Source organism: Gouania willdenowi, chromosome 15 (genome assembly GCF_900634775.1).
Source record: "Gouania willdenowi chromosome 15, fGouWil2.1, whole genome shotgun sequence".
NCBI lineage: Eukaryota > Metazoa > Chordata > Actinopteri > Blenniiformes > Gobiesocidae > Gouania > Gouania willdenowi.
Window position 1 is genome coordinate 1,053,956 of NC_041058.1, and position 72,089 is coordinate 1,126,044.

A 72,089-nucleotide genomic window follows, 5' to 3' on the forward strand; every position below is an offset into this window, starting at 1 on the left:
CAGAATGGGAGATGATGAAGGAGACTCTGACCACGTACCATGAGAGCACGCTGAGCCAGGTCTGCTCACAGTTACAGGTTCTACACAAAGATGTGGAGCTCCATGAGAACAACGCTGCTGAGGCTACCAAACAGCTCCAGGAAAAGGATGCTACCATCCACGCCATGGAGACAATGCTTGGAGATCTGCAGAAGCAACATCTCACTCTGACCAAGGACCAGGAGAACCAGCAACGGCAAATTGATCTTCTGGTGAAGGAGAACGCTGAATTGAAGGAGCTCATCCTCATGACAGACAAACAGAAGGTCAAGAAACAGAAGGAGCAGGACAAAGCAGAGAAGAAGAACAAGAAGAAGGATGGAAAACTAGGTTTCCTGAGAAAGTTCTTCAGCTGTTTTGCTTGTTGCAAAGTGTGAGAAAGAATGGATCCTTCAAAGTGTGGAAGGTTCCATCTCACTTAGTTTTATTTCATTCTCCTGTATTTTGTGTTTAAGTAGAAAAACAAGAATTATAAATAGTTTTCTTAGGTTTTCTCTGGATTCTCCAAAATAAAAAAAATCATTGTCCTTAAAGCAAAACAATGCAGATGTGTTTGTGTCGAGAATTCAATGTGATTGACATGATTTAAAAAGAATAAAAATGATTATAATAATAATAATGCATTGGATTTTATGTATTGCTTTTTTCATAGACACTCAAAGCGCTTTACATTGATGTGCATTATTCTTTCACTCCACACACAGTGGTGGTAAGCTACTAATGTAGCCACAGCTGCCCTGGGGCAGAGTGACAGAAGTGAGGCTGTCATAGTGAACCATCAGTCCCTCTGACCACCACCAACACTCACTCACACACTACATTTATACTAGACAATGTGGGTACAGTGCCTTGCCCAAGGACACAATGACAATGACTTGGCTAGAGCAGGATTCAAACCCCCAACCCTTCAGTTATTGGATGATTTTAATAATATATATGCATATATATACTTTTTAATTGTAGCTTACACATTATTTTAAATTACATTTTTGGCGGGTAACATAGTAGCGTTACCAGCCATTTTGGCTCGTGACGAACGGAACAAAAACTAATTTCTATGTTTGAATCGGCAGCTGAAGAAACAATGTTGCCAAATTGGGATGTTTTCCGCCAAGAAATTTGAGTGTTTTTGTGTGTGTTTAGACTTTAAAATGTAATGTGTATCTGGCAACACTGCTGGTTGTATTAATCCTACAAGTCCCATGAACACTATGTCGTGACGTGTCACACAACAATTGGCTACGTGCTTACGTTAGCGTGACTGTTTTGATTCGTTATCGGAGTCAGACAGAATGATGATGTAAAATTAGTTAGGAAAAAAAGGAAGTTTGTTTATTAAGTTATGATAATATACTTTATGAAAGGTTTAGTTCTCTGACACGCCCAAAGTGCCATATTGCACCTTTTAGGCATTGTTACAACATTGTTATTAAACGAAATGTTTATATTTTTAGTAAAAATATAAACATTTAATTTAAAAACAATGTTGTAATTTTTTTTAACCATTTTAATGTGTTTCTGCAATCAACTAAATTACAAACTATTAAAAATTGGCTGGTAGAAAATCTGGTTGTCTGGTAACTTTAAGAATCTACTTGCCATGCTGGCTGGTGATCTAAAAAGTACATTTAAAGCAGAAAGGTCTGGTCCTCCCTGGTTTTTGTGTAGAGTCCAAATTGCGTCCACTAGAGCCGAAACGTACAATTTCATTGCCGAAAAAATAGCGTTTATTTTTCCTAAAATGTGGTATCAGCAGACTGGTTTTATTCTCCTGAGTCTGAATATGTTCTGTTTTTGTATAGAGTCTGAAATGAGCCTGTTGGAGGTTCTGGAAGGTCGATGTTTTCCCCCTTGAACACATAGTATTTTATTTTGAAAATTATCCAGATGTTTTATTCTGTGTCTATGTACTACTTCCTGTCCCACACGGGCTTATTTTTGTTAACTTGCTGCAGCACAGCTCCAGCGTCCAGCAAAAATAGAAGTGCTGCGTATTTGCTGCAGAGGGCAGCTGCATGACTCAGCAGTGACGTGCTGCATGACTCAGCAAAAAAAAAAAAAACAACCTACAAATACATGATGGCTGATTAAAGTTTCTGTCAATCCATTCCTTGTATTTTTTCAGCTTAACAGGCACAATAAATTCACCAAAAGGATCAAATGATACGTCCAGTTTAATATGATAGTTACAGAGAGTATTTTGAGTTCATTATTTTTGAATGTTGGACAAAAACATTTAACGTAATTCAATTAAAGTGACGAAGCGACCAAAAAGTGTGACTAATCATTTGTGATTTAAGCCACTATAGTCACTGAAGGTGACTTCAGTGTGAACGCACCTTTAGAACAGGCTCATATAAATCACTCCCTTTCGTGTGGTTACCATGGTAGTTTGTGTAACCGTGATGATGGCTTTTAATCGTGCGTGTGCGTGTCAGTAACCCAAGGTTTACATACTCAGGGTTGATTGATCCACTTCTTACCAGCTGTAATGAATCAGATCACGGGTTATGTTGACTCAGAGTTTGTTAACCCTCCTTTATGGAACACTCCTCTGATGCTAGCGTTGCTTTGTGTGTGTGTACAAGTGTTTGTGTTTGTGAGTGTGAGCTACTTTAATAAAAAAATCAGTTTAATCAGCATAAGTAGGTTTTAAATGTGCTTTATAGATAAATTTAACTTGCTAACAATGGTGGTAATAATTTAAAGTAGTAAATGTCCTATTAACGTACTATCCACGACAAACTCAATGAGTATATACTGTCTACTATATACTATAAGGCCCTGTTTACACAACATTTTGCTTCCGTTAATGTTTCCAAAAAGTTCCACATTGACACGGCAACGTACTCAAAATGATCTCTGTTTACATGAGACCATGATCTTTTCAACATTGTTATACAAAATAATGGTTGCCCAGCAACACTACTTGAGTACTTTCCATTACGGAGTGTTCCTGTTGGATGTTGGAGTCATCTTAACGTGATTGGTCTTCAGCTTAACATACATAGAAATGGTCAAACATGCTTTGACAACGGAAAAGTCAGCAGGAGGAAGTGGGATCCAAATAATGTTTTTAATTAGTTTTAAAGGTACAAACTAAACTTCTGGAACACAAGAACATGATCATTCATCACCACAGGAAGGACAATAACACACCAACACACACAACAACCAAATACAAAGGACAACATCTCCACGTTTCTTTCTCTGTCTCGTGAAACAACGACTAAAAGGTTGTGTTCATCTCCTGCTTTGAGGCTTCCACCACTGAGGAGTTCCTACTCTGTTTTTCAGTGTCCTCAGGCTGCGTGGCGTCATCTACTGCGGTCAGATGGTATGTACTTTGCTTGGCTTTCACCTTGAAGATGTCCAATTTCTCCGGCAGCAGGTTCTTGTTGAAGAGGACGGACGTCACGTAGGAAACCAACAAGATAACAGTAAAGGAGCACAGCATGGAGATGGTCCTCACCGGTGCATACTGCACGTAAACTCCGTCCTCCAAGGTGCATCCTGGGAAGTGCAGGACAACAGGGAGTCCGAGTAAGGCGTCCCCACTGAGCAGCCTCAAAGGCACGCCGAGCAGGAAGCCGCTGATGGAGCCGTAGGCGTTGGAGACGCTGAAGAAGAGGCTGCAGAGGAGCTGAGGGAAGATGATGATGTAGGCCACCTCTGCACCAATGAACCAGAACACCAGGATGCTGTTCTTCAGGGTGGTTAACGCCGTTCCCACCACGCCCACTGTGACCACCACGGCTCGGATCACCCACATCACCTCATTGTCCGACGCCTGAAGGAGCGATTAGAGGAAAATACGACAAAGCAAACAAACAGTAAGACTTCTTGTTAAAGACACTTCTATCAGGGTTATGATGACCAATCACAGATCAGAAAGGAGTTACCTACTTAATTACTGAAACATTGACCTAATAGTTATTTAGTTACTAGTTTACCTAAAAAGTTAGCAGGATAGCATTTTACTTACCTTCCTAGTTACTTGTGATGTTAAATTTAAACTTGCAATAAGCAGACAAGACATTAAAACTAGTCTTTCATATTTATTTAAAGTGAAACCGCATAAAACAGTCACTGTGCTGACATGATTAACATTCCCCCTGCTTCTCTCGGGGGTACATACATCTTCCCAACCCACTGGGCAGGCCAGGAAATGGAGTTCTTGTGTTACTATGCTTGTAGCATCATATATTTTTTTTAGTTATTAGCTACACAGATATATAATTACAAACACATCTTCTTTCTTACATGCTAAGAGTGCGTTCACACTGTCAGATCCTACAGTGGGTAAAATGGTCCAGGATTCCTTTGCTTGGATAGTCCGCCTTGTTTGGTCGCTGTGAGCACGCAAACAAAGTCTAGAGTGAATCAAACAAGTGAATTTTAGAGCGAAAAAGGAAGTATGTTGGAGAAGACGTAAAGTGCGCAGCATTGTGGGTGGTCGAGAACCGGCAACGTATAAAAACGGCTTTAAAACCACTGAAAGTACGGCAACTTATTACTGCTTCAATGTTGAATGTTGTGAAAGAACAAACAGAGAAGGAAGAAGTTTGTGAGCACGCTACACTGTAACTGGTTAGCTCATGGAACTGGTTACAGTAACTATTTACAGTAACTGGTTAGCTCATGGAACTGGTTACAGTAACTATTTACAGTAACTGGTTAGCTCATGGAACTGGTTACAGTAACTATTTACAGTAACTGGTTAGCTCATGGAACTGGTTACAGTAACTATTTACAGTAACTGGTTAGCTCATGGAACTGCACCAGAGGCAATTTTAAAAGACGCAACATTTTTTATTTTTTTTTAAATAACATTAAATCATAACAACAGGTTACATTTATTCTGTTTTTTTATTTTACAGAAATGCTGTACATGAATGAAGTTAACAGTAACATAACCAACTTATCATCTGCATTGTTTCACCCCATGAATTAAATTCAGAGGGTCCAGCTCTGATAGTGGGGTCTCCTAACCCTCTTCCCCTGGTCAGGGGTCTGTAACCTTTACTCTACAAGGAACCATTGAACCTCATCTCACCTGGATTAAAGTCCTCCTGGAGCCAAAAATACCTTCTCTATGAAGACAATACAGTGGATTACATTATATACAGTTATAATTAAATAGAATAATGTTTGATTTCATTTGATTTATATTGATCATGTAAATGGAAACTTAAAAATAGTTTAAAATAAAATGAAATAAATTGACATCAATAAATAAAATAGTATCTTTATCTTCAAATTCTTACACATCTCAGTTTACATGAACACAATGTTTATAAAGTAGATTTTTATAGTTAATGTATATGAGTCTACAAAAAGTAACATGAATATGATAACACATGATCATGTGATCAACACATGCTAATTACTCATTTCTTGCCACACATCAAACATACATATTTAACCTGTACATTGGTGGTTAAATGAATCTGTTCCCACACAATTAAAATCTGTATTTTCTTCCAGAAATAGTGTTTTTGTTGGTTTAGTTTCTTACCAGGGATTTAAAACTTAAGGTTCGTCACAGGTGGAGGAAAGTTGATGATCTGTAGATGTTGTAGGAGGTGAAGTAGGAATGTGCTGAGTCATTGTACAATGTGATTTATTTTAGGTTAACATATTGTTATATCTTTATTTTATTTGTCATTAATCATTAATAGCCTCTGTAAAAAATAACTATTTATTTAAATAGTTTTTTTTTAAAGCTAGAGTCAAAGGGCCACATTAGGCCCCAGAGCCACAGGTTGCAGACCACTGCTCTGAGAGAACCACAGCTGAACATCTGTCCTGGTATCATAGTCCATCAGTTCTGGTCCCTCATGATGATTCTGATTAGTGTGTACGCTCTATTGCTGAGCTCAGCACTTTCTTCCTTTTTACTGCTGCTCTCAATGTGAGCGTGCACTCAGTGAACGACTCGTTATGTCTGGCTCCATTCATAACGGACCATGCGCACTCCAAAGGAGCACATTGGTGTTTATACTCGGTGCATTCACAGTTGCATTACCCGCAGCCAAGATGCGTGAGCGCAAACCGTCTCCTCATGGGGCGAGAGAGAGAGAAAAGTGCACTCTGTGGGACGTGACGAGGTGCTCAGCCGCTCCGTCCAAAATAAGGTCATCCATACACACTCGCACAGATGCAACCAGATAAATTTGCCTGGAATTTGCCTACCAACAAATTCAGGACTTACAAAAAGACAATCAAGATATCCATTTGGCTTTATCTGCGGTGACCTTGGAGGTCCAATCTTGCAGTATGCGACATAACGTGATATTCTCAGGTGTTCCAGAAACCCCCAACAATGACCCAGAGGCTGTGCTGAAAAACGTCGTCCGCTCTTAAAATCCTGGGAGAAATCGTGAAAAACGTCACCTTCCACGCCGTCCATTGTATTGAACCACGTAGAGGTAATCATCCACGCCCCATCATTGCCAAATTTTAACACTTTCAGCAGAAAATCCATGTTTAAAGTAAAGGGTGGGAACTTAAAGGTACGCAATTCGACAGGAACTGCTCCCCAGGCGCTGCAAAATGGCTGCCGACTGCCCCTCAGGGATGGGTAAAATTGCAGAGGACAAATTTATATGTGTAACAACTTATACCAAAAAAGGCTTAAAGCCCAATTAAATTTTTTAATTAATTAATTCCCTCGGGAAATAAATGAACGTCAAAAAACCCTGTATCCTATTTTTAAGGAAAACCGACAGAGAGGCAAAAATTCAAAATTGGTCGTAGACCAGCACTACATAGATGGTCAACTGTTTAGGGATTCTAACATCACCCCCTCTGGCTCAACTAAGAAAAAAAAATGTGTGTATGTGTATATTATATAGGGATGTAACGATTAATCGTAAGACAGTTAAAAATCGATTCATAGGTATCACGGTTCACATCGATACTGTGAAAATTGAATCGCAGTACTTTTTATCCAGAAGTGTTGGCGGCGGGCGGAATCTGCTTCTACTTTCTTTCTGGCCACCTTCTACTCTTAAGCATGTTCATAAATGATTCCTTACCCCTTTAGCACTGAAATAATATCTGTAATATTACGTGTATATCTGTAAAAGTCACGTTTTTCTATTAGCTCTGTAGACTAGCATAGCATCTCTTCTTCACTGCAGAGGGCACTGGGTTACCAGCGCCCTCTGCTGGTCCAAACAAATATCTGAGGTAAAAACAGTGCAATGATTAGTTTTTTTTTAAAGTCCAATTGTTAAGGCACAAAATACATTTTCAGTTGCACTTTTAAAAAGAAAAATAACTATTATGCAGTTTTGCATTGTTTACTATAGAACCAGAATTTAAATTAATAGGCTTCTTTATCATTTGTATTATTCCTTTATTTATTTCATTCAAGATTTATTTTTAGTTAAATTGCATTGTTTTGAATAGTTTATCAAGGGATTCTTTTGACAATGAAAAATAAAAGGAAAACAGTATAGTTTTTTGTAGTTTTTTTCCCCCAAAAAATAAAGGAATATTTTTTCTACAGTCCCATTTTGTAAAATAAATCGTGAGAGAATCGTATCGTGAACCAAGTATCGTGAATCGAATTGTATCGGGAGTTGAGTGAATCGTTACATCCCTAATATTATATATATGAACCACATAAAACAAAAAAATGAAATAAAACAATATTAGAAAAAAATATATAATAAAAAGAATTAAAAAGTTAACAAAATGATGGATATGTATCTATATGTAAGTGGATATGTGTGTGTCTGTATGTATATATGCTGTATATTTGCACAGATTTTGGTAAACACGTATAGGTGCGTAGTTTCACAGGACGCTCTCTACCCCATGTCAACTCTTTCATCTCCAACCCCTAACCCTTTTTTTCTTTCATATCCACTCAACACCCCCCTTCCTACACTTCATATAATTACGCCTTGCTTGTCTTATTCTTTTGATACTGGTTGTTGTTGTTGTTGTATGAACATACAGAGCATAAGGCTCGTCGTATGGTGAGTAGGTCTATAGTACTTCATATTAAATAGTGTTAGTGAAAATGTGGGCTGCTGTGCCAGTTTTACTAAACTTTATATCTACTGATACAGGCTCTGAGGTGAAATAGTTAAAGTGGGTCTCAGAATAAAGCGGTCTCTATCTGTGGTGCTGAGATGCTTTGAATTTATGTTAGTGACCATCCTAATGTGGTTGTTGTTCTATTGTTTTGTTATAATTCATGTCTGTTTGATGGACTTCAAAATGACACAGTTGCTCTCCGTGGTGTTGAAGCGTGTACGCCCTGCTGTTGTAGGCAGGTGTATGTTGTAAAATTATATTATTACTAGTACAGTGCCCATCAGAAGTATGCATTTATGTGGGAGCATAAGGGGTATATTTGCGGGTGCAAAATGTGGGTGCAATTTTCCTGGTTTAATTCTATGGGATATGATATAAATGTGTTTGCTGTTTTTTTTTTTTACTCACTTTTATATTTTTTTGTTCGGTGTATTTTTCTGTATCGTATGTTTTTTGGAGTCATTATGTGTATTTTTGTATCTTTCTGTTGTGTTTTTGTGCATTATTTGTATAATTATTGTTTTTGTTTCCAATGTAGTGATTCTGGAATCATTTTGTGTATTTTTTGTATAAATATTGTTTAGTTTTTGTTTTATTTTACTCATTTAGTATATTTTTATTATAAATACTGTGTGTGTGTCTGCATCCATCTCCTCCATGCACGCGCATCAAATAAATAAATACCTTGTGTGTTCCCGTGAATGTTTGAGACGCTGATAACAAAACTCCATAGACACTGTAGCGCAAATCAGAAAAGTTACAAAACTGCGCAAAACAAAACGTAAAGCTCCAAACTACATGAGTGAGTAAGTAAATTAAAGTATTATCTACAATTCGGCTGTCTTTCTTAAAAACAAAAATCATTTTTTACCTTTGAACCTAGTGGTCAGAGCTTAGCTTCCATGCACGGCACCACAAAGAATCTACAGTTTTCCAGATGGAGAATTGAACAGGTTGGGAAACGTGTCTCTAAAAGACTCACCAGTGGCTGATGGTTTCAAACAATCTATTCAGAGCTCCGTGTCTCGGTCTAAACGATCTTCTTCTCTATCGCTCGTGTGTTTACAGCTGCTTGGCTGTGTGCGCAGCGATTGGCTCTGGCCGTACACGTGACTCTTGCTCTTACTCTTGAGCTGTGCAGTGAAGATGGTGCGCTAGCGCCCCCTCACACCCTGAGGTCAAAAGTTGAATAGGTTTCATTTCGGGGCCGTCCAGAAGTGAAATAAAATTAAAATAAACATTTTGAAATGACCAAATGACTCCAAAATAACAGATACACACACTCGGGGTATTTGGAACCCGTCGAGCGAGTTTCAGGTCGAACTGGCACCGCGTCGGGGAGATATTTGCTCCACACACACACACACACATCCACACATCCACACATCCACACACACAGACCTCCCTTGAATTATAGTATAGATGAGCTTTATTATTTAAGTTTAAAGGGCCCGGTCATTTGCTCCGCCCCCGGCCCGGCTCTGATTTGTTCCGCTACTGCATCTTGGAACGTGCGTGGCATTCACTCGCAGGCTAAAAAGATTAAGATATTTGATTATGTATCAAGGTTAAATTCAAACATTGTCTTCTTTCAAGAAACTCACTTACTTAAATCAGAAGAAAAATCTCTGACAGACTCAAATTTTAACAAAATATATAATTCATGTTTCAATTTCAAGCAAAGAGGAGTCTCGGTTCTTTTCACCAAAAGGTTACTTTTTAACAAAATCAACAGCCATAGACCCAGAGGGTAGATATATTATTATCAAAGTGGTAATCTATAATAAATGTAAACCTCTATGCCCCCAATAATGATGACCCTGAATTCTTCAATAGTTTTTTTCTGAGTTATCAGACCTATCTGCAGACTCATCATTAATCATCGGAGGTGACTTCAATCTGACACTCAACACATCATTAGACAGATCCAGTAAGTGCCCAAATACAAAACCATCCCGACCTGCTAATGTACTAATGAATTACATGGAAGATCTTGGAATAGGAGACGTATGGAGACTAAACAACCCAACTAAAAAGAATACACCTTCTTCTCCCCTGTGCATAAATCCGTCTCCCGAATTGACTTCTGTCTCTCAAATAATTCCATCGCACATAAGATTTCCTCTAAAATACATCCTATAATTATTAGAGATCATGCCCCGATATCGCTCACCCTGAAGTGTGACTCTAATCAGAAAGTATCCTCTCTATGGCGCTTTAATACTTCATTACTTAATGACAGTGAATTTGGTAAAATGATAAGAAAAGAATGGGAGGACTTTCTATTAACAAACGATTCTCTGGAAGTGTCACCGTCCTTACTCTGGGAAACCGGCAAAGCTGTCATCAGAGGGAAGATTATATCATACTCTTCTCATGAGAAAAAACAGGAACAGATAGCAGAAAAAATGATTGAAGAAAAAATTAAGAAACTTACGGAAGAATACGCAGCTAACCCGTCTGAACTTTTATGGAAAAAACTCCAAAATACAAAACTTAATCTGGACATCATCTTATCTAAAAAAAAAAAAAAAATATTTTATTTTATTTTGCAACAATTACGATAAATAAACTTTGACTACAATAATAAATCAGGCAAATATTTAGCAAATCAGCTTAAACACAACAAAGAAAATTATTTTATAGCGGCAATTTCTGATAATTCAGGTCAAACTTTAAACTTACCTCAGGACATTAATAAGGTTTTTCATGATTACTATCAAAACTTATACTCATCAAACTTAAACCCTGACCCTGAAGATATTAAAACCTTCCTCAATAACTTAAACCTACCACAGCTCACCATAGAGCAGAAAACCACCTTAGACTCACCATTAACCTTACAAGAACTACAAAATGCTTTGGATAGCATGTCGACAGACAAAGCACCAGGTCCAGATGGGTTCCCTGCTGAATTCCTAAAACACTTCTGGTCAATGCTGGCTCCGCTCTTTTTCAGAGTAGTAACAGAGATTAAAAATAAAGGTTATGTAGGAGGTCACATGAATACAGCGAACATTAAATTACTACTTAAACCAGACAAAAACCCCATGTTACCCTCAAGTTACCGTCCCATCTCACTTATTAACACAGACATAAAAATTATGTCCAAAGCACTCACTTCCAGGTTAGAGAAAGTCGTACAGTCAATTATATACCAAGACCAGACAGGATTTATTAAAAATAGACACTCCACAGACAATGTTAGAAGACTGTTTAATTTGATCAACATGGCACAGAACTCTAAAAAGAAAACAATAATCTTGTCACTAGACACAGAAAAAGCATTTGATAGAGTAAACTGGTCGTTCCTCCTTGCTGTCCTTGGCAAATTTGGCTTTGGAGATTCATTCATACAATGGATCTCCACCCTATACTCTAAACCTAAGGCCTCAGTAACCACAAACAAAATAACATCCCAAAGCTTCACACTGCAGAGGGGAACGAGACAAGGTTGCCCACTCTCACCTTTGCTTTTTGCAATATTTGTTGAACCTCTCGCAGCAGCTGTTCATCAGAACTCTGTTATTAAAGGAATCCACTCATCCATCTCAGAACACAAAATTAATCTTTATGCGGATGATATTTTACTTTATTTGGAAGAACCCCAATCCTCATTAGAAGAATTATTTAAACTAATAAACAGCTTCTCTAAACTATCAGACTATTCCATTAACTGGTCAAAATCATCAATCCTTCCTTTAACAAAAAAAGTCATCGAACCCAGCAACACAAAACCCACAATACCCCTCCCCCACAAATACAATTAAATATCTAGTCTTAAATATATCACCAAACCTAAATGAATTAATTAAACTGAACCTAGATCCACTGTTGGATAAAGTCACAGAAGACCTGCGGAGATGAAACAATCTCCACATCTCACTCCTGTTCTCTATGATCCACTGAAACCACCAACGCAATGGTTCAAAAGATTAGATTCTGCAATTACAAAATTCTATGCCAGGAATGAAATAACACAAAATAAGCCTTTCAACTCTTCAAAAAAATAAAAGCGAGGGTGGTTTAGAAGCCCCCAATTTCATGCATTATTACTTAATGAACCAAATATTATATTTAACAGAATGGCTAAATCCAAAAGAATACCACAACACCTGGCTAGAAATAGAACAGTTAGACTGCAAACATATTAAACTCTCTGATCTCCCTTTTATCACTGTGACCCTCAAACGTCATAACTGCTTTAAAAACCCACTGATTGCCTCCACCCTGACTGCGTGGTGGAAAGCCCTGGACATTACAAACGTTCAATTAAAAACTAGCATGTTGTCTCCAATCTGACACAACTCTGACTTTAGAAACAGAAAAACACCGCTCTATCTGAAGACATGGGAAGAGAGCGGAATTATTCATCTCCAAGACCTCCTCGAAAATTAAAAGCTCAGGACATATAACAATCTAACCCAAACATTCAATATAAATAAAAGTAATTTTCTCCAGTATTTGCAAGTAACAGAGACAATCAATAAAAATACTCCAGTAGATCTAATCACCTTACAACCTCCAGAACTGGCTATATATATGAAAAAAAACTCTCAAAATATACAGCACTAACTCTAATCACTAAAGGCTGGGATACATTGTGCAATTTTTTTCAATCGTCGTTCTCAGCTCCAGCTCAAACTGTGCGACTCAGTCTGAATGTTCGCAGCTCACGATGCATATTCTCACACTATACGGACCAACACTCTGACAATATCTGACTGCTCACACTGTACGTTCATACACGACACGTCGGGGTCTTGTTTCCGGAAATGCAACGTACAAATTAGAAGAAGAGGAAGAACTCTGAAGCGTCACCATTAAAACAGACGAAGAAGAAGAACCCGGAAGTGGAGAGACACAAACAAATCTCAGCAAAAAGAGCTTTAAAAAAGAAAAGACGGTGATGTGATGGACCAGGAGCTCGATGGACAGACGTGGGCAGTACAGTCGGTCAATTTTACAGTGGTCCTACGGTGTTTGCACATGCGCAGTGTGAGCGTTTACGGTTAGCCAGTCCGTGGCACTGCTTCAACTGTGAGATACCCTCACGAGGAGAGACTGGATTTATAACATGTTTGATTTCCTTACGACCATGCGATTGCTGATTGGGAGCTGGTCGTGTGGTGTTCATCGCTTCTCGTGACCCCATGTATACTACATGATGCACGACACACGATTTAGCTGAGACTGGCACGATCTCACAAAATAGACGCACAAGTCGAAAATCGGCTCAAAATAAGCAAAAAATTGCACAATGTATGCCTGCCTTTACCAATCCCTAAATGGGAAGCTGAACTCTCAATCACTACGAACACCAATTTCTGGACAGAAATTGGTTGTAATACTTTTAAGATGACAAAAAACACAAACCTTCAGCTAATTCAACACAAGGTCCTCCACAAATCATAAAATGGGCTTCACTCCAACAGACATCTGCTCTCAGTGCACCCAGGGAACAGCTGATTCGTATTTACAAGCCTTATGGCTTTGTTCCCCAGTTCAACATTTTTGGTTTCTAATCACTGAAAAACTGTCCTCCATTCTGGACTGCAAGATTCCTTTATCTCCAAATCTATGTCTGATAGGAGACCTGACGATGCTAGATCTTCTAGCAATCCAATTGCAATCCATCCTTGCGGCACTTGCCATAGCAAAAAAAAAAAAACAATATTAGTGAATTGGAAAGATAAAAAATCCATAAACATAAACCAATGGCAAAATCTCCTCAGAATTTATTTCCATGGAAAAGATTTCTGCTTTCAGAAAAAATAAGATAACCTGCTTTGACGGTGGACTTCTTTTTTGCATTAAATCTCAATTTTTAGCCTGATGATCTAGCCTGCAAGTGACTGCCAGCACTACTCTTTACCAACACACAAATCCAATTGTAGACCTGGACCTTCATGGGCTTGTGGGGTGGCCTTGACCTGGATGGCTTGGGTGGGGTGCCGGGGTGTCTGGGTCAATCTGCCGGCTCTGTCGGTCGCTCACGCGCCGGTTTTTGCACATACGTTGGTCTACGATGCACTGGCTTGCCTTGGGCTGCCGGATAAAACTTGTACTGGGCTGTCATCAGCTGTCCTCCACCCATTCAGACCCAGTCCAGGACTAAACCAGTGTGAAGGCACCTTTAGTTACTTGCTTAGTTATTTAGTTTGTCATTTCATTACTAAAGGCAGGGTTTTATTGGTCAATCAAATGATGTGTTGAAAACAGCTGTTGTGAGGTTTGCTCGTAAGCATAAGGTACAGGATCACAGGGTTCTCATCTAAGGGACCTCACGATTTGATTTTGATTCAGGGTAATACGATTCGAGTAATCAACAATAATTTGATGTTAACGAATGTCACAATTATTTATGCATGTTTTTTATTTTTTCCTCACTTTGTGGTTATTTCATACTTTTAAACAAGGTATATGTGTCTGTATCCATTCATTAAAGTAACCAAACAAATGTATCACTATTATATTTATTCATATCAAATCACAAAACCCAACAGTAATCATATTACAAAAGAAATAAATATATATAAGCATAACAAAAATATTAGCTTGTTCAGCTAATTTAATCTGATCTAACACAAAAGCTTATTCAGTAAAAATAAAGACTTAAATGAGCAGCATAAATCCCACAAGACACTAAACATTTCAATCAAAGCAGCTTTAATAAAACCTTCATAATCAGCTCTCACACTTGTGGAATTTGGGTTTTTAAATAAAATGTGGATGGATAAAAGAACACAATTAATTATTAATGCCAGGGATTGTAAGTTCTGAGACAAATGATTGTGTAAGAAAAGGAGTTGACCATCATGCTTCCAATTCAGTGGCCGACATTGCCACCGACCTCTGGTACCAACTGTCGTGGTCCAGACCACAATATGTTTGAGCCTCCGCGCACAGCATAGTCCGGACCTTAAATACGTGGACCGTTATTACGGGTACGTGAGCAGAGGATGCTTTTAAAAGCAGTTAAAGGGCTGCAGGGGTCCTTAGGTAAAGAGGGGTCCAAGCCAATCGCCTGTATTTAATAGATGGTGGGCTGATGTATGTGTTTCTGGGTTATTCAAATTAAAAACAGAGTTAAAATAACCCGTGCACACCTGGTAGTCCCTTTTCTGTGTGTACAACAATTATTACAATGATACTGATTTAAAAAGGAAAAAAAAAAACAGAAAATCCCCCCTATGTTGCTAAAAACTGAACGTAGGGGGCGCCATTGCTCTGTAGAAGAGAAAAATTACAACGCCGGGGGCCCCTACGCTCAACAGCGCTGGCAAGAATCCTGGGATCAGCTTTGACGGGAATTCCCATCGATCTATTATCACCAGAATCAGAACATTTTCTCTTATTGTGTCAGATCGTCCTCACCTGAGGCCTCAGGACGCTCTTATAGATGTTGGTGCTGAAGACTGATGCTGCAGAGAGTAAATAAGAGTCAGTCGATGACATTGCGGCGGCAGCAATACACCCGATCCCGATGATGGAGACAAAGGGGGGGGTGAGGTACTGCAGGGCGATAGGCAGCACCATCGCTGCTTCTCCTCGTTCGTATGGAGACGGAGAACCGTAGGAGGTCATGTTCCAGTCTGAGGGAGGACAGAGAACAGAAAAAGTCCTTGTGTCCCAGTTCACCAAAGCGTTGATTTTCCCCTTACCTGTGGACGAGACGGCAGCTCCGAGCAGGATGAGAGGAATCCCAAACAGGAAAAGAACTAAGGCAGCAGCGACACACATGAACTTGGCGGTCTTTAGAGAAGAGGCCGACAGCGTCCTTTGGTGCAAGCACTGACTGCCCTGACTGCCCAGAGCCTGAGGAACAACGTGAAACACTTTTACTCTCCTTATCAAACCTCTCCTTAAAAAAACAACCCTTGAGCCTAGTGACTTGTCCAATTATAGGCCAATACCCAACCTTAAATCCTACCTATCAGACCGAACCAACCCACTATCAGAACATTATCAGAGAACATAATATATATTTCCATTGCTATGCAGATGATACACAGCTCTTTTTGTCAATGAAATCAAATGAAACTCATCAGTTATTAAAACTCCAGGCTCCTCCCCTTTGGAACCAGCTCACAGTCTTAGTACGGGGGGCTGTTACTCTCTCTACCTTTAAGACTAAACTCAAAAGCTACTTATTTGCTAAAGTGTATATCGTATAATAGCATTAACCGAGCTAGAGCGGACAGGGTCTCGTATGTAATGGCAGCTTCTACAGACTATGGAGACGCCGCTCTTCAGTCACATCAGAGATAGATAGAAATTGTATTACTACTGTAAATGCCAATAAGGAAACCACCAATCTATTGGAAGAAATTGTTAAAGTATATACCATATAATAGCAGGGCTCGAGACTGTGACCAAATTGGTCACATATTCGACTATTTTTTCAGTGTGTGCGAGTAAAAATTTTGTCGAGTCGCATCTGTGCGAGTGTGAGTGAAAATCCAAAAGAATGAAACTTCCTCTTCCTCTGAGTCTTCCTCCTGTGAATCAGGGTCCAACATGGACACTACACACACTGCCATGTCCCCAAACACACACTGCTGTGTCACCAACACTGGGGAGAGTGACGGTCCATGCTGCATTCACAGACACTGGGACAAACACACTCTGGGGACGGGCACGCGGAGCAACAGAGCACATGGGGGGCGCGATGAGCAGACGTGGGGAAGGCTGGCGGACGATCGGGGAGGTGGGGGGGGTAAGAGCATGCTGAGCTCACTGGACATGAGTGCATGTGGGGCGTCGAGCGGAAAGCATACACGCGTTCTCCGCTTGACGTGCCAAAGAGGAGGACCTCATCAGAATCAATATCGAGGGACCGGAACTGATGTTCAGCTGTGGTTCTCTCAGGACAGGGGTCTGCAAACTGTGGCTCTGGGGCCTAATGTGGCTTTTTGACTCTTTTACAATGGCTCCCTATAGCTTTAAAAAACTATCAAAATAAATAGTTATTTTTTTACAGAAGCTATTAATGATTAATGACAAATAAATTCATGATATAACAATTTATTAACCTAAAATAAATCACGTTGTACAATGACTCAGCACATTCCTACTTCACCTCCTACAACATCTACAGACCATCAACTTTCCTCCACCTGTGACTAACCTTAAGTTTTAAATCCCTGGTAAGAAACTAAACCAACAAAAACACTATTTCTGGAAGAAAATACAGATTTTAATTGTGTGGGAACAGATTCATTTAACCACCAATGTACAGGTTAAATATGTATGTTTTATGTGTGGCAAGAAATGAGTAATTAGCATGTGTTGATCACATGATCATGTTTTATTAAATTCATGTTACTTTTTGTAGACTTTCAAATTAAAAAATCTTCTTTATAAACATTGTGTTCATGTAAACTGAGATGTGTAAGAATTTGAAGATGCAAGAAGACATTTACATGATCGACATAAATAACTAAATCAAAATAAATGAAATCAAACATTATTCTATTTAATTATAACTGTATATAATGTAATCCACTGTATTGTCTTCATAGAGAAGGTATTTATGGCTCCAGGAGGACTTTAATCCAGGTGAGATGAGGTTCAATGGTTCCTTGTAGAGTAAAGGTTACAGACCCCTGACCAGGGGAAGAGGGTTAGGAGACCCCACTATCAGAGCTGGACCCTCTGAATTTAATTCATGGTGAAACAATGCAGATGATAAGTTGGTTATGTTACTGTTAAATTAATTCATGTACAGCATTTCTGTAAAATAAAAAAAACATGTAACCTGTTGTTATGCTTTGCTGTTATTTAAAACATTTTTGTTACGTCTTTTAAAATGATGTAAAATAAATTACCTGTTATTTCAGCCACTGCTTGAAAACTTAATATTGACACTAAAACATTATAACATTTTGCAAATATCATTCAACTACAGTACGCCAGTTAAGTCAAATATTCATCAGAATGCATGGCTTTAATAATTAAGGGTGCAACCAAATTCTGTGCTGGTGTGACCAACTGAGAAAGTTAGTCACACCAGTGCCACCACTGGAACAGTTAGTGTAGAGCCCCGAATAGCGTTAATCTAACCACTAGAGCAGACATGGGCTCGTCTGTAACGGTAGCATTTACAGACCATGGAGTCGCCGCTAGCTTACCATTCTACGAGAAGAAATGTGTTGCTTTTCTAACAAGCGTTACTCTAACCACAACAAACAAAGCTCTAAACTCTATAGGCAGACCTGATAATAGTGTATCCTGTTTTTTCTGCAGTCAGTGTCTTCTCCTCGTCCTTCTCTCTCTGCTCTGTTTCAGGTGTTGAAGCTGATGATGTCACTTCCTGATCTGTGGTTCACACTCAACTAGTCTGGAACACTCTGATGTTCTATCTCTATATCATGTTCTGTTGGTCCTTCTGTCCACTAACCCTAACCAGTCCACGCAGATGGCTGCCACCTCTGAACCTGGTTCTAATGAAGGATTCTACTTAAAAGGGAGTTTCTTCTTCCCACTATTGCTAATGCTTGTTCATGTGATTTTGTTGTTTTTTTTTCTTTCTTATTAAGAATTTTATATTTTGATAGCGCTTTGAGATGACTTTGTTGTAATTTACACAATATAAAGTTGAATTGAATTGAACTTAAGTGTATCTGAGATGGAACTACAGGAGCTATGATCAATTAAAGATCAGCCATTAATTAGTCCAGGAGCACTATGTCTCATTGAACTATTGCATTTATTGGTGCCTACAGTATGAAACACTGCTCGTGTTGTTTGCTACATCAGCTGATTGTTTTGTTAGTGATGTGCCATCTAATCCCTAAGATGACAGATGTTCTCTGTGTGCTTTGGATTTACCATGAGAAGGAAGTCATCAATAATTATGGCGGTCTTTTTTAAGCTGGGTGAACCGATCCATGGTGCGTGTAAGGTGTTGTTCATCAGAGTATCACTGATGTTCAAACAGTGAGGGTTGGTGAGGACGAAGGGAACGCAGATCACCTGCAGACACGAAGCAAAAACATGGAAATACTTTAACGTTTTTGAAGTCATTGTGTACTTTTTTGTTGTAGTTGTATTTTTCTTTCTTTTTGGTTCACTAGTTGTTGAAGAACAAAAAGATTCCTAAAGGACAAAAAACATCCTAGAGTTTCTGTATCTTTCAACTGAAAAAGACAAAAACATTGAGAGTGCTTGGAAGGAATATGAAACAGCTTCTTCACAGAGATGTGATCAATAATCACAGTTTATAAATTCCGTACTCAAGAACACTGTAAGAATGGCCAAGTGGGTAGGCTAAAAAAGTAGTCCAAGGTTCCAAAAATGCAGTCAAAGTGTATTTATTTACAGTGGTAAAAGTGCAGCAGTATTTACAGTGCAGGCCTGAAGAAAAATAGAAGACATTCAACTTGCAAAAAGAGGGGAAAAAGTGAAAACAAATAAAGACTGAGCTCTACACAAACTCTGTTGCAGCTCTGTACAAACTTTGTTTTACCACCTGACAGCTCTGACACCGACCACCACCACAAGGCCTCCAATCTCCTCTTATATAGTACTGAGGGGGAGGTACCAAAGCGCATGATCTGAGGGAAAATCAATTAACAAATTAAAGACCAAAAATGCATTTAACATTTACCAAACAAATGTATATTAACATTAGCAATGTTAAGAGGTAAACAAATTTTGACATATACTTGATTATATTTTATTTTATTATTTGTGTTTGCTAAGAAACACCCCTCCAACTCTATTACTTGTGGTACCTTCCAAGAAGCACACCACCATATAAACCAATGACAGGCTTCTATTCTGTTTTTTTTTTACTACTAATGATGCATTTGTTTTTAGATTAAAACCTTACAAACAGTTTAGAGGGCACGGGGTAGACAAACACACTGAGACCAAGACTTTTCCAAGACAAGAATGCACCAAGACCAAGTCCATAAAAACTATTTAAAAACCATGATAATGTTGAACAGTTAAGGAGCATTCTCTATTCAATTTTAGTTCTAGTCTTTAGATTCTAAAATCTTAACAAAATTGTTCATCTAAATTCTTGGAAAAAAAAAGAAAAGATTATTTGTCAGGTGAATGAGGACTGAAGTAAGTGTTCAGATGTATTGCTGACGAGAATAAAGATCTCCTTGTCTTTGCAGGTGTCTTACACATAAGGCACTGGAAAACATTTCCAAGGAGGAAGAATAATCAGTCAGCTCATGCTAAATGTTTGAAGTAAAATTACAACATGAATTAATCAAGAATAGTTCCAAGTACCTCTCCTTATCACATTAATTAGGTTGAAGAATCACTGATCACTGACGGTCTTGACTGAAAGACCAGAGTCTAGCCAGACCATGACCAGCCTTGAGTACTACGTCACTGTTTGTTGTTGAGGATCGTCTGAGACTCACCAAGCCGACAATGACGAGGATGAGCTGGATGACGTCGGTGTAAGCCACGGAGTATAAACCTCCCATCAGAGTGTAAATGATGGCTACAGCTGCAGAGATCCACATGCACACAGAGAAGGGCAGGTCCAGGACCACTGTCATAGTTCCTCCTGTCAAAGGGTGAGAATTAGTGCTCTCTCACTCAAAGTATAGCAAAGATGAACCATACCTAGTCCTATCAGTGTTGCTGGAAGGTAGACAATGTCAGACAGGATGGCAGCCAGGCTCAGCCCAGCTGCCGGTATTCTCCCGAAGCTCTCGTTAAATGAATCAAGAATGGTCACACCTTTCACGGCTCTCAACGGTTTGACAAACACCAAACCACCTGCAAAGACGTCCCCAAAGGATATCAGGAAATATAGTAGTATGTAGAGACAAAACAAGGTGACATTGTGGATGAAAAGGGAAGAACCTTCCAAACACCTTCGAAAGAGGAACTATTCTTGAACTGGAGGAATGCTAACAACGTCTGGCAGGGAACAAGGCCAACACGAACAAAGATAGAGGAGGACAACACTGACTACAGATGAGAATACACAAAAAAGAAGAAATCAAGAATGTTTTGACCAGAGAGACATGTAAACCCATGTAAATTTGCGATGGTAAAACAGGGGACGGGACCCAGATAAGCAAACTGCTTCTCTCGTCTCCTTTTTCGGCATGTACAAAAAAGAAAAAAAAAAAATGTAAAAAAAAAAAAAAAAAAAAAGTAAATGTAACCATGTCGGAAATAAACTGAATAAATAAATAAATAAAAAGTCAGTCAGTGAGTGAGGCCTGCTCAGGTGTAAAGGTAGAATGGTGTGGGGGATGGGTATATGACTCAAAACTCACTGTATGATCTACGATCTCCAATCCTCACCTTTGTTTATAAAGTTTCAGATAAGACTCACAACCTGAGTCTCAGCGAGCTCTACCATCCCTGGCTCCCGCTTTGGTTCTCAACCACCAGCTGAGACCAGGGGTCGTGTCAAACAATAATAAAGGCAGCTTAAATTATCAAGCCAGAAATTAAGATTTGCATTTAAAAAAGGATAATGTTTAAAAAATGTTCCTTGAAATTGGATGTTTTGGGTTTTTTTCTGAGAGCATACATCTTTTCCATGGAAATTAATTCTACAACGAGACCACGCAAAAGCTTCTGCAGAACTGAAAAAAGTTTCCTCCATATTTGCTTCATATGCGCGTCTGAAGCGAACGAATATGAAAGCAGCACCAACCATGCTCCATTTCTTTTCGCCATCAACTATGGAGGACCCCAGAAAAGTCGATGCTCTTTACCTTCTGTGGAAGCTGAAGAGCCGTCAAAACACTTGAATTTACCCTAACACCTGAATTTACCAGGTTAACTATCGACACACCCAACTCGGTAACTTTCACTGTTTTCTTCACGAGCTGCAACAAATCCTTCCTGGTCCGGTCCTGGTAAAAAAAAATAAAAAGGCTGTGTCATGGAGATCCGGGTGGTCACACACCACCACATTTATTTTCTCCTCCATGCTAAAATGGGTGAAAACATCGGTGTCCATGTTGACGGCCTGACATCATTGATTGGCTTGAGTTCAATATTTTCAACTCAAGTAAATGACGAATGTCACAAAAAATAGGGAGCACCGGTTGCGTTCTGAGTGCGCCACGGTGCACTCCGGTTGAACGACTGTGACGTCACGAGACAGAGCAGTTCTCACGATATTTAAATAATCGCGGAAGAACGCAGTTAAAAGCATGTGTTATAAACGCAACAATAAACAGATGAACAGGTCAGTGTTCCTAACGAAGGAGAACAAGAATGTTGGACTCTGGATTTATCATAGCCACATTTTTTATCAACAACCAACAGAGAAGAGATAAAACTGAAAAACCAGTAAAACATGAACTAAATCAAAGATGCTGCAGTTTACAGTGAGTTACAGTATGAGAGGAAACTATGTAGTGAATGTGATTTTGTTGTTACACATTATGACATTTTGGTGATGCAGTTACTTGAAATATAATCTGAAGTGTTTTATTTTGAAAAGTAACCCGATATTTTATTGTGGAATACGTGCTTAATTTCCTGTTTAGCTTCATTTGCTCTGTGCTGATTGATGCGTTGTGCTCCAGTGTCCACCAGAAATAGAAGTCCTATGTATATCTGGTGAAGGGCACCGGACTACTACAGCTGTGAAGGAGCAGACACGCACCTCAGTGGACCTGGTGGAAATTAACACATAGACTCTGGTGACGCGGCGTTGACATAACGCAGCGGAGCCGCATCCAGTGGAAATTGGGGGTAACTGTTCTATTCCTATCCGGGTGTTGTAGTGTTCTTTATTTTTGTCTATTCTGTCAATTATAGCATTTGGTTTGCTAGATAATATTGCATGAAGTTGGTAGCTTCTACACCTTGCTTTTATTTATTTTTTGACAGGCTAAATTAAGTTTTTTATTTGTACCATATCATTTTGTAATTGCAGAATCTAATCTTTGGAACTGCTACATAAATAGATTAAGAATGATGAGACTTTTATGGCTGTGTTGTTCACAATGACAGGTGACGAAAAAGTCTAGCACAACATGTGGCTGAGACCCTAACCATGTCTATTTGTTCTCTTAAAATAAACACTTCCTAAAGTCTCACCGATGAGAAAAGACATGCTGTACGCCGACAACATAATTAAAGTCCAGGTCAGTCCCATTGAAGGAGTGTACATCATCTCAGTGGTGCCCACGATGAAGCCTCCTCCAACCCATGTCGCTGTAACACACAGTTACACACAGTAACACATTTGTACAAAAAGTTCTACACAGTAATGCACAGTGGTAACCCTAAACTTTTTTAGGGTGTCCGGGCATAATTTTTTGTTACATCGTCTTTAACAAGTTGTGGATGTTCTGTGTTGAAAAATGATGAGAACCAGACTTAAAAGGTGATGAAGTAATAAAAAATGATTTATTGTAAACTAAATAAAAAAAGATACAAAGCAGGATGATCAAAGGTTCCCACCTGGGCTGGAAGACGTTACAGGAGGGAATGAAAAAGTTTCTGCACACATACTTTTACAGATCTTCAAAACCCCACCCAAGGAGGGAAAAAAAGAAAGGAAGGGTGTCAGATGGTCCCATGAGCTCGGCGCCACCGGTATCAATCCGATGGTGATCATGTGCGTAGGTGTGTGTACATTTGTGTAGTGTGTATATGTATATATGTAATCAGAACAGTGTCATAATGAATGAACTCTTGCAGGGTTTTTCACGAATGTTTCATCTTTCATTCTTCAAAGGAAGGTCTAACAGAAGAAGTTTGAGAACCCCTGCTTTAGGGGCTTTGTACTCGCACACCTGAGTGGATATAATTCTTCTTGTCACTGCTAAATGAAGTGCCTCCTGCTTCTGAATGTGTGCCCCACCTGTTTGGCCTGTTGGAGCAGGAAGGAAACGTGCATTCCAATCACTCTCTGATGGTTGAACCTTTTTTTCAATTTTGCATTAATCACTACTGCTCAGGCCTTCAATATAGACATGATGTATTGTTGGAACGACTGTTGCGTTTGAGTCCTTCTACACACACCCTGATGGTACATCTGTCTTTATTCCTCAGCTGGAAGGATGCCACCAACATGAGAGCATTTGAATGAAATATTAGAAGAAGAAAAACCCTATCAGTCATTGCTTCAAACTTCTAAAATGTAGCTCTTTATGACCACCAAGGTAGTCCAAAGGCACTTTACAATATCAGATCATTTACCCAATCACACTTCAACATCAACAGGATAGAGCTGCCATGCATCGTGCTAGTCGACCATTTGAACAACTTAGAGTTCAGTGTCTTGCCCAAGGACACTTCAAAACAGGTATTGAACCCCGAACCTATCAATCAGAAGATGACCCCTCTACCACCTGAGCCACAGTTATTATTTATAGAATTACTAAAAAATGACTAACTTTTAATGTAAACAGTTTTTATGTGATTTCTAACCTCATTTTATTATTACTGTAGCTCATATTTTAATGTATTGTTATATATTAACTCTACTGTTCCATGTTTTTGATGTCTCCTTGTTGTATATCTATCATGTCTTTTGCTCATGTGATTACGTTTGATAAAGCAGGTCTGAAACACAACATGTGAGAGCATGTTAGTTGCTAATAAATCTCAGGAATGTTGGCAGGAATTTTTCAATGTGTTCAGGCCTACCTTCAGCTGTTTTATCCTAGTGTTACAACTTCTCTGTCATTAAGAGCAGAAGATTAAGCATTAATTCTTCACATTCAATGACGTCACCATACCACAAATACACAGATATTAACTACACTTCTGCTGTGGACTATCGTCAAAGACCAGGGGTGCTCACTACGTCGATCGCAAAGGTAGTGTTGGTAGTTCGCATGACATAAAAAAAACAGACGTCAGTGGCTGTCAGCCTATCATCCATCCCGTCGAAAAAGCGAGGGCTTAAAATCAGAGGTAACTCGCTGACTAGCTTGTTAGCTTTGCTGCACTTAGTGCCGTTGTTTGCGTATGCGCGGTGACCTAAAGGTCAGCCTATCAGCCATCCCGTCACTTGATTGACATGCAGGGCAGCCAGTCAGATGACTACTGAATTTTCCTGACCTTTAAGTCACCGCGCATGCGCAAACAACAGTGCTAAGTGCAGCAAAGCTAACAAGTTAGTCAGCGAGTTACCTCCGATTTTAAGCTAAAGAAAGCCTATATTCATAAAAAATGAGCGAGGTTGCTGGACCAAGTAAGAAGACAAAAACGTATCACTTTCATACGGAATGGGAGGTGGACTTTTTTTTCATGATGTCATTTTCTAAGTGCGTTTGCCTCATCTGCCAGTCTGCCATCGCAATACCAAAGGAAGGAAATGTGGAGCGGCATTTCCAGACTGTTCATGGAAAATACGACACTGACTTCCCACCAAAAAGCGAGCTGAGAAAGAGAAAGGTGAATGAACTAAAATTCCAGTTGTCCAGACAGCAGTCATTTTTCACACAACAAACTTCAAAAGCAAAAGTTGCCACCGAAGCACGTCGTCGTTAATAACATGAAGTCCTTCCAAGACGGAGATATGGTAAAAGAGGCATTCGTTGAAGCAGCTGACTCATTGTTTTGAGACTTTAAAAATAAGGTAGAAATATCATCTCCAATCAAAGCTCTGCAGCTGTCAAGAAGTACAGTTACACGGCGCTGTGAAGCCATGGCTAAGGATGTAACCCAGCAAATGTGGAAGGACATCGGAGATTGTGAGTGTTTCTCACTGAGGTTGGACAAATCTACTGACGTGAGTGACACAGCCGAGATGTGCATTTTCATTTGTATGGTGTTTAGTGATATCACTGCAAAAGAGGAGCTATTAACAGTACTTCCCATGAAAGGACACACGCGAGGACATATGGTTGGCCGCGTGAATGGAGTTATTGCCAAGTGCAGGCAGGACGATGCTTTCCCAGACTTCCTGAATTACCATTGCATAATCCACCAACAAGCATTATGCGCTAAAATGCTCAACATGAAAGAGATCATTGATGTGGCAACGAAGATCGCCTGTTCGAGCCAGATCTCTTCAAAGACGGTTATTCCGTGCACATCTGGAGAAGTCTGACTGCGACCACTCTGAGTTGTTGCTACATACTGACGTGAGATGTCTGAGTCGAGGAAAATTCCTGCAAAGATTTCGAGAGCTCTGTCCTGAGATTAAGGAGTTTTTCTGTGTCGCTCGACATGCAGAATACAAGCAACTAAATGAGTGAGTCAGCCTTTTCCCACATGAAGATCATTAAGTCCAAGTACCGTTCCACCATGACTGATGAACATTTGGAAGTGTGCTTGAGGCTGACTGTCAGCAGCTACTGTCCAGACTATGCATCCCTTGCTGATTCAGTTCAGTGCAAGTCATCAAAGTAAACTTGGGTAATTACAAAAAATGTTCATAGTTAATTATGTTGTGTTGTGCAAAATTAGCTCATGCGGTTATGCTAGGTACATCAACATACATTGTACATGTAAAGAATCCTCAATATATGTGAAAATAAATATATGTGAAATATATGTTTTGCATTTTTGTGGTGGGTAGATCTGGGGTAGATCATTGTGACTTGGTCATTTTATAAGTAGCTCGCATGCTGAAAAAGTGTGGTCACCCCTGCTCTAGATTTAGGTTGTTGACAGAGTTACTCATGGCCACACACTGGCAGCTGGTGGCCCGGGGTTCACATGCTGTCACATGCGTCAGTCTGAAAGTAAACCCACAAAATGATGCCAAAAATGTAAAAACAACAACAGAAAAATTGCAAATCTACCTATAAAAGCAAGAATGTTCTGTATGAGTGTTTGTGGAGCGAGAATCTCCCCCGACGCGGTGTGTGTTCGACTTGAAACTTTGTTAACGGCTTCCAAATACCACGAGTGTGTGCATCTGTTATTTTGGAGTAAATTGGTGTTGCAAAACATTCAAAACATTAATATTAAGATTATGGCTCCCTCTCGGTATTGAGCGGTATTGAGCACGCTATTTCCGGTTCTGGTTTCATGACGTCACTGTGTTGCAGTTTTTTTTGGGTTTAAAAAACGTCAATAATAGAAAAGTTTTTGTACTGTTAAAAGTTATTTAAAATGATTCCCGTGATCCAAAACTTCCATTAAATCGCGGGTCACGGAGTCAATTTCCTCCTCCGTCTCCATCACTGTGTCATCGTCTCACACATAGAGCTCTCTGAATAGATCATTTGAAACCATCAGCCACAGGTGAGTCTTTTACAGACAAGTTTCCCATTGTTTAAACCATATAACTGTCTGTGTAATTGTTCACTAACGCACTGTTTCACTATAGTCGGTATTGAACTCAACCTGTTCAACTGCAGATTCTCTGTGGTGCCATACATGGAAGTTAAGCTCTGACTACTCAGTTCAAAGGTAAACAATGATTTTTGTTTAAAACAAAAAAGAAAACAAAGCCAAATTGTAGATAATGCTTTAATTTACTTACTCACTCATGTAGTTTAGAGCTTTACATTTTGTTTTGCGCAGTTTTGTTACTTTTCTGATTAGTGCTACGATGAGTATGGAGTTTGGTTATCAGCGTCTCAAACGTTTCACAGGAACACACACACGCACGCCCTCACCACACGTAAGGTATTTATAATAAAAATATACAAAATGAGTAAAATAAAACAAAAAAACAATATTTGTACAAAAAGTACACAAACAACAAGAGAAATCCACAAAAATATACCAAAAGGCTGCAAAAACATACGACTCCAAAAAACATACATTACAGAAAAATACACCAAACGAAATAAATATAAAAATGAGTAAAAAAAACAAACACATTTATCATGCACATGTCCCGTAGAATTAAGCCATGGAAATCGCACACACTTTTTATAACACTACAGAGTACAGAGTATGTACACCTCTTTGTACATCCAACCTTCAAACACATACTCATTTGGCCATAATTGACAACTCTACTTAAGCTCCTCCCACTATGTTGTATAATACATACTTCTGACAGGCACTGTACTAGTAACAGAAAAATGCACCAAACAACAAAACAACAACAAATCAAATAATAAATAACTTAACACAAATCAAGAAAATATGAACGGAATGACAGAAAAGCGTTCACCTGTCAGGGTGAAGGTTCCCAGCACCAAGCCAATCCTTCGGTTTCCCAGAAGAGCCATCTCCATCTTAGAGGCCGCGGTCTTGTTCTGGACCTTCCTGGACTTGAAGGAAGCCCAGATCCCAGTCCCGAGGATCAACAGGTAGAAACACGCCATCGCGATAGTCCCGGGGACGTTCACAGCCATGGCCGAGCACGTGTGAAGTAGTCAGAGAGTGGATGATAGATGCTGTTTGCTGAGGAACATCCAGCAGAGAGCAGCACTGGCATGTATACAAAGTCTGTCTGATCCACTGTCTGTGGCAAATATTTCCTCTCTTTTCTAAGAGAGTGGTGTCTCTGATCAGCAGAGCATGAGAGATAGAAAACGTTTTTTTAAACAAGGGGAGTGTGTCAGGGTGATAGGGGTGTGTTCGTTCAGAATGCAGCAAACAACGCCACCGGGAGAATTTTGCCCCCGGATATTGTTCTAAAATGAAACATTTTCAAGTCAGTAAAACTATTCAAACATGTGACTGACTGGTGTGTCAGGTGTGCCTTTAGTGTTATTTAACACACCTAGATACAAATACCAGGAAATAAAAGCACACATTCTGAACCCATAGCTCATACTCACCTTTTGATCTTAAACCCAAATACCTTCTGAAAACTTGGCTATTATTATTTTCAAAAATTGTTTTTGTTTTCGAAAGTAATTATAACCAAGTTTTGTTCGCTTCATGATTAACATAAATTTTGTTCTTAGGGAATAACTAAAATAAGTTGTTTAATTAATCTACGACAAGCTGAAATTGGTTTATTAATATTTACATTTGTGAAAATTTACTGTTATCAATCTCATTCATAGGAATGGTGATTAATGATGAAGAAATAACTGAAGACAGAAACAAAGGAATCGGTCAAATGACATCACACTTACACAATATCCAACTACTTTGTAGCTTCTAAACATGAAAAGGCTGCAAAAATATAGAAATAGAAAGTCAGAAGTACAAACAGATATATAGATGAATGAACGTAAAATAAGTCCTGAAGCCAGGAAAGAATCATCTAACAGTAGCCCCGCCCCTTTACACTTTGGCCCTCCTCAGTCACAGTGCTACAAAGGAAGTAGCGCTCAAAGGAAGAAGCACATTTACTGTCTTCTATACAGTTTACTTTTCCCTCACCTGGAAAGATACACAACATGATTCACAACAGGACACAATAAACACAATGACAATAATACTACTCCAAAAACAAGCAAAGTTACAACACAGTTTCCTTCTCCGTCATGTAAAACAATGGCTAACAAGTTGTGTTCTTCTCCAACTGTGAGGCTTCCACCACCGAGAAGTTCCCCCTCAGTTTTTCAGTGTTGTCATGTTGTGTGGTATCAACTACTGCTGTCAGCTGGTATTCAGTTGCCTTGGCTTTCACCTCAAACACATCAAATTTCTCAGGCAGCAGGTTCTTGTTGAACAGCAAAGACGTCACATAAGAAATCAACAAAATGGTAGCAAAGGAACAAAGCATGGAAATGGTCTTCACTGGAGCATACTGCACGTAAACTCCGTCCTCCAAGGTGCATCCTGGGAAGTGCAGGATGACGGGGAGTCCGAGCGCAGCGTCCCCACTGAGCAGCCTCAACGTAATGCCAAACAGGAAGCCGCTGATGGAGCCGTAGGCGTTGGAGACGCTGAAGAAGAGGCTGCAGACGAGCTGAGGGAAGAGGAGGATGTAGGCCACCTCTGCACCCATGAACCAGAACACCAGGATGCTGTTCTTCAGGGTGGTTAACGCCGTTCCCACCACGCCCACTGTGACCACCACGGCTCGGATCACCCACATCACTTCTCTGTCTGATGCCTAAAGGAGCAAAAAGGTGGAAAGTACGACATACAGTGAGACTTCTTATTAAAGACACTTCTATCAGGGTTTGTATGACCAATCAAAGATCAGCAAGGAGCTACCAGCCAATCTTAGATCAGTGTTTACTCGATGAATAAAAAAAAAAATCCTTCAATGAGTCATCTCTCTTACTCATTTATTAAAATATCTACCTAATTATTTATTTACATATCTATTGACTTATTTTGCTACTTACTAGATTAACTACAGAACAAGTTACTAACTTGGCTACCTTATTACCTGTCTCGTCACTTATCTTTTAAATTACTAATTGTCCTACTGAGTTACTGCACCCTTAGTATTGGTCTTAGTTATTTACTTTGTATTGTCAGGTTATGTTTGTTATTTTGCCCTTGGGGTCCTCTTTCAGTTATTATGTGTCTTTGTTTGTTCTGTTTGAGTCTGGTCATGTGTTTAACTCTTGTCTGTGTTTCAGGTGTTCCTGCTTGTGACTCCATCCCCCAGTGATGTCTGTGTGCTTGGTTGGTGACTGATTAGCTCCTTCATGTTTTTCCCCAGGTGTGGCCCGTTCCCAATCAGGCCTCCTTCACTATTTAGCTGAGTGCTTAGTCACAGTGTGTTTGCTGGTTCGTTGTTGTTGTCAATGTCATTGTCTTCCCTCCTTGTGTCCTGCTGCGTCTGGTCCTTGCAGGCCGCCAACGTTGCCTCCAGTGCCGGCTCCCCGCACCAGGCCGCCAACTCCCAGCTTGCCTGAGCCCTCTTTGCCTGGCCCACCGAAGGTCTTCCCGTCTGTCTCGCCTGAGCGCTCTTCACCTGGCACGCTGGAGGTGACTTCATCTGGGTCGCCAGAACCCACTTCGTCTGTATCGCCAGGGGAGTCCCCTTCACCCCCACCGCCTCATGGGAGGCTGCCAAACTCCTGCTCCTCTGCTTTGCCCGCGCCGCCTCGTGGGAGGCCGCTGGACTCCTGCTCCTCTGCTTTGCTCGCGCCGCCTCATGGGAGGCCGCCAGAATCTAGCTCCTCGGCCTCCTCAGCGCCGCCTCATGGGAGGCCGCTGGAACTGTTTAATTACTGAAGTAGATTTGTCAGATCGTCCTCACCTGAGGCCTCAGGACGCTCTTATAGATGTTGGTGCTGAAGACTGACGCTGCTGAAAGTAAAGCTGAGTCGGCTGATGACATCACAGCAGCGGCCACACACCCGAGCCCAATGATGGAGATGAAGGGGGGGGTGAGGTGCTGCAGGGCGATGGGCAGCACCATCGCTGCTTCTCCTCGCTCATATGGAGACGGAGAACCGTAAGAGGTCATGTTCCAGTCTGAGAAAGGACAGAGGACAGAAAGGAAACCTTGTGGCTACATTTCCTCATGTCTATGCTAATATGTGAGAAAACATCTCCAAGTTTTCTTCAACACCATCAAAATTCCTCTTACCTGTGGATGAAACGGCAGCTCCGAGCAGGATGGGAGGAATCCCGAACAGGATAAAAATAAAAGCAGCAGCAACACATGTGAACCTGGCGGCGTTCAGAGAAGAGGCCGACAATGTCCTCTGGTGGAAGCACTGATGGCCCTGAGCGCCCAAAGTCTGAGGAAGAACAACATGGATCACTAAGCATATCTGAGATGGAACTACAGAAGCTATGATCAATTAATTCGTCCAGGAGCACTATGTCTCCTTGAACTACTATGATGTGCCATCTAATCCCTAAGCTGATGGATATTATCTGTGTGTCGGGACCTACCAGGAAAAGGAAGTCATCGATAATGATGGCAGTCCTGCTTAAGTCAGGCGAACCAATCCATGGTGCGTGTAAGGTGTTGTTCATCAGCGTATCACTGATGTTCAAACAGTGAGGGTTGGTCAGAACGAAGGGAACGCAGATCACCTGCAGACAGGTACAGAAAAAACACAGATACCTTGATTGTATAAATGTTTGTGAATTTTTTCTTTTGTGTATTTTTGTTTTTGTTCTATCGTTTTTGGACTGGACAGTGCCGAGTATACCCTGCTTGGAATTCAACCACGGCCCCTCTCTTGAGGACTGGGGATGGGGCTCATAAGTAAGCACTTGGTGGCTGGGATTTTGCGCATGGAGCTCGATCCGGCCAAGCCTGAAGCAGATACATGGGCCTGTCCCTTAGAGGGCTCACCACCTGCAGGAGCGAGGCATGGGGGTTAGTGCAATGTGGATTGGGCAGCAGACCAGGGTGGGAGCCTTGGCAAAATTATCCTTAGCTAAAGGAGCTAGCTTTAGGGACATGGAATATAATTTCTCTGGCGAAGGAGCCTAAGCTAATGTTTGAGGTTGAGAAGTTCCGACTGGATGGAGTCGGCCTCACCCTAACACATAGCAAGGTCTCCCAAACCATTCTTCATGAAAGTGGTTGAACGCCCTTCCACTCTGGAGTTGCCAAATGTGAGAGGAGCCGGACAGAGGCGGCAATACTTATTGTTTGTGTCTATGGGCCAAAAAGCAGTTTTTGGAACATCTTAGAGGGAGTTCTGAAGAGTTTTCCTTCTGTGGATTCCGTTGTCCTGCTGGGGGACTACATGGCATGACTGGGAGAAATAGCCCCCTCATTCCTAATCCGTGTGGTGCTTTTTAAATTTAGACTTCTGTGCTTGTCACAGATTGTCCATAAAAAACATGTTTAATCAGAAGCATGTTCATATGTACACTTGGCACCAGGACAATTGAGGCCTCAGTTCGATGATCGACTTTGTGCTTGTGTCATCGGACTTGCAGCTGCATGCCTTGGACACTCGATGAAGAGGGGGTAGAGCTGTCAACCGTTCACTACCTGGTTTGCTCCGATTTTGGGAGAGGATACTGGTCAAACCTGGCAGACCCAAATGTGTTGTCAATCAATCAATCAATCAATCAAATTTATTCTTCCATGTAATCCTATTTACAGTTTCTGCATTGTAAGTGATGGTCTGTACTTTCACATGTCAGAATAAGAGCATGTTGAAGACCGAGTTTTATTATACCCGCCCCTTTTTGTTCAGTAAAAGAATGTCCAAGTAGATGGTCGCCGATCAGTTCTGAGAGATTTTTTTTTTTTTTTAACATTGTAACAGGCACATCATTACCAAAAAACAAACAAAAAAAGAAAGAAAACAACAAAAACAGAAAAACAGTTTTGTTACAGATGTCAATAGTTTAACATATATTTGATTTATACATGACTGTAGTTTTTAATCAACAACATTTTGTAAATGTGTTTAATTTGAACAATAGTGTGACAAGTTTTTAAATTGTTGTCCAATGAATTCCACAACCTAATTCCAGTGACAGCGAAACCTCTGTTTGAGTGAAGTGTGAGCAAATGGTACAAAAGTTTCCCTTCCTCCTGCTGTTTTCATCTGTGATTAATATAAATTTATTATAAATGTGCACTGAAACTAATTTGTTTTTGATTTTCCACATGGCCAGGACAATTTTTAACTGAAAAAAATCTGCAAATTTCAAAATTTTACCTTCAATGAAAAGTTCATTTGTGTGATGTCTTGGACCTTTGTGATTTATAATTCTTATGGTTTTCTTTTGGAGCAGGAAAACTTGGTCAGTGAAACTTTAGCATGCATTACCTCAGATCTCAATACAATATGTGAAATATGGGACAATTAGAGATGTATAAAATCTAAACAATGCTCTTTCATCAAAAGTATACTTTATTTTATGTGATTATGCCAATACATTTACTTACTTTTTTCTTTATGTATTCAATATGACGCCTTCAATTCATTTTATCGTCTAGCATGACTCCCAAAAATTTTATTTCTGAAACATTTTCAATAGCTGTATCGCCAATGGTAATCTTCTGATCACCATGCTTTTTTGTCCCAAAAATCATACTTTTTGTTTTTTCCCAATTTAAATACAAATCATTCCTGTCAAACCATGTTTTTAAATATGTCATTTCAGTTCCCATATCACTAATTCATGTTTCTGGATCAGATCCGGTTTTGTACACGGTAGTGTCATCTGCAAATTAAAGAAAATCTATGTTTTTGCTGATCTCATAAATATCATTGATAAATAAAATTAAAAGTTTTGGCCCAATTACTGAACCTTGTAAAATTCCTGATATAATTGTTTTACACTCAGATTGTTTATTTGAACATATTGTTGTCTGTTGTTTAGATTACTTTCTAACCATTTATACACATTCCCTCTTATACCATAATTATTTAGTTTTGCCAACAATTTATGATTTATGGTATCAAATGCTTTCTGTAAATCTAAAAAATACTAACTATATATTGATTTTTTATCAATTGCTGCTAGTATTTCATCTGTTCAATGGGTGAGTGCAAGAGAAGTTGATCTATTGGATCTGAATCTATACTGGTGTTCAAAAAGTACGTTATTTGTCTCTAAAAATGAGTCCAGTTCCTGTGTGAACCATTTCTCTATGATTTTAGAAAATTGAGACAGTAATGACACTGGTCTATACAGTAATTATTAAATACATGATCATCGCCATCTTTGAACAAAAGTATTATTTTGGCAGTTTTCATTTTTTGAGGGAAAATGCCAATGCTGAGAGAAAGTTTAAAAATGTATGTCAGAGGAGTGAGGACACAGTCTATTGTCTTTTTTACTATAATCATGTCTAACCCATCACAGTCCACTGAAGATTTGTTTTTACATTTTTGTACAATAGTGAAAATCTCACTTTCTGTAATTTCGTTAAGGTACATTGATTGTAGATCTCTATTCCCTCCACTTTCAGAACTGTCATTCATGATTGTTTGGCTGGGTTTGGGGGCGGGGTCAAGGTTATGTTTTTCTGAACTGGCACGGAGGTAGTGGCTGTGGCCCTAAAGTAGTTTGTTCCTGTCGTGGCGGCAACACTTGAATTTGCTGGTGGACACCGGCAGTGGGGATGTCATCAGGTTGGAGGAGTACTATGGGGCATTTTTGGCAGTGGAGCGGTACCAACGGGCCAGGCGGGGTGTAGCCAAGTAGGTCGCCGAGGCATAAACGTGGTTGTGGGAGGAGTTTGGTGAATCCATGGAGAATGGTTTTCAGATGGATTTGAAGAGGTTCTGGACCACCATTCAGCATCTTGGGAGAGGGAAGAAGTCTGCCTCATGTATGGTGAGGATGGTGCGCTGCTGATCTCAATTTGAGACGCTGTGGATCAGTACAAGAAAAACTTCAAAGACCTCCTACATCCTACCGCCACATCTTCTGGTGAGGGAGCAAGGTCATTGAGGATGCCTGGGAATTTTCCCACCCAGTCCACCTGTGTTTTATGACTGGGTGGTATTCAACCCTCAGGCAGTCATCTGCGGGGTTCTCCAGGATTATAGTGTATCAAACCTCCTGATATGGACCATCTGTTTTGAATACAACCGGTGCCAGAGTTTGATCCGTATTACCGGCACTAACTTGTTTCCAGTTAAGGTTGAACTTGGCCAGGATTGCCCTTTGTCACAATTTAGTTCACAACTTGTATGGATAGAATTTCTATGCGCAGCCAAGGTATCATGAGGTCCAGTTTGGTGACCTCAGGTTTGGGTCGCTGCTTTTTGCAGATAATGTGGAAGAACTAGATTGTGGGTAAAAGTGGCTGAAATGAGCTTCCTCTATAGGATGGCTAGCCTCTCCCTTAGAGTGAGAAGCGCATTCATCCGGAAGGGGCTCAGAGTAGAGTTGTTGCTCCTCAACGTTGAGAAGAGCCAGATGAAGTAGCTAGAAAACCTAATTAGAATGCCTCTCTGACACCCCCTGGTACATCCCAGCAATAGGAGACAGTGAAGAAGACCCAGGACACGCTGATGACACTGTCTCTTAGCAGGCCAGGGAACGCCTCAGGATTGCCTCGGAACAGCTAGACAAAGTGGCTACGAGAGAGAGATCTGTGCTTCCTGGTCAAGATGCTGCTGCGCGATTTGATTAAGGATAAGTAAGAAAAGATTACATTTTCTGTAGTCTAATTGTGTGTTTTTTATGGTGCTTTCTATGTCCTTTGAGTCATTTTTAAAATTTTTACTTGATAAGTTGTTGTTGAACAAAAAGATTCCCAAAGGAGAGGAAGACGTCCTAAAGTGTCCTCTAAAATTGAGAGCGGAATATAAAACGGGCGCTGCACAGACTGTTAGGAGATGTGTGAGTTCTATTCCCTATTCACACTTTATATCATGAGGGTCGTCTGAGACTCACCAAGCCGACAATGACGAGGATGAGCTGGATGACGTCGGTGTAAGCCACGGAGTAGAAACCACCCATCAGAGTGTAAATGATGGCTACGGCCGCAGAGATCCACATGCACACAGAGAAGGGCAGGTCCAGGACCACCGTCATAGTTCCTCCTGTCAAAGAGTGACCATTAGTGCTCACACACGCACACACACTACAGCAGGGATGAACCATACCCAGTCCGATCAGCGTTGTTGGCACCCAGACGATGTCACACAAGAGCGAGGCCAGGCTCAGCCCAGCTGTCGGAATTCTCCCAAACTTTTTGTTGAACGGATCGAGCATGGTCACACACTTCATGGCTCTCAATGGTTTGGCAAACACAAAACCACCTGCAGAGACCTCACCAAAGGAGTCAGTCAGTGAGTGAGGCTTCAGACCCTAAACAAGTCTGTTTGTTCAGGTGAAATAAAAGCTTCTTAAAGTCTCACCAACAAGAAAAGACATGCTGTACGCCGACACCAGAATTAAAGTCCAGGTCAGTCCCATTGAAGGAGTGTACATCATCTCAGTGGTGCCCACGATGAAGCCTCCTCCAACCCACGTCGCTGTAACGCACAGTAAAACACAGTGACCCTCCTGACATTTAATTTTTAGGGTTAACTCTAAACTTCACTTTTCAGGGTTAAATTTAAACCCTAACATTTTTCAAATTCTCTCTTTAAAGGTAAGTCTAAGCCTAATATTATTGTGGTGGAATGAATGAAGCTTTACTGGGGGAGCTGGTAGAGTTGGTCAAGAGGTGAGTTCACGGTTCTACGGATGGAAAACATTTCCTCTTTGGGGCGAGCGTAGTATTAGCTCTGTGTTTTGAGGGTGAAGCTTCTGGCGAGTGAAGGCTTTAATGCACATCTCCACTATTTGTAAAGACATCATTGAGTTGTGTGTCTGCGGGTGCTGGGTTTAAATCCCACTTCAAGCACTCGATTGTTAAACTTGTTTCTGAATCTTCCATTCATAAACCTCCTTCACACTGAGAGACCGCTGAGCATTTATTGAAAGACCAAGATAGACTGTTGAGCTTCAAGAACAATTCAAGATACAGGTCTCCCTCAAGGTGCTGCTGCAGGTGTTAGTAGTTCTGAAGTTTAAAGGGAACATATTATGAAAAATCCACTTTTGCAACACATATGAGGTAACTTGAGTGTCACACACAAAATGTGAAATAATTCCATTCAGTCGTTCGTTTGTGGTCTGTGTAAGTCTTACAACACAAAGAAAATTGCTTTGTTTCGAATGTTACAAATGTTTTCCTTCGACGACATAAAGGTTTTTATTTTACTTATTTTAGAGAAGATAAACAAATATTTGTTATTCTTACGAACCATTTCCTCTGAGCAAACAAAGTCTCAGAAATATTTAGATAATAAAATAAACTCAATAACTGTAATCATGACTACTGAAAAGTATTGGAATAAAAGTATTCCAACGCTAGTATGTAAACTTTTAAATATATTTTTTAACCCTTTTTTTTTACAATAGTGTAGCTCATTTTAATGCATTTAATTTTATCTCTACAATAACTCTACTGTTCCCTGTTTCTGATGTCCCTTCGATTTATATAATGAATATCTTTCACTCCTGTGTTTTCTTTTTTCTTCCTGATTGATAAAGCAAATGTCTGTGATTTAATGTTGCCAATGTTTCAGTGTGTTCAGACCTGCCGTTAAACTAATGAACAAACACACTTCAGAGAAGGGTGTGTTCAGCTAACCGTTGGATAAGATCCTTTTGTTCATTAGAAAAAGCAACACGGGCATCACATGTTTACATTCAAACACATCCCCTGTACCACAGGCACGCGCAGATATCAACTGGAGTTCTACCGTTGAGCATTGACTAGCTTTAAGCTGTTGACAGAGAAACTCTTGGCTCTTTCTCAATCGTTATTAGTGACGTTTTAGTGAGTATATAGAAGACATATGAGTAATGTAGTCATATTTCTCAACAATAATCTGGCAATGGCTTTGTGAACGGAGGCAATGAGTCAGAGCCGACAGCTCAGTGTGTTGAGTGTGGGATAACGCTAGCCAACGAAGCGCTGAAGCCTTCAAAATTAAGGCAGCATCTGGAAACCAAACATCCAAACCTTGTAGGAAAGCTGGTGGATTTTTGCAAAAGAAAAGAAAATGGGCTACAGATGCAGAAAAGACCAATTGTGTCACTGACTGGTGACTGTAAAAGTGCTTTAGAAGTCAGCTACCTCATAGCCAGACGTTAGGGTTAGGGCTAGGGTTAACCCTAACCCTAACCCTAAAGTAAAAAGACTTTCACCAGAGCGGAGGAATTAGTTCTGCCTGCCGCTGTGGATATGTGCCATGAATCAGAATCAGAATCAGAATCAACTTTATTGACCAAGAGTGTATGAATACACACGAGGAATTTGTTTTGGTGACCTGTGCTCTCTCTGATAGTGTAACATTAAATAATAACAATCAACTAGAATAAAGAAAAATAAATAAAAAAAGAAGTATAAACATAAATATAAGAGTAGTTAGACTAATATGTGCAAACTAAATAAAAATAACAAGATAATAATAATAATAATAATAATAGTAATAATAATAATAATAATAATGAAATAAAATAAAAATACAATAATAATAATAAAATAATAGTGCAGTAGTGCAGGTGAACATTTAAATGAAAATATTATGTCCATGAACATTCACAATGACGGGTTGATCCAGGGTTGTTATGTTTAGTTCCAGGTTATTTCACAGTAACAGAAACAGGTCTGACACTCTGACTGTTTAGAGTTGATCACAGTGACAGCCTGGGGGAAGAAACTGTTTTTATGGCGGGTAGTTTTGGCGTACAGTGATCGTAGCGTCTGCCAGATTGTGTGCAGGGTGGGAGGGGTCTGCAGTGATGCTACCTCCCCGTTTCCTGACCCTGGACAGGTATAAGTCTTGGATGGAGGGCAGATCAACACCAATGATCTTTTCTGTAGTCCTGATTGACATTTGACATACAGCATCAGCTTCTGAAGGGAATAAAAAATAGTCCGTTTTTCACTTTGCAGCTAGACGAGTCCACTGACGTCACAAATGCTGCTCTGCTGCTGGTTTTTGTTTCTACTGCATTGACAGTTACTTGCCTGAGAACAGCTTGGACTGTGTTTGAGTGTGCAGTGACGGTGCATCAAAAGGACCTTTAGGGGGAGCGCTAAGCACAAGTTACTTAGTTCTACTTTAAATGCAGAAAGAAAGAATACAAAAGTCATTGGAGATGCCAAAAATGTGTGATATTAATCAGACTGCTACTGACAGATTGGTGTGTGCACATTGAGAGAGAGAAGCGCTGCAGTAATATGCTTTTAACAGAGCATGTTGTATTAATGTGATGTTGCTGTCGGGCTAACGTTAGCTTGTTGGCTCCTCTGAGGGAGGGGCTTTGGAGGCAGGGCATGATAGCAGTGAGGAGGGAAAGATCTGAAAGTTACGGACTGCACCTTTAATAACTGTATTCTATACTTTCACTTTCTCAAATATAAATCTAGTTCAAATTAAAGCAGAAAATTCTAGAAAATAAAGAACAAAAAAGTCTCTGAAAACGCCAAAAATGTGTGATATTAAAATGGGGCCACGACGCAAAAAAAGTTGTTAACCACTAATGTAATGTCACATACAATGTAGCTCTACATTAACATCTGTCTCTGAATTTGACCTATCCTGTTGAGGAACAATATATTATAAAATAATAATAATTATCTGTAACCATGGGTAGTCTAACATCAGTAAATGTGTCATTTATGGCAATGCATGGAGGATCCTGACTGCTTCTATATTTATATTCTAGTTTACAATTTAGATTTTCTATTCATGCACCCCACATGACAATTTGTGTACCCCTGGGGGTACCTGTACCCCACTTTGGGATCCTAGAGTCTCATGTGATTTTCCAGTGAATTCTAATAATAGTTTACGTTTTTTCTGAGAAAGAGAGAGAGAGAGTGAGTGAGTGCTAATAGAGTAAATGGACGATTTAGAATATTAATATCCTCACAAATATTATTGTTATTATTAATAGTCACCTCAATTAATCCACATTAATCAGCATTAATAAGCATTTTTGGAAGGATTTGAGGAAGTTTAGTTCAGGCCTCTGATTTTCATGATCACAGAAAACAGATGGAAAACGTAGAATTCAGATTCTGAAAAGGAAAAATCAATCAATTGTTTTTTGTTTTTTTTAAATTATTATTATTATTTTAAATCAGGTCCCATTATGACACGGAAATCCCTCACATGCACGTTTAAGACAATATCACATTTACACACTAATTTTCACCAAAAACAGGTGACTGAATGTCTAGCATTTGAAGAAAATAGATGAATACGTCCAATTCCACTATTTTTATTCAGACCTCGCTAGATTGGCTAAAAGTTAAACTAAACCCTCACTAGCTGTGTTTCCATTACAGATTTACACAAAATAAAAGCAATGTTTCTAATGTGTGTTTAAAGGTTGTTTCATTGAAGGTTGTTTTGGAAACCAATAGAAGGAAAACAATGTTGAGGTGTCACTAAAGCAGAAAATAATAGCTTCAAAGTCACTGACAGTTTTTTTCAGAAAAAGACATTTTTCTCAGCTTCTTGTAACAAACTGGCAATTTGTGTGAAACTTCTATTCAACTGCTGATAACTAAACAAGCTATTCTTTCAGATTCTGGTTTCAGATTGTAGATTGTCATAGTACAAATTATTCTGTGGGTGTTTAAAAATCAGTCAAAATGCTCTAAAATGGCGAGCAGTGAGGGGGTTTAGAGGTCAACATAAAATGGGAGTTGTATCATGTTAAAAGTGGACTGTTGTTAATGTTCATTTGTCACAGATTTGTTGAGTTTGTCGAGAATTTTATTTTTTTGTAGAGCAAAAATGAAGACTGATAAATTGTCAAATTCATCAGCAGGTTATAAGGTAATATTTTCTTGCACTTCATTTAAATGTGTAGACATTTGAGAGTCTTTGGTGGAACCATTAAGCGTTCACCTGTCATGGTGAAGATTCCCACGATCCAGCTGATCCCGCGGTTCCCCAGCAGGGTCATCTCCATCTTAGAGGCTGAGCTCTTCTTCTGAACCTTCCTGGACTTGAAGGAAGCCCAGATCCCAGTTCCAAGGACCAGCAGGTAGAAACACACCATCACGATGGTTCCGGGGACGTTCACAGCCATGGTTGAGCACGTGTGAAGCAGTCAGAGCACTGATGCGTCTGCCTATGATAAATATTTTCTTAAAACTCTCTTTTCTAATGTGAATCTAACCTGAGGCTACGACTCTGGTGGTGTCTCTGATCAGCAGAGTGTTCTGAGATGGAATAGATGAAGTTGTGCTAGTGGAGCTGGTTGTGAGGCAGGTTGTGATGGTTCTACAAATGAAAATGTTTGTTCTATGAGTTGAGCATTGCATTATAGCTGTGTGTGTGTGTGTCGAAGGTGGAGATGCTGACAAGCGGAGGCTTTAATGTGCATCCCTGGTATTTGAAAAGTCATCAAGTCGTCATTGAGCTGTGTGTTTGAGTGAAGTGTCTGCTGATGTTATCAGGCCTGACACGTTTCAGAAAATGACAAGAGTGAGACTTTAGTGACATAATGCGTTCCTGGCCTTTTTTTAACATGGCTTTGGCCTGTTTTAACGTTGATTTATACCTTAAGAACAGTGCCGTGACCACTAGGGCTGGGTAGGCAGGGCGTTGCAAATGGAGACCACCAATGACAATTTCATATGTTTCTGCAGGCAAGTGTTAATTCAATTCAAGTCAGCTTTATTTTTATAAAGCAATTTACAACAAAGTCATCTCAATGCGCTTATCAAAATATAAAATTCATAATGAAAAATAAAAAAACCAACAAGATCCACATGAACAAGTATTTATCATCTAACAAAATCAACATCATAAACACCAACATAAACATTCAATACAGCCTCCATACTCTACCAACAAGATCTATCTTATGACACGACAGCACATCTGTTGTTTGTGTTGGAAACATAGAAACATGGAGAAAATGTCAACAACAACAACTCAGAACATCCTCAGTGAGGAGCATCCACAAAGCCAATCCTTCCTTTTGTTCCATTCACTGTAGAAAATACCAACAATGTTCTGACCTTACCTTTGCTGAAGGTCTGGTAGCTCAGGTGTTGGTCTCCATCTTTTAAAAGCTGTCGTTTTTCCTGAAAAGAAAGTTTCTTTATCATCTCTAGCGCTGTCATCCTGACTGTAGTGTTATCCTGCCCACTAGCTAGAGAACGTAGCAGCAGCAGCCACGCTGTATCAATTCACTAATGCACTGTGAATGTACGTATAGCATTTAGCATAGCATGGTAAAGGGTTTTCATCTTGGGGACCTGACTGTGCATGTGCTAACGCATAAAAACACGCTATGGAAATGGAGGCAGAGCAGCAATGTGCTTTTGGGAGTGGGCGTGGCCTCATCCTGCCTTACAGCGGAGTGAGACAGTGCAGCGTCTCTGCCGTACCAGGAAATAGCGATTAATTATCAATTCAATTCAAAACAGCTTTATTGGCATGAGAGAACAGGTTTACATTGCCAAAGCAAGTGTGAGAACGCATGTACACACTTATAACATTAAATGTTATAAAATTTGTGCAAAACAATAAGATTAAAATAAAACAACAAAATAGGTTTACACTATATATATCTCAAACACAATTTACAATTAAGTTCTAAATGTTATAAAAGGGGAGGTTATGTACAGAATTTTACATATATTAGTATACACACATATGTGCCCGGTTGTGCAAGTACATACACACGACCCTGGGTGCAGTGGGTGCAGTGGGTGCACAGTATGTCCTCTCGGGGGAGCCAGGTTTGTCTGTGTTGAGGACAATGTTAAAGAGTTTTAATATGGCTAACTGGAATTTGGGGTCCGTATATTTTGTGCCATCAGTGCCACAGGCCTTCTTGGTTTCTAGAGATTTCATTTGATCTTCTAGTTCTTTGGTTGTGATTGGGTAGTCTAATGGATTCTGGTTGTCTTTTATGGCGGATTCTAGGCTGTGCAGTTTATCTTGGATGTGTTTTTGCTCTTCGTTTTTTTCTATTGGTTTGAATAAATTGGTGAAGTGATTTATCCACATGTCTCCGTTCTGTATTGGTAGATTTTCACGTTTTTGTTTTGTGTTCCAGTTTTTCCAGAATTTATTGGTTTTTATGGATTCTTCAATAGCATGGAGTTGGTCTCTAACATGTTGGTCCTTCTTTTGTCTTACTGTGTTTTTATACTGTTTTAAAGTTTCACTATAGTGCACACGTGTGTTCTGATTGTCTGGGTCCCTGTTTTTGGTTGGATAAGTTTCTTAACTGCTTTCTAAGATTTTTGCATTCAATATCAAACCATTTGTCATGATTTTTGTTGTTTTTAGGTTTTCTGTTTAAGGGTTTGAGGTTTGATAGGGAGGCTGAAAGGTAAAAAATGTTATTGAGGTTTTCTTCTGCCTCGTTTACACCTACAGGATTATCTCGGTCAGTCAGTCACAGCTCTGTGGAATATTGCAGCACATCTTCACCATGAGCCTGAGTCTGCAGAGGGTCCCTGTGCTGTGGAAGACATCCTACCTGGTTCCTGTTCCAAAGACGCCACATCCCAGCTGCTCCTAGAATTACAGACCAGTTGCATTGACCTCCCACATCATGAAGACCCTGGAGAGACTTATCCTGGTGCAGCTCCAACCATCTATCAGACCACATCAGGACCCACTACAGTTTGCCTACCAGCCCAAGGTCGGAGTTGAGGACACCATCACCTACGCTGTTGTTTGCTGGGGGAACAGACTGAGGGTCACAGACACCTACAGACTCAACAGACTCATCCACAAGGTCAGTGACATTGTGGGGATTAAACTGGACTCTCTGACAGTGGTGACAGAGAGGAGGAGCCTGTCCAAGGTGATGGCCATCTTGGTCAATGAGTCCCACCCACTCCATGATGTGCTGGTCAGTCACAGAAGAACCTTCAGCACCTTTAGAACCTTTAGAGCCTTCAGCACCAGGCTGATCCAACTACGGTGCTCCACAGAACACCACAGGAAATCATTCCTGCCTGTAGAGATCAAACTGTATAATTCATCTCTGTAACCTCACAGCTTGATTGTTGGAAATATCTAAATCATATTTCTATATTTGTATTATTTTTGTAAATATCTGTATCAAATTTGTATATTTGTATTATTATTAATATTATTATTATTATTATTTATTTGAATTAGGACAATGCATGATCATCAACATGTCAGCATTGAGCAACAACATAAATATGCCGGAGTTAGCACAATGGCTAATTTTCATCCTATCTATCCTACTTTATTTTTTACTACTGTAATGTGTATGTATCTGATCCCTATTAACAGTCTTTTACTTAATTATACACTTATTTAACATTTATTCTTTCTTCGTCTTTGTTAAACGTTTTATTCTTTTATTTGAGATTTTTTTCTGTGGCTGTAACAAAAGCAATTCCTTCCTGGGATTAATAAAGGAATTCTGATTCTGATGATTTTGAACTTGTTTTCAATCATCCATTCATTATGGCTGCTGAGGCCTTGGACCTACATTTTAAACTGTTGTTGGAACGACTGTGGTGCATTTGATACCAGCCACACCAGTACTAATTTGTACAGAAAGTGTCTGGCAAAGAAAAAGTCCTGAAAGATGTGGAAGAGTTTTTCTCAGTACACAGCTGGATTTACTTGCAATACTTTTATTTCTTTTTTAATTTATTTTTTAATTTCTGCATTCTATCGTTTATGTGCCGTAAAAGGTAAAATAAATAAATAATAATCCAAATTATGAGGAAAAAAGTAAATTTATCTTTATTAACTGTAATTACATTTTACAATGTTTAATTGCCTGGAAAAGACAGGCATTTAATAATGTGTCAAGACAGTTAAACTGCTTTATAAACAAATATCTGATTATAATCACGTAAATGCAAACACTAAACACTTTTTTAAACACTCTTTTATTTATTGCCACGCAGCAAGTCTGTCATATTGTTAAATGTTGATAGAATGTCTCTATAATGTGATTAATGCTCTTTATTTACGTAGACAGAAGCTAGCTGCTGTGTGGCGCTAGCCTCAAGTAAGATGGCGGCGAGTCGACGCTGTTTTCGTGAAGTCTCGTTTTTTCTCGCGTGGATATCTACGGATTTGAGCGGGAAACGCCCTCTTCGTAACACGCATGCGCAGTGAGTGAGCGTCTCTGATTGGTCTGTTTCAAACAGACGGCGGATGTGTTTGTGTTGCCTTTAACGATAGTTTGAGCAAAAAAAAAACAAGAGAAAAGAGACGCTATTCACAGTTTTTGCACCTAATGTGACATCTAAACCTTCCAAGTAAGTGCTTTAACAGTGTGTAAATGTCATTATTGGTTGTGTTTGTGACGGTTTTTTTTATTTTTTATTTTATTTTAGGCCGTTAAAATAAGTGATAGGTGCCACAGACTTGTACAAGGTGTCCTTAAAACCACATAAAAAGGGTGCATTTTCCTTTTTGGGGGTAAATTACTCTTTCCTAAGCCTTACGCCTTCTGTTAACTGTGCCTGTGCTGGCATGAGTTTATAGAAACACGTTTTAAAACGGGTTAGATGGTTTCATAGATGAACATATAATTATCAAGTTTAACAGGCTGTCAGTGACTTCAATTTCAGATTCATTTCAATATAAAAAAGTCAATAAACATTTTCTTTTGTGTGTTTCATAGTTTAGACACTGACAGTAATGTTTCCTTATTGTGTCACACCTTAACACAGCCCTAACGTCAGACAGTAAGAATAAGATATGGATAAGTGACTTTGTCAACACTGTAAACAAACTCAAAGCAAATCTTTTCAAAACAGATTTTATACATTCAGAATTAATAAACACTGCTCTTTTATCTGATCCTCTTCCATCTGTGGACTTTTTTTTCCAGCTCCAGGATGATGGACTCGTTCCTCAGTAATAAGTCTGACCCACAGGAACCGATCGAGGTGAATGACCTGAAAAGAGATCTGTCGTCTGATTTCAATAAGCTACAGGTAAAGCTGCATCTTCACTGCAACCTGTGCCTTTTTAATCCACCCTGGTGGTGTTTTACAGCAATCATCCACTGGAGAGCGAGAGCACCTTAAGGTTTACCTCAGAGTCCGACCTTTCACCTCTGCAGAGAGCAGTAGAGAGACCCAGGTGAGCCATCATCACTCAGATTAACGGCTGTAAATATGGGATCAAATTAGGGACAAAAAAAACTAAACAAATAAAAGGAAAAAGAAAAATAGAACGAATGATCAGGTGCAGAGGAGAAAGAGAGACAAATATTTAGTTATGGTGTCTAGTGGTGCTGATTTACTTTTAAACACAGACTATTTATGATATGAACCTTATTCAAGCTTTGACCAGAACCTGACAAAGCAAACATGAAACCTACAGGTCTGACAGACATTAGGTATTTATATCAGAGCCTGACCTTAAAACCTATTTTTCCCTCATACAAATGACATATTTATGCTTGTTTTAGTGGTAAACATGCTTTTATTAATGTGTGTGTGACAGGAGTGCGTGACCATCGAACACCCGGATGCTGTCCTCCTCAAACCTCCGGGTGTTTCCGTTCCATCCAGAGTGAGCACAGAGAAGTCTCAGCCTCAGACAGGACAGAGGTTCCAGTTCTCTCAGGTACCATCATCTCTGATTGTTTCTTCTTGAGACGTGAACTAAAGTCGTTTGCTTTGGGGTCACAGGTTTATGGTCCAGAAACCACTCAGACCACCCTGTTCCAAGGCACCGTGAAGGATTTAGTGAAAGACGTCCTGGAAGGAGGAAACTCTCTGGTTTTCACCTATGGAGTCACTAACGCAGGGAAGACCTTCACCTTCCTGGGTACGTGTCACCTCAAAGACCTGCAGTAGACACATATTTATTTCAATTCAATTTTAATTACCTTTGATTTATATTGAGGTTCAGTTCAAAGGTCTTTATTCTGGGTTATTTCAGCTTAAACATTGTCATATCTTTGTTTTTCTTAAACTTGTATTTACTCTAATTTATTTTTGTGGAACTGAATTTAGTTCCTAGTTTTAACTTTTGTTTAATCCTGAATTAATTTTGGTTTGATTAATTTCGATATTAAATTAGTTTGAATCAGGTAAAAAAGTTTTGCGATTATTTGAGAGAAAGTAATTTTTTTTTTCTAATACATTACATTTTTTAAGTAATGAATTAATTTGCTTTTTATTTGGGAGGAACAGTGCACATGAATGAACATTCATACAAAATTCAGTCTTTTTGTTTTACTTTTTCTAATTTATGTCTGAACTAAAGTTATTACATTTTGCACTATTATCGTATGTTAATATTTATTTTTGTTTGACTGTCTTCTCTTTTTATTGTGTTGCTCATAAAGTTAATTTCCCCTCTGGGAATGTCAGATTTAGCAAAACAAATATGCTGGTTTACATCCGTTGTTCCTTACATTTAACATTAAACACAACAAAAACAACATGAATTGCATACATTGAAGTAATAAAATGCTTGTCAGGGTTGTTTATGTTCGGATTATTCTTCTTCTTCTTATTTCACTGCCACTTTACTTGGATTTTTATTTCATTATAACTGATATTTATATTTGAAATGTGGCTTTAGGTTCATTAAAATTGTTTGTCGTTCACATCCTTCGAGTGTTGCTGTTCCTCTGCTCAATGTTTATAATAAATCTTAATGTGGAGGAGTTTTTTATTTGTCTCAAAGGTCCAGACGCTGACGCTGGAATCCTGCCCAGGTCGCTGCACATGATCTTCAGCAGCATCGATGGGCGTGTGTTTCCTGCAGCCAGCGTTAAACCTCATCGATGCCAAGAGTTCAGCAGGTTGAGCCGTGTTCAGCAGGCGGAGGACGCAACATTCAAGAGGAACCTCTTCAGACAGCTCAAGGAGGTCAAACTCATACGTTCACCATGTCATTTACCATCGACTCCTCAATGTTATTTATTTTAGGCTTCAACCGGAATGAAAATTATTGGTCCAAAATGTCCCAAAAGTAAATTTTTGGTCTTCGGTTTCGACCAAGAAATTTTCTAATATTTCTACGCTTCAGATGGGCTTTTGGAATCCAGGAGTGTTACGCTAACATCACGCCAGTTTACATTATGAGAGCTTTACAAAGGTCGTTCACGACACTTTTGAACCTTAGCCACTCATTTCACAGTAAGAATATGGTCCCAAAACTTGAAAGTCGCTGCATTTCCATTACCTTTGGAAATGCGCAAAGTCTAAATATCTCAATAAAAACTGGTGAAGGAAATACCTGAAATTAGGGAAAAAAACACTCAAATATTGCTAAAGAGATTTACGCTTTGATGAGGAGGTTTTTCAGACGTTACGATATTGAAATGTGTCGCAAAAGTGTTATGGAAACACTTTTTACACAATTACACATCACAGAATGTGATGTACCTGGTCACATGACCACTTCTCTCTGAGTAAACATGGCGTGATACGTGTGGACAGAAGAGGAGACCCAGATATTTCTTAGCATTAGACTTAAGGATTAGTGCCACATTAGACGTGAACCAACAAAAGAATACAGTGTTGTAAGGAGGTTTGGAGCGTCCAACTTCCTGCAGCGGGATGAGATTACACGCGAGTTGTGAGGCTCCAAAACAACCTTCAATGAAACAACCTTTAAACACACATTAGAAACATTGCTTTTATTTTGTGTAAATCTGTAATGGAAACACAGCTAGTGAGGGTTTAGTTTAACTTTTAGCCAATCTAGCGAGGTTTTAATAAAAATAGTGGAATTGGACGTATTCATCTATTTTCTTCAAATGCTAGACATTCAGTCACCTGTTTGTGGTGAAAATTAGTGTGTAAATGTGATATTGTCCTAAACGTGCATGTGAGGGATTTCCGTGTCATAATGGGACCTGATTTAAAATAATAATAATAATTTAAAAAAAACAAAAAACAATTGATTGATTTTTCCTTTTCAGAATCTGAATTCTACGTTTTCCATCTGTTTTCTGTGATCATGAAAATCGGAGGCCTGAACTAAACTTCCTCAAATCCTTCCAAAAATGCTTAATGTGGATTAATTGAGGTGACTATTAATAATAACAATAATACTTGTGAGGATATTAATATTCTAAATCGTCCATTTACTGATGTTAGACTACCCATGGTTACAGATAATTATTATTATTTTATAATATATTGTTCCTCAACAGGATAGGTCAAATTCAGAGACAGATGTTAATGTAGGGCTACATTGTATGTGACATTACATTAGTGGTTCCCAACTTTTTTTGCGTCGTGGCCCCATTTTAATATCACACATTTTTGGCGTTTTCAGAGACTTTTTTGTTCTTTTTTTCTAGACTTTTCTGTTTTAATTTGAACTAAATTTATATTTGAGAAAGTGAAAGTATAGAATACAGTTATTAAAGGTGCAGTCCGTAACTTTCAGATCTTTCCCTCCTCACTGCTATCTTACCCTGCCTCCAAAGCCCCTCCCTCAGAGGAGCTAACAAGCTAACGTTAGCCCGACAGCAACATCACAGTAATACAACATGCTCTGTTAAAAGCATATTACTGCAGCGCTTCTCTCTCTCAATGTGCACACACCAATCTATCAGCAGCAGCAACAACACAGTGTCACTCACAGCAGCCTACACGGAGGCTGCAATGATGGTGGCGCGCACACAAACAAAAAACACATGCACTACAGTGTTCTAGTGTAACAATTATAAATCAAGCAGCAGTAATTACCTTTCTTCTACTCCTTTGAATCAGTGTTTATGTTATTATAAATTATTACATTTCAGGGGTCCTCATTTGAAATCCCGGCGATGGTTGAAAGATGTTTTTTAAGTGAGCAGCGGGAGGGGGTACATGGCATCAGGTTAAATCTCAAGTCTCAAGGGGTACGGGACTGTGGAAAGTTTGGGAACCACTGCATTAAATGAAGTCATAATGACACAATGGCTACAGTTGTGTCTTGTTTAGGATACATTGATGGTTTTCATTCTTTGTTTGTGGTTTTTTTTTTTTTTTATCAGAATGATAAAACCAACGTCAGCCTCTTGAACTGCACCTACAAGTCTGACCTGGAAGGTGAGTGTCACGTCTCTGTGTTTCTGTGTCGAAGACTCCTACGTCTGTTCTTTCTTTCTTTTGTGAGGAAATCAAACCTCTGCATGTGTTGCATGTTGTCATTGTGTGTTTATGTGTTCATGTGTGTCGTTGTGTTGTTGCAGGCTCTGAACCCGAACCCATCGAGGACAGGATCGTCCTACACGTGGATCCAAACACCACCTTCTCCGTCTGGGTGTCTTTCTATGAAATCTATAACGAGAACATCCATGACCTCCTGGAGGCGGTGCCGGGCGGCGCCCTGAGACGCACTGGCCTGCGTCTGTCACAGGACATCAAAGGAAACGCCTACGTCAAAGGTGAGTGAGACAAACACCATCAGAGGAAAGTCTCATTGTTATTCTATTCCACACGTAATGTTCACCAACAACAACAAACTGATGTTATTCACCATAACTAGGGCTGTCCCGATGGTACTTTTTCAGTTCTGATGCTATAACGATATGGTAGCCTCGAACGTTGAGCGATATCGATCCAATATCACCATATTGATTTGTTTTGTGGTGTGGAAAATAATTGATATTAGAGGTGTAATGATTAGGGTTGTCATGATACTAGAATTTCAAACTAGACACCAATACTCGATACTTGATACCATTTTCGATACCACTGTGCAAAAAAAGACAAAAATTTAGAAGCAAAATTTCCTTTAATAAAGTTGAGAATACAAACTATGAACATTATACAAAGTATTTTTAAATTAGGTGAAATGTAGTGCAACATTTAACAATACATGTATTTATAGCAGCACCTGTAAACAATAAAAACTTAAATAACCTTTTTTTAAGAACTTAGTGCAAAACAAATACTAACTATTAAACATTTTTAAGAACAATGTGCCAAATTTAAAAACAACTGTTCTGATCATAGCAAAAGTATTTATTTGCCAGTCAAAAAGGGCTGGTAGGGTAGGCGGAGTCTCAGGTTACTATGGTTTCTGTCTAGTAGCTGCTGGTCGACTTTTCTCAGCTTCATTCTGGCACTTAAAGAGAAACATAACACTTTCAGATAATGTTCATGATGACTGTATAATACTTCAAGTTGCTGAAACGGGAGCTAGTGACATAAATTATTGTGATTGCTTCTTTTTAATTGTTTGTTATATAAAAATGTATGAGCACAGCATTAATGTCACAGTCACCATATTTCTCCTCAGGGATCAATGGTTACTTGGATCTGATCAGGTTTATTGATTAAGTTTTGATCAGCTTAATTTAAATTAACCTAATTTAAATGATCTTGATCACATCATTCCAGACCGTAAAGATTAAACAAAAATAAATGGACACAAGGATGCATAAGTTATTTCACCACTAGGGGTCAGAATATTTACAGTATCAGAAGTGATCATTAAAGGTGCAGTCTGCAACTCTTATAAAAGTGACTTTTTGTCATATTTGTTAAAGCTGTCTCTATGTAAGGACAGCTTTACATCAAACAAGTAGTTTGTGTAAAACTCATTGAGCCCCACCCCCTGCTGCTCCTGCTGCCTTTGGCAGATTGCCAGAATGCCCTTTCCGGGGCTGGAGTGCCGTTTTTTTTTTACTGTGTATGGTCTGGAGGAGTAGAAGATGGATTTGGTGACTTTTCTGCAAGAAAGGTAGTTACTGCTGCGGGGAGGGAGGGGGAGAGAGGGATCTGAGAGTTTCAGAGAGTACGATGTTTCAGACTCTACAATCCCTGGTGTCGATGGTCTCGTCCACATCAACAGAACAACTTTATCCACAGATCTTCTGTAGCTCTGATTAGATGTTGTCCAAATGCTCTGACCAGGAGGGGGGAGGGCGGTGCACCTAATGAGTGCTCCCCGGAACATTTCCCCATAAAAGTACTATGCTGTACACTCCTTCTCCCCCAAACCCCCCTCCCCCCGCATACAGACCAAACTGCTGCTCTGAGCAGCAGTTTGGTCTGTATTTACTTGCACGGAGCTCTTCTTCTCTTCTTCATGCCGTCTATGAAACAGCAGAGTTGGAACTGTCGCCCTGCGGTCACAGATTTTGTGACACAAGGTTTACATCGACTTTTTAAACTTTTACTGATTTTTAGAGCAACCCAAAGCATTTCATTAGGTGTTAATCTGTCCTTGGCACATTTTAGTGATGTGTTGATAGCCACAGATTTGATTCCCTGAGGCTGTTCTTAACCACCATGATCTCAAGTGGTGATGTGGGGCGTAACCACATTCCAGACATGTTCAGCACTTATAAACCCTTTCCTCCACTTTCCCACCTAATGGGAAAGTGGAGGAAAGGGTTTATAAGTGGACAAAAACGAATTGTTTTTGTCCACTCTAATTTGCAACTTTTAACCAATTTCACCACCTTTTACACCATGTTTGGTCACTTTTAACCCTTTTTTTTATTTCTGATTAAAACAAGGATTTGCATCTTTAAGATAACTATATACTATGGACCAAATAATAATAAACTTCCTGGATAACAGCGGATATTATTCATATTAATAAATACACGTGCTTATCACAGTTTCATAGAGTAAAGTGGGGGTCTCTGGCTCCTTTATTTTGGACGGTGAAAAGTTTGAAAAACCACTGCTTTAAAGGAGAAAAAGGCAAAAGTGGAACATATTGATCAGCTGTTTGTTAATAAATGTGCCTCTATTAGCAAATGTAACCCAGAAGTGTCTGTATTGAGTTAAAAATATCCAGATTTATATAATTTATTGCCATTTGTAGAACAAATATTGAGATATAGGGATGTAATGATTCACTCAACTCCCGATACGATTAGATTCACAATACTGGGTTCACGATACGATTCGCTCACAATTTATTTTACAAAATGAGACTGTAGAAAAATGACTGAAAAATATTCCTTTATTTTTCTTGGGAAAATACTGTACTATTTTCCTTTTGTTTTTCATTGTCAAAAGAATCCCTTGATTAAACTATTCAAAACAATGTAATTTAACTAAAAATAAATCTTGATTAAAATAAATAAAGGAATAATACAAATGAAGAAGAAGCCTATTAATTTAAATTCTGGTTCTATAGTAAACAATGCAAAACTGCATAATAGTTTTTTTTTCTTTTTAAAAGTGCAACTGAAAATGTATTTTGTGCCTTAACAATTGGACAGTCATTGCACTGTATTAACATCAGATATTTGTTTGGACCAGCAGAGGGCGCTGGTAACCCAGTGGTCGGTTGGCATGCAGTTATTCTTGCAGTGAAGAAGAGCTGCGATGCTAGCAGACAGAGCTAATAGACTTTTACAGATATTCACGTAATATTACAGATATTCTTTCGGTGCTAAAGGGGTAAGGAATCATTTATGAACATGTTTAAGAGTAGAAGGCCAGAAAGAAAGTGTTAGCAGATTCCGCCCGCCGCCTACACTTCTGGACAAGAAGCTGTTTAAAAAAAGTACTGCGATTCAATTTTCACAGTATCGATGTGAACCGTGATACCTATGAATTAATTTTTAACTGCCTTACGATTAATCGTTACATCCCTATTGAGATATGAGTTTTGGTTCATCCCTAACTTTCTCACTACACAATAATGTGTGGTATATTTGTTCATTATTTTGGTTTGTAACCATTTCGTGACCTTTGACTGTTCCATAATGATGATGATGTAGTACCTTCTCTATGGAATGCCACTGTACTTGTACAATGACAGCCACTCCTGAAGCCTGCGGGTGACAACCGTCTGCTTTGACTGACACTTTGACTTATTACTTAAAGACAGGGTCATCAAACTGCATTCCACACTCCGAGAAAATGTAAGACAATAATATTGAGTCTCAGTAATACATCTTGCTAGAAAGACATTCAGTGTAGGACATAGAATATTCATCAATGGTGCAGATTACATTGTGATGAGCAAATTCTAATCATATAGGACACATGTGTATGTGTTGAACTGGTGTTTTCAAGCACCATCAATAGCACTGTTCTTGAAGATCCTTCACGATGGCATCATTGTGGTCCAACAAATCTGTTGTTGTTTGTGTTTTTTCTGCTCGTGCTCAGATCTGCGCTGGGTCCAGGTGAATTCTGCACAGGAGGCCTATGTGGTGATGAAGCTGGGAAAGAAGAACCAGAGCTTCTCCTCCACTCGACTCAACCAGCTTTCTAGCAGAAGGTGATTCATCGCTCCTCTACTTTCCTTTCTTTCCTGTTCTCCAACCAAGCAGAAAATTCCTTCGTCGCAATAAGATGCACGTGGACTGCTTGAGTTCTACTCAGAAAACAATTGTGGAGAAATTCAGGCTCACGTTACAGAGCTGCGGATCCTCCACCGTTTTTACAAATATGTTCTAAAACCTTCTCAGTGTCCTTATTAGTAGATCTATGTCTAACAAAACACATTATTTTACACCATATTTGTTTGATTACTTTTTAAAAATAGGACTACTTTACAGTTTTAGAGCATGTGTTCCTCCATCTTAAAATCACGTGATTGATGATGTCAGACGGCCTCACTGCCTGTGAACATCCTATTGTTTTCTATTAGAGTGAAACATTCAGCTTGATTTTTACTTCATTTAGCAGATTTTTCAGTTAAAATAACAACTTGTGCTGCTTCTGTTTGCTCTAAATAATCAATAAAAGTTAAAGATGCCAATTTAAACCTCTTGTTTTCAGAAAAATGTTTAAAACAGTTTTGACCTGAAAAAATGGTGAAAGTTCAATGGTTAGGTCTTTGATTTACTCTCTAATTTTAGTCACCAGAGCTTGTCAGCGCACTGTTTAAGGGAGAGTAAAGGTCCCTTAGGAGAGCTCTTTTTCTCTGCTTCATTGTCTACTACCAAACCACAGAGTCTGAACTGTCGCCCCCTGCGAACGGTTAAATAAAAACTGGTAATGGAAACACCTGAATTTAGAAAAATTGCTAAAATATCATTAAAAACTTTTCATTCTTTCATGAGGAGGATTTTCAGATTTTCCATAATGAGAAAGCTTAATGTAAACACGTTCAAAGAGACAATAAACTTTGCGAAAACTTGATAATTATCGCTTTTATTTTGAGAAAATCTGTGATGGAAACACAGCTAGTGACTTTTTAAGTAGCATAAGGAGTTTCTCTTCTTTTACTGTATTTGCACATAGATAAAAACAAAAATAAAACTCCATCCTCCACCTGGTAGTGTCAGTACTTTTCCAGTGAGCATCTCCTCGGGCTGTTACGCCTTATCTTCAGTAATCTGCCAAGACAAATGGCGACTGTAAAATGTGTTGTTACTGGCGTTTAAGTAAAAAACGTGCACACTCAGAGCAGCAGAACTTTCCATTGCAGGTGCTTGGCACGGCTGAACACACGTGACACTAAAGAATGCTTGTAAACCACATGCATGTTTCAGAACGTGAATATAGTTTTTTTTTCTTTCTCTTTGTTTTCAACGATCATGAAAAATCCCAACAACCAGCTTCGTGATGGCAGAACATTCTGTAAAATTAAATCCTCTCCAAACCGGCTCATAATTAGCTCATAACCAGCATAAAGTGACCAAAATCAGGCTCCAAACCAGCTCTAAAATAATGACAAACTTGTCCAACATTCGTCCAAAATAATCATAAAACCAGGAACTAATGTGATTAAACTGTAATAATTCCAGAAAGTTAATTTTGATTTCTTTTTTGAATATGTTATGGTTTCATTTATTCAGACTACTTTTTTCAGGAAATTTACTTTGATCAGCAGACACCGCTGAGGAAGACTGACAGTAGACAGTCAAAACATGTCAGGCGATCGAAGTAAATGTTCTTAAAAAAGTTGTCTGAATAAATAAAAGCTTAACAAGTGATGAAACTGGTTCTAGACCATTGAAACCATTTCAAAATCAGCCTAAAACAGTGGTTCTCACACTTTTTTGGGGTGTTTTCCCAATTTGAACAAAGGAGATCTTTCAAGCCCCACAGACTGCGCCCGTTACCCTACAAAATAATCCTGATAAATAACACATTTTTGAGTAAAGAGGGAACAAGTAGCAAGCTTTAATTGTAATTACCTGCATAAATAAAATATACAGGAAACAAAGAAACATTGTTTATAATCTGTGACAAAATGTCTAAGAAAACCACAAAGGAAATTACATTTTTTAAGTCAGATATTGAAAGTTTGTTTCTTGCTCCCACGTAAATCATTATTTTTGCACTTTAGTTCAACATTACATTATTGTCAATAATCTTGTTTGTCACGCCCCACCTGTCATACCTCTATTTCCCACTACGGGGACGTGCCCCACACTTTGAGAAGCACTGGTCCTAAAAACAAGCTACAAATAAGTGCTTAAGATATGCTTACTGATACAGTGTGACCCCCAGTGGACTTATTGGGAACAACAGCCAGTTTAATAAATAGTTATTTCTAATGTCAGCTAGTGGCCAGTTTGTAGTTTACATCAGAGATAGGCAACTCCTATCACAAAAATGTGATTGTTTGATCTGAGGGCATGTCAGCATTTAGAATAATGACCAATCAGAGTATTAATACAAAAAAACTAAAGTTTGAAGTCTTTTTTATGTGGGTTTCTTAATGTTTTTAGACATGTTGTGTGTTTTTGATTCATTTTGTCTATTTTCTTGCCAATAATGCACATTTTTTTTGCCTTTTTGGTGTATAACGAGTGTGCATTTTGTGTGTTTTTGAAGTCCTTTTGTGCATGTTGTCGTTTTTGTAGTTATTTAGGGCCTGTACTATGAAGCTAGATAATTATATACTGGATTTATCTCTGTTAGCTTCACCAAACATTATCCATCAGACAGAAGCTGTCCTATGAATCTAGATTACAACTCTCTAAGTTAACCAAATGATTCCAGCCTGGATACGTGCGCGCTCTAGTGACTGAGGAGGAGATTACAGCGTCAGACCAATCACAATCACTGAGAAACTGGAGAGAAACGTACGTCACAAATGAGGAATAATTATTTAAAAATATGAAGAATTAAAATCAATAATTCAGACCAAAAACAACACCTTTGCTGCAGTAAAAGCAGGAAGTAATTAATGCAGGAATTGATGATTGTTAATGATTTAATTAGTGAGATGATAAACGGAGAATAAACAGACACTCTGATCAATTTCACTTCATAAGGTGGATTATATTTATATTTATATTATTTACAGGACTGAGGCTCTCAGCGTCTCCACAGAATACATTAATTAATTAATTAATTTATGGGTCTGAAAGCGTCTGATGCACACAGGCTTTATCAGCTGATTTATTTTACTTATTTCACTTAATCAGTCTATCAGATATAAATCTATGTTTCCTATAGAATGTGTTGGTAAATAAAAGATAAAGATTTTCTCTCCTGTCAGTGTCAGATCAGATCCACACAGTGACATGTTCACAATGATCCTCCTTTTATTGGACAGCTCGTTTTCTAAGAGATATGATTGGTCAGGAGGCGGGGCTTTAGCACTCGCTCAGATCTTAGTCAGCACAAAACCTGGCCCCAAGCAGGTTAGTCGTTCATCCTAAGTTACCATGGTGATTTAGCTCCGTAAGACGTTAGCCACAAATCTTGGAAGTTAGCGCGATAAGAGGTAATCCAGATTTGTAGTACAGGCACACTAAACAAGTGTTTGTTTAGTGTGTCTTTGTTATCATTTTGTGCGTTTTTGTCGACATTTTGTTGTCGTTTTCTGTGTTTCTGGAGTTTTGTGTATTATGGTGACCTTCATATAACTTACAACTTTATGAATTACAATTTTATTTTGGTAGGATCACATTTGGCCACCAGTTGCCTACGTCTGCTTTACATAAACTGCTCCACTAAGATGTTCCTCTGTTGTTTCTCTGTGTTCTGCAGCCACAGCATCTTCTCCATCAGGATCCTCAGGATTGAAGACGTTGCCGGGACTCCCAGGGTGCACGCCGTCAGCGAGTGAGTGAAGGAGGCTTGTTACATCCATATTATCACAGGGGGCGGGGCCACAAACATATGACTGTATCTGAGGGCCACATGATCAACATTCGTTAATTAATGACCAATCAAAGCATTAACACAAAAAACAAAACAAAAATTGATGTGTTTTTGGAGTCATTTTGTTGTTTTGATGTTTTTAGACGTCCCGTTGTGTACTTTGGCTGTTGTTTTGTGTCACGAGTCATATCGTACTGTACATGTTTCTGTTATTTTGTGAATCTTTGTTTGTTTTTTTAGTAATTTTTGTGCATTTCTGTGTTTGTATTGTATATTTTTTTGTGTGCTTTTCGAATTATTTTCTGTCTTTTTGTGCATGTTTCTGTAATTCTGTTTTGGGTTTTACATTGTTCTCATTTTGTGTGTTTTTTCTGGTGTTCTGTGAGTTTTAAGTGTTTTTGTGCATTTCTATTGTCACTTAGTGTGTTTTTCTCTCATTGTGTGTGTGTGTGCGTGTGCGCGTGTTCCAGGTTGTGTTTGTGTGACCTGGCCGGCTCTGAACGCTGCGCTAAGACTCAGAACAAAGGGGATCGTCTAAAAGAGGCGGGAAACATCAACACGTCACTGCTCATTCTGGGGAAAGTCATCAACGCGCTGCGACACAACCAGCAGACCAAGTAGGACTCCAGTGTGTCCGCCGTGTAGCGCTGACTCAGCAGATTTTAACAGCCAAAGGTGTCTCTGCTCCTCAGGCTCCTGCAGCACGTTCCCTTCAGGGAGAGCAAACTCACTCACTACCTGCAGAGCTTCTTCTGCGGCCGTGGAGCAGCGGCGTGTATGATCGTCAACATCAACCAGTGCGCCTCCATGTACGACGAGACCCTCAACGTGCTCAAGTTCTCCGCCTTGGCTCAGAAGGTCCACAGAGTCTTTTCTCTCCTATTTTATCTTTCTCTATTAATTTATTGTTTTTTTTATATTTATTTTTCATGACTAAATAAATTGGTTGATTCCCAGGTGGTGGTGTTGTCATCCCGAGCTCCGCCTATCGTTCCTCAGAGAAGCTCCAGTGACGTTTCCTTCACCATCAACAATGCAGAGAAGAAGACTCGGCGCAGCAGCTCCTTGATTGGCTGGGAGAGCAGCCTTGAGGATGTGCAGGTACGACAGAGCATCTCTCTCTCTTTGTTACTCTAAAGCAGGGGTTCTCAACTTTGGGGTCACGAGGCACCAGGAGGGGGTCGCTAGATGCCTTCAAGAAACTAAGAATATTTAACAATTTCAGCCCATTTTTGCTTATTTTTATATATTTTTTTTTTTTGCAACTACACCAAAATTTTCATATTTTAACTTATTTTTTATCACTTTTTCTTGTTGTATTTTTGCTCCTTTTAATGTATTTTTGCTACATCTCTCACATTTCTGACACTTCTACATCACACTTGAATGCCTTTTCTACACATTTTTTCTACTTCCCAGACATGTTCAACACTTATAAACCATTTCCACCACTTTTACACCTAATGCCACATATATTGACCCATTATTGTCACTTTTAACCTCTTTTTACCATATTTCATATTTTTTTGCCAATTTAACCACATTCACCATTTGTCATGTTCATTATTTACCAGTTTAAACTAAATGTTCCAATATTGACACTTTAAAACCTTTTTACCACTTTTTCTGTCTGTTTTTATTCACTCTAATTTACAACTTTTAAACAATTTCTGTGGTTTTTAAAATCCCATTTCACCACCTTTTCCACCTGTTTTTAGTCACTTTGAACCCATTTTATTTCTGATTAAAACCAGGATTTCCATCTTTAAGATGACTATAATAATAATAAACGTTCCTGGATAACAGTGGATATTATTCAGATGAATAAATAAATGTGTTTATCACAGATTCATAGAACAATGGACCATCATTTTACTGACTTTATGGATGGACCCCAAAAATCTCTCCCCTTTATTCCCCTTTATAGATGGTCCTGTCTCCACATGACTGTTCTTCAATGTTCATGTCTGTGTTCAACCACCTTCAGCTACAGTGGGGGTCCCTGCTCCCTGGGACCTTTATTTTGAAAAGGTTGAGAACCACTGATTTAAAGGAATAAAACGGTGAACGAGCAAAAATGTCCTGTTGTTCTTTAACGCAGGAGGATGATGATGATGATGATGAGTGTGATGAAGGCAGTCTGATTAACAAAGGCAGCAACGAGGAGGTCGATGATAATGAAGATGATAAAATTCTTGTCTGTAAGAAGACGCATGAGGTCAGTAAAACACTGCACTAATGTTTGTTATCATTGACATGTTTCAGCCTGCTTTGAGCATGTACAATTATAACAGGTGATTATAACCATAACAATCACACTTCACATGAAGCACATCTATCCTCAGAATCACAGAAACTCAGCTCCATATTTAGTAATGACTGATTGAATGGAATCAGAAACCAGTCACAAGATAACTTGATTACTTGTGGAAACGTAACAGTGACTTGTACAAGTGCTGTCTGATGAAAGTTCAACATCACAATCAGAATCAACTTTATTGACCAAGAATGTACGTTATACACATTAAAGTGTCACTAAGAACCTTTCCTATCTTGCTTTTTTCTTTTTTTTTTGACTGTTTTTATTTTTTGTGTTTTTAGCATCTTTAAGTTATTGAATTTGTTATTACCTGCTCTCCCTGAGGAAACTTCTAAGCAGTCATATTTCTTTATGAAGTGATATTTTCATTGAGGAATGACGTGTTAAACTCTTCGATGGTGTGATGTGATCTGTTATCTGTGTTATGTGTCATTCAGAGGCAGGTGGCGCTGCTGAGGCAGCTTCAGATGCAGCTGAAGGGGGAGCGAGCTGAGAACTTGCTGATGGAGGCCAGGATCAGGGAGGAGGTCAGCCGGGAGTTCACTGAGCTTTTCTCTGAGATGAGGACAGACTTTGAGTGAGACGAGGCCATTGTAGCACTGTTTATAAGATTTTATATCTTTATGGTGTTGGATGTGTAAACTCGTCCTGTTTGTCACAGTGAGCGTCTGGTGAGGGAGAGAGAGATCCTGGAGGAACGAGCAGAGCGCAGACTGGAAATCTTCAAAAATCTAGTGAATCAGATTTCTGCTGCTGGGCCGAGTCAAGACGCTCACGCCATGGTAACACAAACTGAGAACCAGTGACGAGTCTTTGAAGACCAGTGTAACACTAATTAGCCTGGCATTTGAACAGGGGTGTGTAGACTTATATCCACTGTATAGACAGATATTCAATAATATTATTAGACATTGCACAATGATTGGGGAAAAAGGGGGAAAAGTGAGTCGATTCATGTGATAAATTGAGGTTCTGTTTCCAGGATCCAGCAGAAAAAAACTGAGTTCAATTCCTGCCACAATGTGGTTGAGACACGAGTAGCTCTAGTTCAACATCTGCTGGTTTGAATCCAGTATTTTGATGTTTTTTTTGTAGGGAGATAAAAAACCTGACCTGAAGAAGGTTGAAACAAAATTTAGGAATCTATCATTACATCACAACTAAATGTTTCATATTAATAATCACGTCAATCATTTATTCAAAGTAAGTGCACCTATAATAATAAAAAACATGTTCAGATTGTTCAATCATTAATTCAAGTTGTACAACATAATAAAGCCTTATTCACAATAGAACCCGTTCAAAAACCAAGGTCAGTTCACAAAATCTACAAACAGAATTTCATCAAGGACAACGTAAACATAAAAGTGATTATCAAACACTCAATTGTTGTCTGAAGTTCAACCTATACTTCGGCTTAATCAGTTTTCAAAAATAAACAATAGTTTTTAATACCGGGATGGAACTTCGTTTAGAGGTATGTTGAAGAGTTGCAGTCAGCTCGGTGGAAGGTTTTTCAAAATAAAAGCAGCTGAAGTAACATGGGTTACACCTGGGAGAACCAGTGACAACTTGAAATGAACATGAATCCAAATCTATCCATGTGAGTGTTTCACGTCCCCTCTGAATGTGTTAAAATAACTCCGTGCTGTTGTGAAACGTGAGGCCTGAACGTTGAAATCTGTTTCTTTAAATCCAGGAAGGTTTTCTGGACTCGTTTTCGTCCCAGTTTGTCGAGGTGGAGAAACTGTCTGTAGCTGGGGGACGTCCTGCTGCAGGTGAGACAATGGAATTGTCAAGAAGCTTCTTTAGACGTTTTTATTGGCCAGCTTTAGTCAGTCACTTTATTCATAATCCTGTGTGCAAAGGTGAAAGCCTCATGTTGGTGAGGGTGTGACCGTTACCATGGTGATATGAATGAAGGCCTTGTCACAAATGTTTATGGATTTTAAGGGATTGTTTTTAAGAAATTGTGGCAATTTGCGACAGTCATAAGCACAGGGAAAAATAATGTAGAGTTTCATTGAATGTGTGTGTTTGGAGGGAAATTATTTGGTAATTTACTCAATGATCCACCTTTTCTCTATCATTTTTTTACTTTGTCCTGCAGCCCAATTTGGATGCTTTAAATGGCCAGATTTTAGCCCACGGGTCCTGAGTTTGACGCTTGATGGTTTCGTGGTGTTACCCATTTTTAGTTTGACTCCTCCTGCTGCATGTTTTTGTGTTTCTTCTCATATTTCCAGGTGATGATGAGGAGAGCAGGAACGTTCTCTCTCAGCTCCAGGAGAAATCATCTCAGTGTTTGCAGCTGGAGAAAAAAGTGGAAACTCTGGAGCTGAACTCTGAGAGAATGACTCAGCAGGTAGGACAGAGACACGCCGTAGAACTCACTCACACGTGCTGTCCCTTATGAAGTCAAAGGTTGTTAATGAAAGTGAACCAGTGAATTTCACCCCTAAATCCTCTTTTAGCTCAGATTTTGTTGAGTAAAAAATATTGATTAATATTGTGTATCGCCTTTTTGAGGGAAAAAAATATCGAATGATTTAAAATTTGGTCCATAAATTATTACAAATATATAGTAAAGTAGATGAAAAAATGTGTGACTAGGTCAAGGTCCAGTATGATGCTTTCTTTCACCCATCTCCATTTCTTTTAAGAACCATAACAACATAGTATTTGATATAAATAATTATATAAAAAAAAAAATGGGATAGGATAGAATAAATAGATGCATTTATTTCAAAGATAACTACAGATAAAAGAAAACGTATATGTACGTGCATGAACTTAAGTGAACATTATCTAAAAATCTACTATTTTTCAATGTTTGAAGCTCCAGGAGGCTTTGACTGCACTGGAAGGTGAGAAACGATCCCGTGAGGAGACGCTGGCTGCTCTGGATTATCAGACAAGTGGAAAAGAGGAGGCGCTGTCTGCCCAGAAGGAGGAGCGCAGAGCGAGGGAGGAGCTGGAGCTGAGAGTGGAGCAGCTGAAGCAAAGAGAGGCGGAGCTTCAGGTGGAGCTGAAAGAGGAGAGAGGACGCAGACGAGAGGAAGTTCAGTCCAATCTGAAGGTGGACAGAGAAGAAGAACTGAGAGAGAGAATGAACGCTGTACAGCAGCAGGTAACCATTGGTCCCCCAAAGTGATTGTACAACACAACAGCAAAAATACACAAAATTAGTCCAGTTACAGAGACATGCATAAAACGACAAAAGATTACTACAAAAGGACAACAAAATATACATACAATTAACAGAAAAATGTACAAAATGACACAGAACAACAGCAACAATACACAAATAACACAGAATAACATCTATAAAAAGACAGAAAATTACTCCAAAAGCACAGAAAATGACTAGATTTTATCCAAAATAATCGTAACGAACAGTATAAATGCACAAAATGGATTCCAAATAACATACAAAATTACAGGACAATGTACAAAATGACTCGTAACACACAAACCAACAGGAAAAGTATACAAAGGGATTACTAAAAAAAAAAAAAAAACACAGTTCCTTTGTAGTTTCCTGTTGTTAATGCTCTGATTGGTTGTTATTCTAATACTGACATGAATTTTGACCATGTGACCCTCAGATCAGATATTGTCACATGTTTGTGGCCCGCCCCCGGTGATAACAGTTGTATTATCTGGTGTAGGTGGTGACCGCGACACAAACAGTCGATCACCTCACAGAGCAACTTGTAACGGCTCAGGAACAACTGGACCAACGCTGGGAGGAGATCCAGGAGAAATCCTCTGAGATCCTGAAGCTCCAGCGGGAGCTGGAGGAGCTGAAGCAGCAGGTGGGAGGAGATGGGGAGGAGCTAAAGCAGCAGGTAGAGGAGCTGAAACAGGAGCTGCACGCCGCTAAAATAACCTCGGTCTGTGCGGGAGACGAACTGAGGAGAGAACTCTGTCAGGAACGAGAGAGACGCCACGGCATGGAAAGACAAGTGCAGCAGCTGGAAGGAGAGAAGGAGGAACTAAAGGTGGTGGGGGAGGAGCTAAAGCAGCAGCTGGAAAGAGAGGGGGAGGAGCACAAGCAGCAACTGGAAGGAGAGAGGGAGGAGCTAAAGCAGCAGCTGGAAGGAGAGAGGGAGGAGCTAAAGCAGCAGCTGGAGAAGGTGAAGCAGCAGCTGGAAGGAGAGAGGGAGGAGCTAAAGCAGCAGCTGGAAGGAGAGAGGGAGGAGCTAAAGCAGCAGGTGGAGGAGCTGAGGGAGCGTCTGCGTCAGAGAGAGGAGGAATCCACTGACCTGCTGAAGGAGAAGCTTCAGGAGCAGGAAGTCGTCATCACGTCTCTACAGAAGAACCTGGAGCAGCGACAGCAGGAGGAGCATCAGAGGAGCACCGCTGTAGCTCATGAAGCCATTGCTCAGAAAGACGATGAACTGCAGAGGAGAGCAGAGGAGATCAGCAGGTACTCTACCATTAGTTAATGCTTTAGTCTATACATTTCCTTGATCCAAAAACATACCAGTAATACTGTTTGTTCTCCTCCTCTTTGGCAGCCTGAAGCAAAGCGTCCAGCAGCAGACGCAGAAAGCTGAGAAGCTGAGTGTGGACCTACAGAGGAGAGAAGACGACTTGTCTGACCTCAGAGAGAAGCTCAGTGACTACAAAAAGCAGATGGAGCAGGTCCAGAAGGAGGTAGCGACTCACATATACACAAGTGTGGAGGGTTTATGAAGCATATTGTTTATATTGTACAGTGATGATGGCTTACCAAGCAAAGGATTCACACGGGCAACATCGGGGTTGCTAAGTGGCTACAACGGATCCCCTACACTGGTTGAAATCTTAGCGTAGGGGATCTAAATCACAGCGTAGTGGATCTAAATCACAGCATAGTGGATCTAAATCACAGCGTAGTGGATCTAAGTCACAGCGTAGTGGATCTAAGTCACAGCGTAGTGGATCTAAGTCACAGCGTAGTGGATCTAAGTCACAGCGTAGTGGATCTAAGTCACAGCGTAGTGGATCTAAATCACAGCCTAGTGGATCTAAATCACAGCGTAGAGGATCTAAATCACAGCGTAGAGGATCTAAATCACAGACTAAAGGATCTAAATCACAGCGTAGGGGATCTAAATCACAGAGTAATGGATCTAAATCACAGCGTAGAGGATCTAAATCACAGACTAAAGGATCTAAATCACAGCGTAGGGGATCTAAATCACAGAGTAATGGATCTAAATCACAGCGTAGGGGATCTAAATCACAGAGTAATGGATCTAAATCACAGCGTAGATGATCTAAATCAGAGCGTAGATGATCTAAATTGATCTAAATCACAGCGTAGGTGATCTAAATCACAGAGTAATGGATCTAAATCACAGCGTAGGGGATCTAAATCAGAGTAATGGATCTAAATCACAGCGTAGATGATCTAAATTACAGCGTAGGGGATCTAAATCACAGCGTAGATGATCTAAATTACAGCGTAGGGGATCTAAATCACAGCGTAGGGGATTTAAATCACAGAGTAATGGATCTAAATCACAGAGTAATGGATCTAAATCACAGCGTAGATGATCTAAATTACAGCGTAGATGATCTAAATTACAGCGTAGGAGATCTAAATCACAGAGTAATGGATCTAAATCACAGCGTAGTGGATCTAAATCACAGCGTAATGGATCTAAATCACAGCGTAGATTATCTAAATCGATCTAAATCACAGCGTAGATGATCTAAATCGATCTAAATCACAGTGTAGATGATCTAAATCACAGCGTAGATGATCTAAATCACAGCGTCGGGGATCTAAATCACAGAGTAATGGATCTAAATCACAGCGTAGATGATCTAAATCACAGAGTAATGGATCTAAATCACAGCATAGGGAATCCCACCAGTTGAAGTGGTAAATCGATGGGTGAACTGTCTGCTCTGTAGCGCTCATTATCAGTTCGAACCTATTTTTAACAAGCCGAATCATTGTGAATTAATGAAATGAAAAAATGTAAAGTTTGTTCCTCTTATAAAAGCACAATCATTTTAAAAATGCACATAAATACTTTAGTATTTGCTTGGTGTATATTCTAGTTTTAAGTTATAGTCTGTGCTGTGTAGATCTCTGCCATGAGAGAAGAGGAGAAGTGTCTGAAACAGAAGCTGTCTGATGGAGAGAAGAACAGGAAGCAGCTTCAGAGTGAGCTCGCCATCAGAGACCGAAGCATCCAGCAGCTCAGAGCAGTGAGTTCTCCACTTCCTGTCTGAAGAGAGCTACTTCCTGTCTGATTAGAGCAGGAAGTAGCTGATTAAAGCTTTTAATCACACTCATCCATGTCGTGTTTTCCTCAGACTCCGTCAGGAATCAGTGAGGAGCTCCACCAGAAGACCTGCAGAGGTCTGTCACTCATTACGTTTATTACCGCTGAGTGAGGACCAATCAGAGCTCAGCAGTTTCTCTGTGTGTGTGTTTCAGAGCTGGAGGTCAAAAGTCGAGTGATGGAGGAGATGCGATTGGCTCTGACGGAGCAGGAAGAGACGCAGCAGCAGATGGAGACGATGCTGGAGGAGAAACTCAGTCTGATCCACCAGCTGCACCACGGTCACGCTTCTACTCACACTACTTAGTTACTTTGTAACAAAGTTACACGCTCAGTTACTCACCACTAAAGAATTTACTCACTCATTAGTCACTTACATAGTTACTACTACTCCGTATTTACAAAGCAACTTAGGGATTTACTTGGTTACGTAGTTTTTACCCAGTTACTTACTTAATGACATAGGTATTAACTCAGTTACTTATTTTGTGACTTTGGTATTTACTCCGTTAGTTAGTGACTTAGTATTTACTCACTTAGATATTTACTTCTTTACTGTGTGACTTAGTTATTTACTCAGTTACATAGTTTATCTATATACTCAGTTACTTTGTTATTTACTCAGTTACACAGTTGCATAGTTTCCTTGCTATTTATTTACTCTGTTGACTCAGTTACTTGCTGACCTCATTGTAAAGTGTGTTTGTGTTTAATGTTAATTATTCCAGAATTGGAGCAGGTGAAAGCAAAGCTGCTACAGAACGATGCAGGACTCACCACAGCCAGCCAATCAGAGGGTGCGTCTGATGACATCACAGCTCTCAAACAGGAAGCAGCTCGCACTGAGGAAACCCTGAAGGTCGTCTGTTTGTTCACTAAACCATTTATCACGTTTAGCATTCAGTGTCCTCAAATTAATGTTGATGAATTCATTTATTTGTTGTTTAAACAGTATTTTACTAACTAGCCCCTACTTTAAAGGAGTTTTTAGATCTTATTACCTTATTTCACACACTATATACAGTGTACTTTTTTTCATTTGAAACTGACAAACCTATCTGTATTTTTCAGCCTACATCGCCATCTATTGGCTAAAGATTGAGCTGAAAATTTTAGCCATTCAAAAATATGTAATTACTTTATTTTGATAAAATGAATGTTGGAAAATGCAAAATGATCTTGCTAATTTAGGGAAATAGTTCTTTTATTATTGGAAACGTGTGAATTTATTATGATTAAAACAAAAAAAAAAAAGTAGTAAAATGTTTTTTTTCTTTCAGACCCTAACAGACAAACACCAGGCTGAGCGCAGGAAGTGGCAGGAGGAGAAGCTCTCTCTGATTGGTCAGGCCAAGGAGGCGGAGGACAAAAGGAACCAGGAGATGAGGAAGTTTGCTGAAGACCGTGAGCGCTCCGTCAGACAGCAGGGGGAGCTGGTGAGAGGACCACAAGTTATAGGTGTATCACTTCATCTGGTCATCATTAGAACTGGTGACTGTTTAATGCAGTCACTGTGTTTATTCACTGAGTTAAACCACATGTTCAGATCACAGCCAATAATTCATTTTCAGTTTTTAAATCTGTTGGCACTAAATAACATAACAACCAACTGATATGTTTTTTTTTAGTAGTGGCTTTGTGTACTTTTGCTGTAGTTTTGTGTTTTACGAGTCATATTGTACATGTTTTTGTTATTTTGTTGTCATTTTGCATCTATTTTATAAGTTTTTGTTGTCCTTTTGTGTAAGTGTTCTGTTAGTTTGTATGTTTTATGAGAGAGTTTTGTGCATTTCTGTGTTTGTTTTGTTCTGTATTTTTTGTGGTGATTTTTATGTTTTTGGATTAATTGTGTGTATTTTCCCTGTCGTTCTGTGATTTCAAGTGTTTTTGCATATTTCTATTGTCATTTAGTGTGTTTTTCTTTCATTTTGTGTGCATTTTCTGTTTTTTTTTTTTTTTTGAGGGTCATTAACTCATTAGGTGCCCGCCGTTTTAGAGCATTTTGACTAATTTTTAAAGACCTGCTTTAGTGACACGTCAACATTGGTTTCCTTCTATAAAACTACAAAAACAACACTAAGACCAGACTTTTGATGGCAACATTATTATTATTTTACTATCTATGTCAGAGTTGAATGGATTTCTTACTGTATTTTGGCATTTCTCCAAGTCTCTCCCCCGTCATTCTCCATACACGCAACTTCCTCCTCATCCTCATTTTTGATCATTTTCTCTCACCATCGCTACACTCCCAATAGTCCACTTAGTTCCACACATGTTCTGGTTGAGTGTGAGCTGCTGTGAGCTGGTGGGAACTTCAGCATCAACTCTCATAGCACCATTTTCTCTCTTTAACTTCTTTTCTTTCCCTCTGAGCTCTGCCTATCACGGGTGATTTTTCATCCAAATGTGCTCTGCTGCCACCTGTTGGTCACTACATCATGGTACAACTTAGATATTCACCGAAGAGCTTCGTCACACTGTCTCCTAGCAACCCCAGCCGAAAAACACAATTCACATCTATAGACGTGAATGGCACTCAATGAGTTAAGTGTGATTTGTTGTCATTTTGTGAATTTTTGTTATTTTGTATATTTCTCATTTTTTGTGTTTTGTTTGTGGTTGTTTAGGATGTTTTTGGACTAGTTTAGTTTCTTTCTCTTTATTTATGGTCTCATTCTTTGGTCTCGTGCTTTTGCTTTAGTGGTCGTAACAAATTAGTCATAGGGCCGCCACTCCTGAGCTTTGACGTCCCCACTCCTAAAGTTTCATCCAGTTTTACCGTCTGATCCGTCCCTCCTCCCTGTCAGGAGTCTCAGCTGAGGGAGCGAGATCAGTCCATGGACCAGTGGAGGAAGGAGAGAGACACTCTGGTAGCAGCGTTAGAGGTCCAATTGCAGAAGTTTCTGTCCTCTCAGGCTGAGAAAGATGCACTGATCACACAACTACGCTGCAATGTTGCTCAGATGCCACCAGAGGTCAGTACCAGCAAGACTAAGGTTTGACAATCACATAGGTGCATGGAAGTCTGTGTCTACCTGTGAAACACAAGCTTTGGCTATAGTGTATCAGTGAGAGCAGGCGTTTATACGTGAGATGTCACAATGAGTGTCCCTGAACACCTCACAGGTCAGTCCCACAGCAGCACAGATGCAGGTGGCCCTCACTGAGAAGGAAACCCAGATCTCACAGCTGAAGACGGAGCTGGAAGCTTCCAGAGCCAAACTGGAGGAAACAAAGGTCAGTTTGTTCTGAACCATTCTAAAGTGTGAAAATAAACACGTTCATCAATGATTGTTGGCCTTACAGGATGATTCATCCGGAGGGCGGGGCCTGAGAGCGTCCGTCAGCAGCCAGGTGAGCTCACTCTGTACACTCTTTTGAGGAGCATGCACGTTGATTCGTGCATTCATTTTAGTATTTTTGGTGTTTCTTCAGATTAACACAGCATTAAAGCTTAACCTCTGATATGACAGGTCACAAAACAACATGGTCACCTGTTGAACCATAACACCAATGGGAATGAGCGCTCCAATGTCATTAAAGGAAAGATTTTGATGAAATGGTTAAACTAAGTGTGATTAAAATGCAGTTTAAATGAAGGAGATAAGAAATCTCACAGATGTTGATGGCGCATGTTAATTTAGTTTGTTTTTAGTTTTGTTTTTCTTAATAGCTCAATTGGAATATTTATTTGTTTTGTTCTATTATATTGAAATTGACTTGTTTTATTTTATAGAATTTTTTTTGAGATTTGTTTAGTTGTTTTTATTTATTTTGTTCATTTTAATTAAATAATAAAGTTTAGCATTTTTCCTGCTCCAAAAAATACAGGACTTGAAGATTTGTGAGTTTTACAGATTTTAATTGTTAATCATTTTCTGATTGACAAAGTTTTAAATAAAGTTAAACACGACATTAAAATGATCTTCCACTGTTTTTCCAAATTTGGCCTAAAACCTTTAAAAATGTCCTTATTAGTAAATCTTTGTCAAAGAAAACACATTATTATGATCATATTCATTTTATTAACTACTTTACAGTTTTAGAGCCTGTGTTCCTCCATCTTGAAATCATGTGATTGATGATGTCACATGGCCCCACTGCCCGTAAACATGCCATTGTTTTCTATTGGAGTGAAACATTCTGCCTGATTTTTAGATTATTTAGTAGATTTTAAGGGCACTTCGCAACTAAAAAAATAGTTAAAGATGTTAATGTGAACCTTTTGTTTATAGAAAGAGGATAAAAACAGTTGTGACCAACAAAATCTGTGATTGCATGGGGTGATAGTTCCAATTCTGAGGTTTGGTGGTAGACAATGAAACAGAGAAGAAGAGCTCTCCTAAGCGACCTTTACTTTCCCTTCGACAGTGCGCTGACACGTTCTGGTGGCTGAAGTTAGCGAGCAAATCATGGACTGAAGTCCTTCAACAGCCTGTGATTGTATCACTAACTTCAGCCACCAGAGCGTGTCAGCATACTGTTTAAGGGAGAGTATGGATTATAATAATGTGTTTGTTAGACATTGATCTGCTAATGAGTACATTTCAAAGATTTTAGGCCAAACTTGTAAAACTAGTGGAGGATCCCTTTAATGCATCGCTCCCGACATGACAGTTTTTAAATTACCGTGATTTCTGGACAATAAGCCGCTACTTTTTTCTCACACTTTGAACCCTGTGGCTTAAACAATGACGCGGCTAAATTGTGGATCTTTCTCAGTATTATAAGCTTCATGCTGCCACAAAATTAAGCTCCGTCACATTAGACCAGGTGGAATAATGAAATTATTAACATTAAAATGTTTTTGCTCGCACAGAATCATTCTGATCACTCATTTTGTCATGATGCACACTGCCTCGTCATAGCAACGACGCGGAAAAATGTCAGAGAGAGAGAGAGAGAGCGCAAAGAAGAATAAACAGAATAAAGTTGTTAAATCACGTGTTAGGTTTGTTCAGGATTGATTGGTGCTCTGGACTCTGAGGCTGATGGAGACGCTTCCATAAGGAGGACGGACAGACGGAGCGAAGATCAGAACATCCTGTATACAGGCTGTATACAGCATGTTCTGATCTCCGTCAACAGTAAAAGTCAGTCAGTTTGTAATAACATAACAGCATGAAGTTACCAAATCACCACGTTGGATTTATTCAGAAGCGATCGCATCCGTATTCTGACTCAGAGTCCGATTCGCTGTGATCGCTCCGTGGTAGTTCACGGTAAGAAC

At 39.4% G+C, this 72,089-nt stretch overlaps 3 protein-coding genes across 3 annotated transcripts in view; 1 reads left to right on the top strand and 2 right to left on the bottom strand.

The window, feature by feature from the left end:
* Nucleotides 1-3,096: 3,096 nt before the first annotated feature.
* Nucleotides 3,097-28,313, bottom strand: LOC114476688 (high-affinity choline transporter 1-like). Its single transcript, XM_028468532.1, has 8 exons — nt 28,130-28,313; nt 23,137-23,253; nt 20,686-20,841; nt 20,478-20,626; nt 18,925-19,068; nt 15,756-15,909; nt 15,469-15,686; nt 3,097-3,829 (listed from the first exon to the last, which is right to left on the bottom strand). Exons 1-8 carry the CDS (start codon nt 28,311-28,313, stop codon nt 3,269-3,271), a joined length of 1,683 nt encoding a protein of 560 aa, XP_028324333.1. The 3' UTR covers nt 3,097-3,268.
* A 1,100-nt stretch (nt 28,314-29,413) lies between these two features.
* On the bottom strand, nt 29,414-41,370 carry LOC114476885 (high-affinity choline transporter 1-like). Its single transcript, XM_028468879.1, has 8 exons — nt 41,187-41,370; nt 36,624-36,740; nt 36,369-36,524; nt 36,157-36,305; nt 31,723-31,866; nt 31,412-31,565; nt 31,079-31,296; nt 29,414-29,974 (listed from the first exon to the last, which is right to left on the bottom strand). The coding sequence occupies exons 1-8, from the start codon at nt 41,368-41,370 to the stop codon at nt 29,414-29,416; spliced, it is 1,683 nt and encodes a 560-aa protein (XP_028324680.1).
* Nucleotides 41,371-45,444: 4,074 nt separating this feature from the next.
* The window catches only part of LOC114476886 (kinesin-like protein KIF20B), a 39,850-nt gene continuing 13,205 nt past the window's right edge, over nt 45,445-72,089 (top strand). The window contains exons 1-30 of the mRNA XM_028468880.1: nt 45,445-45,559; nt 46,138-46,243; nt 46,305-46,391; nt 46,758-46,880; nt 46,946-47,084; nt 47,952-48,136; nt 50,260-50,314; nt 50,458-50,652; nt 54,350-54,461; nt 58,136-58,210; nt 58,720-58,866; nt 58,942-59,107; nt 59,207-59,350; nt 60,351-60,467; nt 61,007-61,146; nt 61,231-61,351; nt 62,269-62,347; nt 62,816-62,934; nt 63,409-63,699; nt 64,241-64,576; nt 64,787-65,001; nt 65,093-65,231; nt 66,657-66,779; nt 66,888-66,933; nt 67,012-67,137; nt 67,585-67,715; nt 68,137-68,292; nt 69,667-69,834; nt 69,986-70,096; nt 70,166-70,213. Of these exons, the coding sequence (XP_028324681.1) occupies nt 46,145-46,243; nt 46,305-46,391; nt 46,758-46,880; nt 46,946-47,084; nt 47,952-48,136; nt 50,260-50,314; nt 50,458-50,652; nt 54,350-54,461; nt 58,136-58,210; nt 58,720-58,866; nt 58,942-59,107; nt 59,207-59,350; nt 60,351-60,467; nt 61,007-61,146; nt 61,231-61,351; nt 62,269-62,347; nt 62,816-62,934; nt 63,409-63,699; nt 64,241-64,576; nt 64,787-65,001; nt 65,093-65,231; nt 66,657-66,779; nt 66,888-66,933; nt 67,012-67,137; nt 67,585-67,715; nt 68,137-68,292; nt 69,667-69,834; nt 69,986-70,096; nt 70,166-70,213 (3,993 nt within the window). The 5' untranslated portion in view covers nt 45,445-45,559; nt 46,138-46,144. The remainder of the gene's footprint in view (nt 45,560-46,137; nt 46,244-46,304; nt 46,392-46,757; nt 46,881-46,945; nt 47,085-47,951; nt 48,137-50,259; nt 50,315-50,457; nt 50,653-54,349; nt 54,462-58,135; nt 58,211-58,719; nt 58,867-58,941; nt 59,108-59,206; nt 59,351-60,350; nt 60,468-61,006; nt 61,147-61,230; nt 61,352-62,268; nt 62,348-62,815; nt 62,935-63,408; nt 63,700-64,240; nt 64,577-64,786; nt 65,002-65,092; nt 65,232-66,656; nt 66,780-66,887; nt 66,934-67,011; nt 67,138-67,584; nt 67,716-68,136; nt 68,293-69,666; nt 69,835-69,985; nt 70,097-70,165; nt 70,214-72,089) is intronic.

Coding starts and splice junctions, on each gene's coding strand:
- LOC114476688 (XM_028468532.1), bottom strand. CDS start 28,313: ATGGCTGTGAACGTCCCCGGGACTATCGCGATGGCGTGTTTCTACCTG. Junction 23,254..28,129: donor GGGAACCTTCACCCTGACAG/GTGAACGCTTTT, acceptor TGTGTGTTACAG/CGACATGGGTTGGAGGAGGC. Junction 20,627..20,685: donor AGCAACACTGATAGGACTAG/GTATGGTTCATC, acceptor ACCCTTTGACAG/GAGGAACTATGACAGTGGTC.
- LOC114476885 (XM_028468879.1), bottom strand. CDS start 41,370: ATGGCTGTGAACGTCCCCGGAACCATCGTGATGGTGTGTTTCTACCTG. Junction 36,306..36,368: donor AACAACGCTGATCGGACTGG/GTATGGTTCATC, acceptor ACTCTTTGACAG/GAGGAACTATGACGGTGGTC. Junction 31,566..31,722: donor TCGATGACTTCCTTTTCCTG/GTAGGTCCCGAC, acceptor GTTCTTCCTCAG/ACTTTGGGCGCTCAGGGCCA.